General features: G+C 43.3%; 2 protein-coding genes and 1 long non-coding RNA gene across 4 annotated transcripts; all 3 read left to right on the forward strand.

Annotated features, from left to right (window-relative positions):
- Positions 1–3,190: 3,190 nt before the first annotated feature.
- Positions 3,191–6,729, forward strand: LOC121587277. Its single transcript, XR_006004035.2, has 2 exons — positions 3,191–3,617; positions 5,970–6,729. It is a non-coding gene; the product is annotated as an uncharacterized LOC121587277 (long non-coding RNA).
- Positions 6,730–20,707: 13,978 nt separating this feature from the next.
- On the forward strand, positions 20,708–23,743 carry LOC121587276 (interleukin-1 beta-like). The gene is made up of 6 exons (XM_041904190.2): positions 20,708–20,846; positions 21,139–21,190; positions 21,379–21,580; positions 21,955–22,146; positions 22,500–22,636; positions 22,996–23,743. Exons 2-6 carry the CDS (start codon positions 21,158–21,160, stop codon positions 23,224–23,226), a joined length of 795 nt encoding a protein of 264 aa, XP_041760124.1. The 5' UTR covers positions 20,708–20,846; positions 21,139–21,157; the 3' UTR covers positions 23,227–23,743.
- Positions 23,744–28,255: 4,512 nt separating this feature from the next.
- Positions 28,256–51,760, forward strand: LOC121530713 (cytoskeleton-associated protein 2-like). Of its 2 annotated transcripts, XM_041835886.2 has the most exons (10): positions 28,256–28,490; positions 28,951–29,017; positions 29,935–29,995; positions 30,346–31,805; positions 32,232–32,430; positions 32,692–32,724; positions 36,362–36,517; positions 37,835–37,895; positions 42,001–42,169; positions 50,968–51,760. In XM_041835886.2, the coding sequence occupies exons 1-10, from the start codon at positions 28,421–28,423 to the stop codon at positions 51,302–51,304; spliced, it is 2,613 nt and encodes an 870-aa protein (XP_041691820.2). In that variant the 5' UTR covers positions 28,256–28,420; the 3' UTR covers positions 51,305–51,760. The 2 variants fall into 2 exon arrangements, with proteins under 2 accessions (XP_041691820.2, XP_041691821.2); XM_041835887.2 differs by lacking the exon at positions 32,692–32,724 and having other exon boundaries at positions 28,257–28,490.
- Positions 51,761–72,089: the final 20,329 nt, after the last annotated feature.

Below are 72,089 nucleotides of genomic sequence, written 5' to 3' on the forward strand. Positions count from 1 at the left end.
TGAGAGGTCGTAGCTAGGTACAGACGCCTATAGGGAGAGGTTATTGTGTCTGTGTCTGTGTGTGTTTCTGTTTGTGTGTGTGTGTGTGTGTGTGTTTGTGTGTGTGCGCGTGTCCTCTGCCTTGCTGTCTCCTGGTCTTCTCTGTCTCCACTGTAAAGCCACACTACTCAGGGAGACTCAAATAAACAGATAGAAGCACCAACAACAACAGCAACAACAACAACAACAGCATGTGTAGCAACCCCCAACCATTAACTAACGGCAACTATACAGCTAAAGACAAAGACCAATCAGAACAAAGCATGTCAAAGAGAAAACTAAGTAATATATGTTATAAATATGTAATAATACTATATTGAAAGAGAAAATACTATTTATTAATTCCATGTATGCTGAGAGAGGAAAAAAAGATCTGTTTGGTTTGTATCTGTGAATATTCATGTCAAGGTGTATAGTAGATTAGTGATCTTTATGAGTTTCCTCAGACTTCTATGGGGAAGTCTTGAATAGAAGATGGCTAGTCTTTTAGCTAGGGGCTTCTCCTTTTCCCCAAAGATGACAATGGATTAATCAGTGATGGACCTCCAGTGTGTGTTGTGAGTAAGACAATCAATATGATGATGAATGTGGGAGATGTTTAGGGTACGTTACTATAAAGGGGACATAACAAAGAACCCTTTCCTGCTTTGAGATGGAGGGGGGACTGGGGTGAGAGGCCCTGGGTCTAAGATTTTGGGGTGCAAAAGCTTAAAGGTTTGTGTCTGTTTTTATGACCAAGTGGCAGTCACATTCTGAACAGTAACCAAATTAGAAAAATGCCTCATGTCCTGACAAATATACCTTCATATACATAATTGACTGTATTTATTTTGCATAAAATTCAAGTTGTATATTTTTGAGATTTTTGATGTTGTTTGGTTTTTGCATTGTTGTAAATTCTGTTGTCTGTGTTTTATAATCTAGCGTTTTCATTCAGAATATTGTCATTATCACGATGAGATTCCTTTTAAATGTAGCAGTTGAACGCGGTGGTATACAAAGGGAGGTTGACGGCCAGTCCAGTGCACAGAGAATCCGGTTCATGCTTTAGTCTCTAGACCCATCTCATCAGTCCAAAGTCATATATTATATTTCCCAGACCTGTCCTGCACATTTTCCCGTGTATTGATCTATTGAATAACACTGTGACATTATCATTTTACCAAATCTATACCAAATTAACAGCATTGTTTTACCAAATAATTAATATTTCCTCTCAATTTTATATTTAATGTTTTACACATTTAAAAAAAAAACACAGTACCACTGCAGATTCCACAAAAAGGGCACGGTCACAAAAGGGATATATTCTCTGTCTAAAGTAATATCTTTGTGCTGGACTGGTATGGGCCAACCCTCACCTCCTTTAAAACAACAAGTGTTCACATTGATCATGGAACCAGAACTGGACTCTAGCTCTCCTGAAGGGGAATGATCAAGCACTTTTTTCTACGACTTTATTTTTTTATTTTTAATAGTTGAGATGTGGTGTAGTTATGAATTCAAAGGATGGGGATGAATTCAACAACAACAACAACAACATCTCCCTTTTTTAAAGAAATTGGAATGATTCAGGGTTAATGTGGTATTTTGAACTGTATGACTTGTTCAGGTCAAATGTGACTGAGGGGTCTACAAATAAGGGGGCAAATCCTAACTTCAAATATATGTTTCCCTTTGACATCAATGCATGACTAAGATTACATCCCGATTCTTCTTCATTTTTTGCACAATCGTCGTGGATGTAAAAGCATAGGATTGGTGTAAGCATTGGCAAAAGAGAGTACATAAGTGCACACTTTTTTGGAGAAGGGTGGAGAATTGAGATTTGTCCTACGCGACAATTGGACATAATTAAGTAGAAGTTAGGATTTGGTCTGACATGACCTGCATCCACGCTGATCCATTTTATTTTTGAAATTCTATTCCAAAAGTTATATTTCTGCTGAATAAATTACATTGATATTGAAAGCTGACGTTGTAAACTGGTGTCATCAACTGAGTTTAAATATGGGGCCTGTCAGTCATGATTACAGATTACAGTGTAATGTATATGGTGTATTGATTGGAAAAGCCAAACTGGTCGCATGTGAATAACTTCTACTCATCAAGAGGTAGGCTTTCAGATGAAACATTCTTGAAGAAAAGCCTGAGAATAGATGGGTTAGTATTTTATTCACTTCAGCCTTGAGAATAGATGGGTTAGTATTTTATTCACTTCAGCCTTGAGAATAGATGGGTTAGTATTTTATTCACTTCAGCCTTGAGAATAGATGGGTTAGTATTTTATTCACTTCAGCCTTGAGAATAGATGGGTTAGTATTTTATTCACTTCAGCCTTGAGAATAGATGGGTTAGTATTTTATTCACTTCAGCCTGAGAATAGATGGGTTAGTATTTTATTCACTTCAGCCTTGAGAATAGATGGGTTAGTATTTTATTCACTTCAGCCTTGAGAATAGATGGGTTAGTATTTTATTCACTTCAGCCTGAGAATAGATGGGTTAGTATTTTATTCACTTCAGCCAAAACAATGTGAGGGAGGTACAATGATAGAATGGAATATATGATGTCATGAAATTCTTCACATGGTGCAGTCCAATGCGGATGTTCTTCACACTGCCTTAAACACATTTAGCTTTTCTTGGACACAGATTAAACCTAGTCCTGGACCTAAAAAGCCCATTCAATGGAGAATCTCTCTTCCATGACTAGGCTTAATATGTGTCCGGGAAACTGGATCCCTTCTGTCTCTACCCCCCTTCAGACTTATGGTGGTAGTACCTGTCTACTGTAGCACTGTGATCACTGACCAGGTGAACCCCCCCCAGAGCAGGGCTCTCCAACCCTGTTCCTGGAGAGCTACTGTCCTGTAGGTTTTCACTCCAACCCTGTTCCTGGAGAGCTACCCTCTTGTAGGTTTTAACTCCAACCCTGTTCCTGGAGGACTACTCTCCTATAGGTTTTCACTCCAACCCTAATTCAGCAAACCTGATTTAATAATTAGCTGGATGATAAGATGAATTTGGTTGGTTAGAACTGGGGTTGGAGAGAACCTACAGGAGGTTAGTTCTCCAGGAACCGGGTTGGAGTGAAAACCAGCAGGAGGGTAGCTCTCCAGGAACCAGGTTGGAGTGAAAACCAGCAGGAGCGTAGCTCTCCAGGAACCAGGTTGGAGTGAAAACCAGCAGGAGGGTAGCTCTCCAGGAACAGGGTTGGAGAGCCCTACCCCAGATTGATACTGTCATCTGTTTAAACTGAGTAATGGTCATGAGTTGTGTCACATAGAACCCTGCAGGCAAATTTACCTTTCTAGGAACTCTGTGAAATTACTGAGTTCGTTTGCATGCGATATCATCTGGGGCGTATTCATTACGCTGATTCTGTTGCAAAACGTTTCCTAAACGGAAGCAAACGGAACGAAACTGGGAGGGACCTACCTGAATTTGTCCAATAGAAACTCTCATTTGGACTAATGATTTCACCCCTGTAGTGGCCATTACTTAATTTCTAATGACTTGTCTCTTGGTTCTCAGTATCACCTGAGATGACAGGATACAACAGAAAACTCTTAGGGGGTGTGTCCTAACTACAAGGTAAATCAACTTTCAGTTATGCACTAATATCAATGGGACGGTTTATCAGACGGAGATTTAGGGCTCTGTTCAATCTGGAAAGCTGAAGCGTTACAGATTCCACGATAGAAATGTTAAGGTCATTTCCGATTGAGCCGACGTATCAGTGCATTTGGAAAGTATTCGGACCTCTTGACTTTTTCCACATTTTGTTGTTACGTAACAGCCTTATTCTAAAATGGATTAAATAGTTTTTTTTCCCTCATTAATCTACACACAATACCCCATAATGACATCAGACCCTTTCCACAGTACTTTGTTGAAGCACCTTTGGCAGCGATTACAGCCTCAAGTCTTCTTGGGTATGACGCTACAAGCTCAGCACACCTGTATTTGGGGAGTTTCTCCCATTCTTCTCTGCAGATCCTCTCAAGCTCTGTCAGGTTGGATGGGGAGCGTCACTGCACAGCTATTTTCAGGTCTCTCCAGAGATGTTAGATCGGGTTCAAGTCCGGGCTCTGGCTGGGCCACTCAAGTACATTCAGATACTTGTCCCAAAGCCACTCATGCGTTGTCTTTGCTGTGTGCTTAGGGTCATTGTCCTGTTGGAAGGTGAACCTTCGCCCCAGTCTGAGGTCCTGAGTACTTTGCTCCGTTCATCTTTCCCTCGATCCTGACTAGTCTCCCAGTCCCTGCCGCTGAAAAACATCCCCACAGCATGATGCTGCCACCACCATGTTTCACCGTAGGGATGGTATTGGCCAGGTGATGAGTGGTGCCTGGTTTCCTCCAGACGTGAAGCTTGGTATTCAGGCCAAAGAGTTCAATCTTGGTTTCATCAGACCAGAGAATCTTGTTTCTCATGGTCTGAGTGTCCTTTAGGTGCCTTTTGGCAAACTCCAAGCGGGCTGTCATGTGCCTTTTACTGAGGAGTGGCTTCCGTCTGGCCACTCTACCATAAAGGCCTGATTGGTGGAGTGCTGCAGAGATGGTTGTCCTTCTGGAAGGTTCTCCCATCTCCACAGAGGAACTCTGGATCTCTATCAGAGTGATCATCATGTTCTTGGTCACCTCCCTGGCCAAGGCCCTTCTCCCCCGATTGCTCAGTTTGGCCAGGCGGCCAGCTCAATGAAGAGTCTTGGTGGTTCCAAACTTCTTCCATTTAAGAATGATGGAGGCCACTGTGTTCTTGGGAATGTTTGGTGCCCTTCCCCAGATCTGTGTCTCGACACAATCCTGTCTGGGAGCTCTACGGACAATTCCTTCGACCTCATGGCTTGGTTTTTGCTCTCACATGCACTGTCAACTGTGGGACCTTATATAGATATGTGTGTGCCTTTCCAAATCATGTCCAATCAATTGAATTGACCACAGGTGGACTCCAATCAAGTTGTAGAAACATCTAAAGGATGATCAATGGAAACAGGATGCACCTGAGCTCAATTTCAAGTCTCATAGCAAATGGTCTGAATACTTATGTAAATATGGTATTTTTAAAAACCTGTTTTTCGTTTTGTCATTATGGGGTTGATGAGGATTTTTATTTATTTAATCCATTTTAGAATAAGGCTGTAATGTAACAAAATGTGGAAAAGTGAAGGGGTCTGAATACTTTGCGAATGCACTGTATTGCAGTCTTCGCTAAAGCAGGAACATTGCCTTTAAATTTCAATCACGCTGTAAAGCTGAACTTCCACGATGCGGATTGAATAGAGCCCTAAGCCTTATCCATTGTCTTTTTAGTCCAAAATCTCCATTGTCTTTTTAGTCCAGAATCTCCATTGGCTTTTTAGTCCAGAATCTCCATTGGCTTTTTAGTCCAGAATCTCCATTGGCTTTTTAGTCCAGGACTAGGCTAAATCGGTGTCTGGGAAACCAGCCCTAAGTGAACATTTGATTTAAAGCTAGAATCCTTAGGTGAAACAATAACAAAGCGGTTCCCTGCCTCTGTTTTGGTAAAAAGGTGAGGGACGGGCCTGGAGAAATGTAACCACTCAAATTCATAGACGGAGCCGCTCCATGATATCAAAATGATAGTTTTAACCATGTTTTGAGGCTTGACAGTGTTTGTTTACATTTACATTGTTTACAAACATTGGAGTAAACAAGCTTTTAGGTTCTGATGGAGTATGACAGTTGAACTAAGCTCATGAGACATTTAGAAGTTCTATTCTTCAACAATAAATGGGTACTGTATATATCATTAATTTAAAGTCCAAAAATGTATGTAGCAACTAAGAATTCTAGCTTTAAGTTAGGATTCACCCCTTATAAAAAAGGGTTTGTCTCCTGTAGGATAACTATTTATTGTTTTAGGTAGAACCCTTCCACTTACAGAACCCTTTCAGAGTGTAGCCAGCCTGTACTCTCCCCTGTCATGGACTCTAAATACAAACAGTATAGTCAGTCACTCTCAAGGAGACTTTTGCCTTCACACTCTCCAGCAGTAAATACTGTATTCTTTTCATTTCAGCTCTATACAAATTCTCCCTTCAGAAAGCAGATCAACCGTGGATTGTTTTAGTTTTAGTTATCTATCTGGGTCTGTAGAGATCGCTATGGCACCCTATTCCCTATATAGTGTACTACTTTTGACAAGGGCCCATAGGGGATAGGGTGGTATTTGGGACACAAGCTATGTGTCCTCAAGACACTTGTTTCTGTCTCTTTTGAGTTGTGTCCCGTCCACCCCCACTCTGACCCCACCACACAGTGGAAATGGTTTTGGGTTCAGTATGCGGTTGCTTATTTTTGTACCTCAGAACACTGTGTCAGTAATTGTGGTAAAACAATTGTTATCATTATTGTCTTTCTTTTTTTGGAGCAGAGAGCCAATGACTTGTTTTTGAATTGGGTATAACATGTAGCCTGGTCCAAGATCTGTTTGTGCTTTCATGTCAACTCCTTGTCCTGCTAATGTTTGGTATGACAAGGAGTTGACCTGTTAGCACAAACAGATCTGGGGCCAGGTTATAAAACATGCATAAGTCCTTTGTTTTCTCTGGCATGCTTTAACTTAAATAATAATGTGTACATACTGTTTTATAACTACTGTCTTAACATGTTTTGAAGATGAAGAAAGTTCTTAATAAACCTGAGATATATTTCTCTATTTACTTCTTTGTTGGTCCTGATTTCTGCTCAGCTGTCTACGATCAAAAGAGTGTATTCTTTACTTTTAAAGTTACGTAACGTAAAATCAATGTCCGTTTCTGGTTTATATTTAATTTACTTTTAAACGTTTGCTTTTTTGGTCCTGCTTTCTGTTCAGCTGTCTATGATCAAAAGCCTTTACTTCTAATTTTAGCACGTTTTAATTACACACTATGAACATGAACCCACTAATGTTTGAATTATACACCATGAATATGAACCCCCTAATGTTTGAATTATACACCATGAATATGAACACCCTAATGTTTGAATTATACACCATGAATATGAACCCCCTAATGTTTGAATTATACACCATGAATATGAACCCCCTAATGTTTTAATTATACACTATGAACATGAACCCACTAATGTTTGAATTATACACTATGAACATGAACCCCCTAATGTTTGAATTATACACTATGAACATGAACCCCCTAATGTTTTAATTATACACTATGAACATGAACCCCCTAATGTTTTAATTATACACTATGCACATGAACCCCCTAATGTTTTAATTATACACTATGAACATGAACCCCCTAATGTTTGAATTATACACTATGAACATGAACCCCCTAATGTTTTAATTATACACTATGCACATGAACCCCCTAATGTTTTAATTATACACTATGAACATGAACCCCCTAATGTTTTAATTATACACTATGAACATGAACCCCCTAATGTTTGAATTATACACTATGAACATGAACCCCCTAATGTTTTAATTATACACTATGAACATGAACCCCCTTGACTTATTTTAACCCCAATTGACGAGGAATGATGTCATGAGTTTTATCATACATAGCAGAGCATATGAGCGGAGCGGAGCGGAGCGGAGCGGTGAGAATCTCAGCTCCTCGCTCACGGAGCTGTTCACCCCTCCGCTCCCCCCGCTCAAAGCCACATCAGGCCAGTCCGCTCATTATCGCTCAGCGCTCAACGCAGTTTGCATCGCGCTCCACTCAAATCGCCCCCCGCTCACTCCAAAAAAGGAACAAAATCTGCATGTATTTCACTTTTAGCTTAAACCACAGCCTTACTTTATCTCCCCGGATTATCCATTCTGTCTTGAAACGGGGATCTAACACTGACGCTAAAATGAGATGTTAATCAGTATAGTATATTCCATAGCGAATTGACACGTTGTTTGCCAATGTTTCTGCAAAAGCAGCGATGCACATTGGAAGTGCAGCGTGAGTGTAATCGGTGAGCAGGGATTTGATTTATGTGACAGCAGGGAGGATCATCCCCAGGTTCCCCAGCTCCTTCTGCATTTTGTCTGTGAGATCTGCTAGTGGTGTCAGCACACTGACAAGGTGCGTCAGCTGCCGTACTTGATTCAGGGTGATGTTTGCAACATTAGACTTGAGTTTGTTTTGCCATAACGGGTCTTTTTGGAACAACCGGATGAACGACTGAATCATCCGCAGCTGGCTGCTCCATCGAATGGCGCAGGCATTTGTGGGGCGGACACCTAATTGGTCGGTTTCCTCTGTGCTCTTGCGTACACTTTTCACCAGGTGCCCGACTTTCACTAACAGCCTATTAATGTTGTCGTGCTCGTTAAAGGCGTTTTTGGTCGCCAGCTGAAGCATGTGAATGGGGCATCTCAGATGTAAATTTGACAAAGTAAAGTACTGATTTATCATAGTTTCTTGGGGGGGTGTAGCCCGTTTGAGCTGCGCTGGCGAAGTGTTGCATCCCTTCGCGTTCTCCTTTACTCAGCGGTTCATAGTCCATGAAAATCATTTCAAAAAAAATGCTACATCCAGCTCTCTTTTTCTCTCCCTTGTTATGGTTGGGCCTTTGTGTGCAGTGAATAAACTTTTGAATTCCTCAACCTTTTTCTCTTGTTGCTGCTGCTGCTCCTCTCGCTCTATAAAATACAAATTCATGGATGACACAAATTAAATTAAACAGATGGATTCTGGGTCAGGCTTGAGCATGCTTCAGACTCGTGGTGTGAGCGAGCGAAATTGGAGAGGGACATAGGACGACGCTCCGTCCTTTTAAAAATGCGGCTCTGCGCTCTGTTCAAAATCCGTCCGCTCCCGCTCCACTCCGCTCATATGCTCTGATACATAGTATATAGTGTGTGACATGGGCTAAAGGAAAGTCCATTCACAGTCTAAGCACATACAAGCCATTCAGATTTTTAAAATGCTATTACACTTAAGAACACACTATCCAGACTGACTGCCACAACTTCTTCAAACATGAATGAGGTGTCATTGTTTGACAGTCAGTTGTGGTTTCTGTGGTCAGAAATGGCACGGCCTGTAAACCAATACCATGGGTGTGAATCAGGAAGTCAAATTCAAAGATTAAGAGAGGAAGTGCGGTAGAGCGTGTCAAATATCATTTTGAGAAATCCTTGACATGTTGCATCACTGGCAATTCTGTTGCTGGTTTGGTTCTGTGATATCCATAACACTGAAGACCCAGTCTGCATCCAAAATGGCACTCTATTCCCTATATAGTGCACTACTTTTAAAGGAAGTGGGGCAATAATCAAGTAAATTCCTTGTGACTTCACAATACGATGAGCCGGGATAAAGGAACTTTCTCACATCTGAAAGTCCATGAAATGTAAGCAGGCTTGACGTCACAGGATATTGGATTGACAATATTAAGAAATGATAGAATAGAACCAAAACGTCTATTATTTCACCTGAGGAAACAACACGCTTACTGTCCATTTACCTGCCACCCTAGACCCACTTCAATTTGCTTACCGCCCCAATAAATCAAATCAAATCAAATCAAATTTTATTGGTCACATGCGCCGAATACAACAGGTGCAGACATTACAGTGAAATGCTTACTTACAGCCCTTAACCAACAGTGCATTTATTTTTAATACAAAATTAAAATAAAACAACAACAAAAAAGTGTTGAGAAAAAAAAGAAAAAAAAAAGAGCAGATGTAAAATAAAGTGACAGTAGGGAGGCTATATATACAGGGGGGTACCGTTGCAGAGTCAATGTGCGGGGGCACCGGCTAGTTGAGGTAGTTGAGGTAATATGTACATGTGGGTAGATTAAAGTGACTATGCATAAATACTTAACAGAGTAGCAGCAGCGTAAAAAGGATGGGGTGGGGGGGGCAGTGCAAATAGTCCGGGTAGCCATGATTAGCTGTTCAGGAGTCTTATGGCTTGGGGGTAGAAGCTGTTGAGAAGTCTTTTGGACCTAGACTTGGCACTCCGGTACCGCTTGGCGTGCGGTAGCAGAGAGAACAGTCTATGACTAGGGTGGCTGGAGTCTTTGACAATTTTGAGGGCCTTCCTCTGACACCGCCTGGTATAGAGGTCCTGGATGGCAGGAAGCTTTGCCCCAGTGATGTACTGGGCCGTACGCACTACCCTCTGTAGTGCCTTGCGGTCAGAGGCCAAGCAGTTGCCATACCAGGCGGTGATGCAACCAGTCAGGATGCTCTCGATGGTGCAGCTGTAGAATTTTTTGAGGATCTGAGGACCCATGCCAAATCTTTTTAGTCTCCTGAGGGGGAATAGGCTTTGTCGTGCCCTCTTCACGACTGTCTTGGTGTGTTTGGACCATGATAGTTCGTTGGTGATGTGGACACCAAGGAACTTGAAGCTCTCAACCTGTTCCACTACAGCCCCGTTGATGAGAATGGGGGCGTGCTCAGTCCTCTTTTTTTTTCCTGTAGTCCACAATCATCTCCTTTGTCTTGGTCACGTTGAGGGAGAGGTTGTTGTCCTGGCACCACACGGCCAGATCTCTGACCTCCTCCCTATAGGCTGTCTCATCGTTGTCGGTGATCAGGCCTACCACTGTTGTGTCGTCGGCAAACTTAATGATGGTGTTGGAGTCGTGCCTGGCCATGCAGTCATGGGTGAACAGAGAGTACAGGAGGGGACTGAGCACGCACCCCTGAGGAGCCCCCGTGTTGAGGATCAGTGTGGCAGATGTGTTGTTACCTACCCTTACCACCTGGGGGCGGCCCGTCAGGAAGTCCAGGATCCAATTGCAGAGGGAGGTGTTTAGTCCCAAGATCCTTAGCTTAGTGATGAGCTTAGAGGGCACTATGGTGTTGAATGCTGAGCTGTAGTCAATGAATAGCATTCTCACGTAGGTGTTCCTTTTGTCCAGGTGGGAAAGGGCAGTGTGGAGTGCGATAGAGATTGCATCATCTGTGGATCTGTTGGGGCGGTATGCAAATTGGAGTGGGTCTAGGGTTTCTGGGATTATGCTGTTGATGTGAGCCATGACCAGTCTTTCAAAGCACTTCATGGCTACAGACGTCAGTGCTACGGGTCGGTAGTCATTTAGGCAGGTTATCTTAGAGTTCTTGGGCACGGGGACTATGGTGGTCTGCTTGAAACATGTTGGTATTACAGACTCAGTCAGGGACATGTTGAAAATGTCAGTGAAGACACTTGCCAGTTGGTCAGCACATGCTCGGAGTACACGTCCTGGTAATCCGTCTGGCCCAATAGATCCACAGACGATGCAATCGCCATCACACTGCACACTGCCCTATCCCATCTGGACAAGAAGAATACCTACAGTGGGGGAAAAAAGTATTTAGTCAGCCACCAATTGTGCAAGTTCTCCCACTTAAAAAGATGAGAGAGGCCTGTAATTTTCATCATAGGTATACGTCAACTATGACAGACAAAATGAGGAAAATAAATCCAGAAAATCACATTGTAGGATTTTTAATGAATTTATTTGCAAATTATGGTGGAAAATATGTATTTGGTCAATAACAAAAGTTTCTCAATACTTTGTTATATACCCTTTGTTGGCAATGACACAGGTCAAACATCTTCACAAGGTTTTCACACACTGTTGCTGGTATTTTGGCCCATTCCTCCATGCAGATCTCCTCTAGAGCAGTGATGTTTTGGGGCTGTCGCTGGGCAACACGGACTTTCAACTCCCTCCAAAGATTTTCTATGGGGTTGAGATCTGGAGACTGGCTAGGCCACTCCAGGACCTTGAAATGCTTCTTACGAAGCCACTCCTTCATTGCCCGGGCGGTGTGTTTGGGATCATTGTCATGCTGAAAGACCCAGCCATGTTTCATCTTCAATGCCCTTGCTGATGGAAGGAGGTTTTCAATCAAAATCTCACGATACATGGCCCCATTCATTCTTTCCTTTACACGGATCAGTTGTCCTGATCCCTTTGCAGAAAAACAGCCCCAAAGCATGATGTTTCCACCCCCATGCTTCACAGTAGGTATGGTGTTCTTTGGATGCAACTCAGCATTCTTTGTCCTCCAAACACGACGAGTTGAGTTTTTACCAAAAAGTTATATTTTGGTTTCATCTGACCATATGACATTCTCCCAATCCTCTTCTGGATCATCCAAATGCACTCTAGCAAACTTCAGACGGGCCTGGACATGTACTGGCTTAAGCAGGGGGACACGTCTGGCACTGCAGGATTTGAGTCCCTGGCGGCGTAGTGTGTTACTGATGGTAGGCTTTGTTACTTTGGTCCCAGCTCTCTGCAGGTCATTCACTAGGTCCCCCATGTGGTTCTGGGATTTTTGCTCACCGTTCTTGTGATCATTTTGACCCCACGGGGTGAGATCTTGCGTGGAGCCCCAGATCGAGGGAGATTATCAGTGGTCTTGTATGTCTTCCATTTCCTAATAATTGCTCCCACAGTTGATTTCTTCAAACCAAGCTGCTTACCTATTGCAGATTCAGTCTTCCCAGCCTGGTGCAGGTCTACAATTTTGTTTCTGGTGTCCTTTGACAGCTCTTTGGTCTTGGCCATAGTGGAGTTTGGAGTGTGACTGTTTGAGGTTGTGGACAGGTGTCTTTTATACTGATAACAAGTTCAAACAGGTGCCATTAATACAGGTAACGAGTGGAGGACAGAGGAGCCTCTTAAAGAAGAAGTTACAAGTCTGTGAGAGCCAGAAATAGAAATCTTGCTTGTTTGTAGGTGACCAAATACTTATTTTCCACCATAATTTGCAAACAAATTCATAAAAAATCCTACAATGTGATTTTCTGGAAAAAAAATGCACAATTTGTCTGTCATAGTTGACGTGTACCTATGATGAAAATTACAGGCTTCTCTCATCTTTTTAAGTGGGAGAACTTGCACAATTGGTGGCTGACTAAATACTTTTTTCCCCCCACTGTATGTAAGAATTTTGTTCATTGACTATAGCTCAGCATTCAACACCATAGTACCCTCCAAGCTCATCATTAAGCTCGAGGCCCTGGGTCTGAATCCCGCCCTGTGCAACTGGGTCCTGGACCCCCAGGTGGTGAAGGTAGGAAACAACACCTCCACTTCGCTGATCCTCAACACTGGGGCCCCACAAGGGTGCGTGCTCAGCCACACCCTGTAATCCCTGTTCACCCATGACTGCGTGGCCAAGCACACCTCCAACTCAATCATCAAGTTTGCAGACGACACAACAGTAGTAGGCTTGATTACCAACAATGACGAGACAGCCTACAGGGAGGAGGTGAGGGCTCTGGGAGTGTGGTGCCAGGAAAATAACCTCTCACTCAACGTCAACAAAACAAAGGAGATGATCGTGGACTTCAGGAAACAGAAGAGGGAGTACCCCCCCTATCCACATCAACAGGACCGCAGTGGAGAAGGTGGAAAGCTTCAAGTTCCTTGGCGTACACATCACTGACAAATTGAAATGGTCCACCCACACAGACAGTGTGGTGAAGAAGGCGCAACAGCGTATCTTCAACCTCAGAAGGCTGAAGGAATTTGGCTTGGCACCTAAAACCCTCACAAACTTTTACAGATGCACAATTGAGAGCATCCTGTCGGGCTGTATCACCGCCTGGTACGGCAACTGCACCGCCCGCAACCGCAGGGCTCTCCAGAGAGTGGTGCGGTCTGCCCATAGCATCACCGGTGGCAAACTACCAGCCCTCCAGGACACCTACAACACCCGATGTCACAGGAAGGCCAAAAATATCAATAAAGAACAACAACCACCCGAGCCACTGCCTGTTCACCCCGCTATCATCCAGAAGGCGAGGTCAGTACAGGTGCATCAATGCTGGGACCGAGAGACTGAAAAACAGCTTCTATCTCAAGGCCATCAGACTGTTAAATAGCCATCACTAGCACATTAGAGGCTGCTGCCTACATACACTACCGGTCAAACGTTTTAGATCACCTACTCATTCAAGGGTTTTTCTTTATTTTTTACTATCTTCTACATTGTAGAATAATAGTGAAGACATCAAAACTATTAAATAACACATGGTCAAATTGCTGCAAAGAAACTACTACTAAAGGACACCAATAAGAAGAAGAGCCTTGCTTGGGCCAAGAAACACGAGCAATGGACAATAGACCGGTGGAAATTTGTCCTTTGGTCTAGAGTCCAAATTTGAGATTTTTGGTTCAAACCACTGTGTCTTTGTGAGATGCGGTGTGGGTGAACGGATGATCTCCACATGTGTATTTCCCACCATAAAGCATGGAGGAGGAAAACCAGCCAACAAGTGCTCAGCATATGTGGGAACTTTTGGAAAAGCATTTCAGGTGAAGCTGGTTGAGAGAATGCCAAGAGTGTGCAAAGCTGTCATCAGGGCAAAGGGTGGCTATTTGAAGAATCTCAAATATAAAATATATTTTGATTTGTTTAACACTTTCTTTGGTTTCTACATGATTCCATATGTGTTATTTCCTAGTTTTGATGTCTTCACTATTATTCTACAATGTAGAAAATAGTAAAAATAAAGAAAAACCCCTGAATGAGTAGGTGTTCTAAAACTTTTGACCGGTAGTTTACATAGATTTGAAATCACTGGCCACTTCAAAAAATGAACACTAGTCACTTTAATCATGTTTACATATCTTACATTACTCATCTCATATGTATATACTGTATTCTATACTATTCTACTGTATCTTAGTCTATGCTGCTCTGACATTGCTCGTCCATATATTTATTTATATATTCTTAATTCCGTTGCTTTACTTAGATTTGTGTGTATTGGGTATATGTTGTGAAGTAGTTAGATATTACTTGTTAGATATACTGCACTGTCGGAGTGTCACACCCTGGCTCTGGGACTCATTATGTTGAGCCAGGGTGTGTTCATTCTATGTGTTCTATGTCGATGTTGGGGGTTCTAGTTTGGTTTATTCTATGTTTGACTGAGTGACTCCCAATCAGAGGCAACGAGTGTCAGCTGTTTGCTGGTTGTCTCTGATTGGGAGCCATATTTAACTGTCTGTGTTTCACTTTGGGTTTGTGGGTTTTTGTTCCGTGTCGGTGTTTGTCACCGTGGACTTCACGAGTCGTGTTTTGTTTGGTAAACTTTAAATATTAAAGTCATGTTTGTTTCACACGCTGCGCCTTGGTCTACTCACTCCTATGACGATCGTGACAGAAAAACCCACCAAACCAGGACCAAGCAGCGTGTCCAGGAACACACGCAGGAGGTAACGCTGGTGGATGTCCTCCTCGGCTGGGGGCAGATTACGAAGGAGGAGGCCGTCCGGTACCGGAAGGCGATGAAGGGGGAGACCCAGGCAGGAGAGGAGCAGCGGCGTCAGCAGTGCCATCGTCGGACGGACGAGAGGTACCCCCAATAATTTTTTAGGGGGGGGCACACGGCATGGGCGACTGGGCAGCAGGAGGCTGCCACAGGGCGAAATAGGAGACGAGGAGAGAAGGCCACCGGGTTACGGGAGCCATTGGCGAGAGGAGGGAAGGAAGTTGTAGAGGCACGGCGAGAGGTACTGAGGTGTATTGCCAGTCCGGTCCGGCCCGTTCCTGATCCCCGTTTAAAGCCAGTGGTGTGTGTTCCCAGTACGGTCCGGCCTGTTCCTGCTCCACGCACCAAGCCTACGGTGTGCGTAGCCAGCCCAGTCCGGCCTGTCCCTGCTCCACGCACCAAGCCTACGGTGTGCGTCGACAGCCCAGCCCGGCCTGTTCCTGCTCCACGCACCAAGCCTACGGTGTGCGTCGCCAGCCCAGTCCGGCCTGTCCCTGCTCCACGCACCAAGCCTACGGTGTGCGTCGACAGCCCAGCCCGGCCTGTTCCTGCTCCACGCACCAAGCCTACGGTGTGCGTCGCCAGCCCAGCCCGGCCTGTCCCTGCTCCACGCACCAAGCCTACGGTGTGCGTCGCCAGCCCAGCCCGGCCTGTCCCTGCTCCACGCAACAAGCCTACGGTGTGCGTCGACAGCCCAGCCCGGCCTGTTCCTGCTCCACGCACCAAGCCTACGGTGTGCGTCGCCAGCCCAGCCCGGCCTGTCCCTGCTCCACGCACCAAGAGTACGGTGTGCGTCGACAGCCCAGCCCGGCCTGTCCCTGCTCCACGCACCAAGCCTACGGTGTGCGTCGCCAGCCCGGTCCGGCCTGTTCCTGTCACCCGCACCAAGTCTACGGTGCGCGTCGCCAGCCCGACCCAGCCTGTTCCTGCCACTCGCACCAAACCTACGGTGCGCGTCGCCAGCCCGGTCCGGCCTGTTCCTGCCACTCGCACCAAACCTACGGTGCGCGTCGCCAGCCCGACCCGGCCTGTTCCTGCCACTCGCACCAAACCTACGGTGCGCGTCGCCAGCCCGGTCCGGCCCGTCTCTCTTCCACGCACCAAGCCAGGGGTGCGCGTCGTCAGCCTGGTAAGGCCCGTTCCTCCTCCACGCACCAAGCCAGGGGTGCGAGTCGACAGACTGGACCAGGGGCACTATGGGGGGGTGTATTGGAGGGTGGTGGTCAAGGCCGGAGCCAGAACCGCCGCCGAGGAGGTATGCCCGCCCAGCCCTCCCTGTTTTGTTTAGTTGAGGAGCGGTCGCAGTCCGCGCCTTTAGGGGGGGGTACTGTCATACCCTGGCTCTGGGACTCATTATGTTGAGCCAGGGTGTGTTCATTCTATGTGTTCTATGTCGATGTTGGGGGTTCTAGTTTGGTTTATTCTATGTTTGACTGAGTGACTCCCAATCAGAGGCAACGCAGTGTCAGCTGTTTGCTGGTTGTCTCTGATTGGGAGCCATATTTAACTGTCTGTGTTTCACTTTGGGTTTGTGGGTTTTTGTTCCGTGTCGGTGTTTGTCACCGTGGACTTCACGAGTCGTGTTTTGTTTGGTAAACTTTAAATATTAAAGTCATGTTTGTTTCACACGCTGCGCCTTGGTCTACTCACTCCTATGACGATCGTGACAGAAAAACCCACCAAACCAGGACCAAGCAGCGTGTCCAGGAACACACGCAGGAGGTAACGCTGGTGGATGTCCTCCTCGGCTGGGGGCAGATTACGAAGGAGGAGGCCGTCCGGTACCGGAAGGCGATGAAGGGGGAGACCCAGGCAGGAGAGGAGCAGCGGCGTCAGCAGTGCCATCGTCGGACGGACGAGAGGTACCCCCAATAATTTTTTAGGGGGGGGCACACGGCATGGGCGACTGGGCAGCAGGAGGCTGCCACAGGGCGAAATAGGAGACGAGGAGAGAAGGCCACCGGGTTACGGGAGCCATTGGCGAGAGGAGGGAAGGAAGTTGTAGAGGCACGGCGAGAGGTACTGAGGTGTATTGCCAGTCCGGTCCGGCCCGTTCCTGATCCCCGTTTAAAGCCAGTGGTGTGTGTTCCCAGTACGGTCCGGCCTGTTCCTGCTCCACGCACCAAGCCTACGGTGTGCGTAGCCAGCCCAGTCCGGCCTGTCCCTGCTCCACGCACCAAGCCTACGGTGTGCGTCGACAGCCCAGCCCGGCCTGTCCCTGCTCCACGCACCAAGCCTACGGTGTGCGTCGCCAGCCCAGTCCGGCCTGTCCCTGCTCCACGCACCAAGCCTACGGTGTGCGTCGACAGCCCAGCCCGGCCTGTTCCTGCTCCACGCACCAAGCCTACGGTGTGCGTCGCCAGCCCAGCCCGGCCTGTCCCTGCTCCACGCACCAAGCCTACGGTGTGCGTCGCCAGCCCAGCCCGGCCTGTCCCTGCTCCACGCAACAAGCCTACGGTGTGCGTCGACAGCCCAGCCCGGCCTGTTCCTGCTCCACGCACCAAGCCTACGGTGTGCGTCGCCAGCCCAGCCCGGCCTGTCCCTGCTCCACGCACCAAGAGTACGGTGTGCGTCGACAGCCCAGCCCGGCCTGTCCCTGCTCCACGCACCAAGCCTACGGTGTGCGTCGCCAGCCCGGTCCGGCCTGTTCCTGTCACCCGCACCAAGTCTACGGTGCGCGTCGCCAGCCCGACCCGGCCTGTTCCTGCCACTCGCACCAAACCTACGGTGCGCGTCGCCAGCCCGGTCCGGCCTGTTCCTGCCACTCGCACCAAACCTACGGTGCGCGTCGCCAGCCCGACCCGGCCTGTTCCTGCCACTCGCACCAAACCTACGGTGCGCGTCGCCAGCCCGGTCCGGCCCGTCTCTCTTCCACGCACCAAGCCAGGGGTGCGCGTCGTCAGCCTGGTAAGGCCCGTTCCTCCTCCACGCACCAAGCCAGGGGTGCGAGTCGACAGACTGGACCAGGGGCACTATGGGGGGTGTATTGGAGGGTGGTGGTCAAGGCCGGAGCCAGAACCGCCGCCGAGGAGGTATGCCCGCCCAGCCCTCCCCTGTTTTGTTTAGTTGAGGAGCAGTCGCAGTCCGCGCCTTTAGGGGGGGGTACTGTCACACCCTGGCTCTGGGACTCATTATGTTGAGCCAGGGTGTGTTCATTCTATGTGTTCTATGTCGATGTTGGGGGTTCTAGTTTGGTTTATTCTATGTTTGACTGAGTGACTCCCAATCAGAGGCAACGAGTGTCAGCTGTTTGCTGGTTGTCTCTGATTGGGAGCCATATTTAACTGTCTGTGTTTCACTTTGGGTTTGTGGGTTTTTGTTCCGTGTCGGTGTTTGTCACCGTGGACTTCACGAGTCGTGTTTTGTTTGGTAAACTTTAAATATTAAAGTCATGTTTGTTTCACACGCTGCGCCTTGGTCTACTCACTCCTACGGCGACCGTGACACGGAGCTAGAAACACAAGCATTTCACTACACCCGCAATAACATCTGCTAAACACGTGTATGTGACCAATAAAATGTGATTTGATTTGATGTATTTGTAAGACCTCGGAAATGTCTTTTGAAATGGTTGAAGTTTAGTTTCTTAGGCCTCTAGGAAGAAAGGTAATAATTTAAACATACAGTAAATGCAGTGGTGTAGTGCAATTTGTATTTTTTATGATGTCAATTTCTCAATCAAAGTTTTTACCAACAGATGTAGCCTATGCATAAAATGCATCCTCCAATTGCAAGGTCTTCCTATGCCCACCCATATTGTCAGAAGGACATTTAGGCATTTTACCTAATTTCATAATAGACCATCACTGTCAATCATGAATGATAATATCTGGAAGTGAAATTCAAAGATTGTATGAGTGAAAGCAGGTTAGAGCGTCTTGAGAAATCTTTGACATTTCCACACGTTGCATAACTGGGAATTCCGTTGCTCATCCGGTTCTGTAAGATCCATAACAGCAAAGACCCAGTTTGCGTCCTAAATGCCACCCTATTTCCCATATAGTGCATTACTTTTTCCCCCCCTATAGGCCCTAGTCAAAAGTAGTGCACTATATAGGGAATAGGGTGACATTTCAAACACACCCCAGATAGTTATACCTTGGGAGGGTTCTGTGATGTATAGTCAACATTCTAATCCCATATGTTTCATACAGTTTACAGGGCTGATTAGGATTGATTTACTGTTGCGCCGCTTTCTTCATTGAGAGTCCAATAGTTATTCTTTCCAGGTGAAACTTTAGTGAGTCAAACACAATATGCTAGAATAATACTCGTTTTGTGGTATATTATTGAACATACCGACCAGATATTGAGCATCGCTCCACAGGAAGCTCCCATATTATACACACATTCCTGATATTTGAGTGAATTGGGGAGATTCCCCGAACAGGTCCTAACAATGTCTGAAACCTGTTATTGGCAAGGATATAGGCTAATATGGTAGTAGCTAGTTGGACACAGTCCAAGAGTCTGCCGGTCTGTACTGGAAATCTATGTTCCAGCCTCTTGTGACTTCAAGTATTTCTTAAAGGAAGTGGGGTAATAATATAATAAGTTTCTTGTTTCTTCACAATACCATGATTTCTCACATCTGAAAGTCCACGAAATGTAAGCAGGCTTTGACATCGCAGAATATTGGATTGACAATATTAGGAAATTATAGAATAGAACCAAAACTTTGATGTCAAAAGGGAAACATAGAACCTCAGACATCTTTAGAAATGGTTGAACTTTAGTTTTCTAGGCCTTTAGGAAGAAAGGTAATGATTTAAACATACAGTATATTGTATTAGCACCAAGATTTGCATTACATTACATGTTAGTCATTTAGCAGTGGCTCTCATCCAGAGAGACTGACAGTCAGTGCATTCATCTAAGTTTAGTAGGAAAAAACAACCACTTTCATTTCAAGTATAGACCCTTCTTAGAAAATAACCATTATCAGCACTTTAAGCGTAGCATAATGTATGAAAAGTCCTTTACAAATGAAGTTATAATATACGTTTATATTATAAGTTATATTATAATACAGACAGATGTATATTTGCCTAATCGTAACTCATTTTACTTAGTGTTGACATGAACAATATTTAATATTTTGTTCATTCAGTAATATTGAGATCTGAAATATAATTTTTAAGGGAATCGTGGCCAAGAAAAGCATGAAAACACACATAAATGCCTTGAATAAAGTATATTGGCAATATTACAATACAATTACTCTATCAACAGGAAGGTGGCAATAACAATTACAAATGTGTATGTAACCCCACCCCACCCCACCCCACCCCCCCACCTGTGTCCTGTTAGCCCAGTATTTCATCACCAACATCATTAAACCATACCTTGTCACTCATTGCTCTGGTAAGACTAAACCAACCCACTTCCTCCCGTGTGCGTCGATGGGAATTCCTGGAGAGTGTGCCCAGGATGTATATAAGACATGCAGGTTACCACATGTAGTCACAAACATTGGTTCAGAGAACAAGTTGGGACTCACAGCAAGGACTAAGGACTAAAAAACAAGACGTTAGTACCTACTATCTACAAACTAACAAAACAACCAACTACAAACCTACTCCTCCAGGTAAATGAAACGCAGAGTTTGTTTTTATTCACGTTTGCAACCATAAACTTACTCCTACTGTATGGCTGACCATGTATAATGTTGTTGATCTGTTGTGGCAGTCTTTATTGCTCTATATTTTAGTAATAACACATCGTTAAATGTTTATTTAGACCTAACTGTATATTGATTGCCTGTTTACACCAGATCTGAATGAGCTTTCCGATCTTGACCATCTTTAAGCAACTGACTAAGCATGATACAATCTATGATGGACAGGACAGTTTTAAAAGATGATGTTTTTATTTTCCAGATCTAACTACACAGACAATATGGAATTTGAATCAAACTGCTGTCTAATGAAGGTGAGTCCCAGCATAGACATGAGGACAAGATAGACCCACAATATTCGGCCATGACAGACATTCAAATGTTATTATACAGTAAATGTTAAAACAGAATTTAAAAAACTGACCAACCACAATTCTCCATACACTGTATACGATACACAATGTTAGAGTAATGTTAAATCCCCTTTCTGTGTCCTGGTCAGAACACCTCTGACAGTGTAGCATGGAGCTCCAAGCTTCCCCATGGTCTGGATGTGGAGATATCCCATCACCCCAGAACCCTGCGCTGTGTGGTCAACCTCATCATCGCCATGGAGAGGATAAATGGTGGCAAGGCGGTTACCCTGGGAACCGAATTCAGGGATGAGGACCTGTTCAACTTCTTGCTAGAGAGCGCAATGGAAGGTAGGTCAAAGATCACTGGACTGGATTGGAGGCGCCCCTATGGGGCTAGCCTGGTCCCATATCTGATTGTACTGTCTTGCTTCTGTTGACAATGACCATAGGAGTTGGCAAGACAGCACAAACAGATCTGGGGATTTCCAATGTGTACCACTACAATACCATTAGCTATCACCACTGGGCTATGTTCCAATGTTCACACTATAGAATACCACTTAGAATGCATGCCCAACACATTGCTTAATTCTAACTGGCATACTAGTAGTGTGGATATCTTCACACAGCTCATGGATTAGTAGGTATTGGAATTCAATCAAGTGTATTCATTCAACCATTCACTAAATCCTTTCCTCTCTCTCTCTCTCTCTCCTCATCAGAACACACAGTGATAGAGTTGGAGTCGATGCCCACAGAGCGAGGTGACGCCAGCAGGAGCGCTTCAGGGTTCAGCAGTACAGGAGAGTATGAGTGTAGTGTCACTGACTCTGAGAATAAGTGCTGGGTGCTGAACAGTGGGTCTATGGAGCTGCATGCCATCATGCTGCAGGGAGGCAGTAGCTACCATAAAGGTATGTTAACAACCAAGGCTCAGTCCCAAATTGCATTATTCCCTACATAGTGCACTACTTTTGGCCAAAGACTATGAGTGTATTCTTTGGCGACCATAGATAATTAAATTAATTAAATTCCAATTTGCCCGACCCCTTTCCTTGGGGCACTAGGCAGTGGCACTTCCTATGAATCTGAAAGAATTGGAAAGGTTAGGTACATATGAGGAATATGTGATTCAGTGGAGGGGTTAAAACCAGTAGCTTTCTATTAATACGACTCTGAGACTGACAGATAGGTAGCGTACTTAGTTCACAGTTGAGTTCTGATGAATGATGCTGACTGACTCTCCTCTCCTCTCCTCTGTCCACAGTGCATTTGAACCTGTCTACATACGTGACGCTCGTCCCCAGTGACACTGAAGCCAGACCTGTCGCCCTTGGCATCAAGGGATCTAACCTCTACCTTTCCTGCCAAACATCAGATGGCACGCCCACCCTGCGGCTGGAGGTAAATAGCAGTACTGCTGGTGAAAATACTACTAGGCTACTCCATGTGGAATGTAAGAGGTTGAGTTGCAGGGTAATTAAATGAAACTGCCAGATAGGTCAAGGGAGACCAACCCTGGTTAAATGTGACTGGGAATGGGATACAGCGAGGATGACTGTTAGTCCTGGAGAGCTACAGGGTGTCGACTTGTTCCAAACAATGAGGTGTTTATTATATACGTCATTGGTTCCAACAGCCACAACCTCAAACCAATAGCCAGAGTAACATTTCTATCCACTCCTGGTGTATGACATTTGACCTTTAAGTCAGTTTTGAGTCAGACCATTGAGTTTAACCCCTGACCATCTCTCTTTCTCCAGGAGGTGGTGGACAAGGAGCAGCTGAAGTCCATCAACCGTCAGAGTGACATGGTGCGTTTCCTCTTCTACAGACGGGACACCGGAGTTGACGGGAGTACCCTGGAGTCTGCCCAGTTCAGGAACTGGTTCATCAGCACGGCCCTACAGCAGGACAACACCAAGCCGGTGGAAATGTGCCAGAGGGCAACCCCCAACCGCTTCACCACCTTCACCATCCAGCGCCACAACTAGGGTGGCTGCCGACACTGACACCACACCAGTCAGGGCCTCTCATAGAGATCCTATATAATTCAATATGGATTCTATATGTGATTCTATGGGGCCTCTGTGGTCAGGACTGGGTTGCCACTGTGTTTACGTCTAAAGGTTAGGTGTATGTTTGTAAGACACAATAACTACTTCACGTTGTATGCATGCATGTACTGTATGTATGTATGTACTGAGTACAGCAATTCATCATTGGGATGTATAGATTTGGTCAAGGTTTACCACAAGATGGCGCCGTTGGGTCAGATTATTGTAAGCGCCCCTGCTATTTATTGTAACGTATTTATTGGTGAAAGCCAAAACGAACGTATTACTTACTGTAATTATATTTCTACTAATCATAATATTGTTATACTATTTATTCATGTATTTATATTTCAGTGATTATACTTATTTATTTGTCAATCTGTTGATGTTGCACTTATTCATTCATGCAAACATTTGAATTGTCCAATGCGCTCTTTTTAATAAATATTCAAATGAATATTAATATTCTCTGTCATCGATTATTATGGTTGGCTACTGTAATAACATGGTCATTGGCAGAACAATGTAAAGAATCAGACAACATGCATCAAATACCAGAACCACAACAACTCATCAATCAAAAAAATATGAGAGATATACCTAAATCATACCATTAATAATGGTGTAAAGTAAAACTATTTAAATAGTTTTTTGGGGTATCTGTACTTCACTAATGATATTTTTGACAAATTTCTTTTTACTCCATACATTTTCCCTGACACCCAAAAGTACTTACATTTTGAGTACTTAGCAGGACTGGAAAATGGTCCAATTCACGCACTTATCAAGGGAACATTCCTGGTCATCCCTACTGCCTCTGATCTGGCGGACTCACTGAACACACATGATTCATTTGTAAATTATGTCTGATTGTTGGAGTGTGCCCATGGCTATCAGGAAATTTAAAAAATACTAGAAAATAGTGTCCTCTGGTTTGCTTAATATAAGACATTTTTAATTATTTATACTTTTAATACTTAAGTATATTTTAGCAATTAACTTTACTTTTGATACTTAAGTATATTTAAGACCAAATACTTTTAGACTTTTACTCAAGTAATATTTTACTGGGTGACTCTCACTTTTACTTGAGTTATTTTCTATTAAGGTATCTTTACTTTTACTGAAGTATGACAATTGGGTACTTTTTCCATCAGAATAATATGTTAATGTATTTTTTTTAAAATGTTTTCATGTATTACATTTTACGTAAATTAATGAATTCAGTAGGCATAACACCTTTTATGTTTACAATCCACTCTTCCAATCAGCGTTGGAGTAGTGTTCCTGAGTTTAAGGTGGCAGTGACGAAAAGAGCAACAGATAATTTATCTGTTTACACAATGGAGTTGTTTGCCCTACTATTGGCTGCAGAGTGGCTGGAGGAGGTGTGGCCAGACAGGGTAGTCTCCTGGGCAGCATTGATGAGTTTAAATTAATTTGTGTCTCAGAGCAGACAGGATGTATTGTATGAAGTTTTGCAGGGCTTGTATAGGGTGAAACAGATGAGGGTATTTGTGATGTTCCTCTGGGTACCAGCTCATGTGTGAGTAGAGGGGAATGAGGAGGTGGATGTTATCGCCAAGCAGGCTGCTGACATCCTAATGTTGAGTTTGAATTGTCAAGCAGTCAAGCAGAAGCCAAGGGGTTAATAAGAACAGTGGTTAAAAATAAGTGGCAAGAGTTGTGGAACAGGGAGAGAAAGGGAAGACGCCTGTATAAGATCCAGGAAAAGGTGGGGGCAGGGAGGTCCTCAGGCCAAGAGAGAAGGGAGAAAAGTGTAGTCACAAGGCTCAATAGTAAGTTGAAACTGGTGGGGAAACATCCGACTGGTAGGTGTGATCATTGTCAGGAGGAGATGGAGACAGTGGAACATGTTATATTTCAGTACCAGAAATATGTGAGGGAAAGGGAGCGATTGTTATTAGATTTGGGGAGTAATGTGGTTGAAGAGCCAGGATTAAGTGAAATCCTGGGGAAATCTTCAGGGGATGTAGTATTTAATTATGTATTTCGTTTCTTTAGGGAGACGAGATTATTAGGTAGGATTTAGACCAGGGGTGTCAAACGTCCGGCCCGTGGGCCGCATCAGGCCCGCAAACGGGTTTAATCCGGCCCGTGAGATGATTTTGTAAAGTATAAAAATGCGCTGCAATTTTTCAATAAAATAAACTGTTGTTCCAATTGCGTCCACTCGATGGCGCAATAGCAATTGTGTTAAGCAAGAAAACTGTTTATACCGGGGCAGAGCAAGTAGGTCAAGCACATGCAGCCAGTCCGGATGAGCTACTTTGTTTTGCCCGCGATATTTATTACGGCTTTTACTTTTAACATTATGTGCTTTGGCACCCTCATTGCCCCAATATGTCTCTGTCAAAAAAGAGAAAAGTGGATGCAGAGTGCAGAGTGTTCCAAGAAAAATGGTCATCCTCCTATTTATTCACGGAATTGAATGGGAAAGCTGTATGTTTGGTGTGTTCACAGCATGTTGAAGTGCTGAAAGAATATAACCTTCGTCGCCACTATGTGAGTCTTCATGCCGACAAATATGACAACTTTCAAGGACGGCGGAGAAGAGAGAAGGTGAATGAACTGTTGGCGGGTCTGAAGAAACAGCAGTCTGTGTTTACTCACAGCCGAGACATCAGTGATGCTGCAGTGAAAGCTAGCTACCTCATTGCTAATGAAATCGCAGTGGCTTCAAAACCATTTAGTGAGGGTGAATTTGTAAAAACATGCATGATGAAGGCAGCGGAGATTGTGTGCCCTGAAAAGCGTCAGGCTTTTGTAAATATCAGTCTGACAAGAAACACAGTTGCAGACAGGATTTCCGATCTTTCAGTGGATTTGGACAGCCAGTTGAAGCAAAAAGTAAAGTCATTTATTGCGTTTTCGGTTGCAATTGATGAAAGCACGGACATTACAGATGTTGCACAACTGGCCATTTTCATCCGCGGAGTTGATGACACATTGACCGTCACCAAGGAGTTTGTGGAGTTGGTGCCGATGACAGATACAACGACAGCAGCTGATATTTTCACCGCACTCGTCGGCGTGCTGGACAGGGTCGGAGTGGACTGGTCCCGCGCTGTCACCCTGGCTACAGATGGTGCGCCCTCAATGATCGGGAAAAAAGCAGGCGTTGTGACAAAGTTCAGAGAGAAAGTGCAATCTCCAAATGGAGGACGTGATTTTTTGACTTTTCACTGTATTTTGCACCAGGAGGCTTTGTGTTGCAAGTCATTAAAGATGGATAACGTCATGAAGGTGGTCATCCAAACTGTTAATTTCATCCGATCCAGAAGCCTGAATCACCGTCAGTTTGACAGCCTTCTCAGAGAGAAAGACCACATCTATGGCCTGCCATACCACACTGAGCTAAGATGGTTAAGCCGAGGTGCTGTGCTGAGGCGTTTCTTTGATTTACGAGAAGAAATTGAACAGTTCATGGAAGAAAAGGGCAAACCAGTGTTAGAATTTCATTCCGCAGAATGGATGCAGGACCTTGCATTTATGGTGGATGTTACAGAGCACCTGAATAACTTGAACAAACAGCTGCAAGGGCGCAACAAAGTTGTCACGCAGTATTATGACAGCATACGTTCTTTCAAGTTGAAGCTGTCATTGTGGGAGACGCAACTCGCCGGTGGTGATGCAGCTCACTTACCCTGTCTGAAAAATGTGTGCGCGACCCAACATGTGGCAGACATGAAGCGGTTCAAAGATAAAATAACGGGACTGTTACGGGAGTTTGAGCAACGCTTTCAGATTTTTGGTGAACTGGAGAAAGACTTCAACGTTTTTTGCTCGCCATTCACCGTGAATCCCTCTGATCTGCCCGTCAGCATCCAACTTGAAATAATAGACTTGCAGTGTGACTCGGATTTGAAGGGCAAATTTGCCGCAGCTGGCTTGGACACATTTTATCAGAATCTCTTGCCAGGTTACCCCAACTTGACAGCCCTCGCTGCAAAACTGTTGTGCCTGTTTGGAACCACATATCTTTGTGAGCAAGTTTTCTCTGTAATGAGCATAAATAAAACAAAGCTGCGCTCAAGGCTCACGCACAAGCACTTGAATCACATCCTGAAGTTGGCTGCCACTCAGGATGTGACGCCTGATATTGATGCGCTGGTGAAAGCTAAAAGATGCCAGGTATCAGGAGTCAAATAAACTATGCAAACCCACTTAAAGTGCTGCATGAGACACCCTGATATAGTTATGTGATCTGTGATATACTTCTGTGAATCACTGAGGCATTGTGTGTTTGTGTGTTCTTTGTCCTCAGAACTTTCAAATAACTTGAGGTGTTTTATGATTAATAGTGATGTTGTGCTTTTGGACACAATGTCCTCAGGCTCCAGCTTTATATTTATATGTTTTTATGTTGATGTGCTATTGTTTTTAATTTATTTTATTTTATTTGTATATTTAACCTATTCTTGACTCTGTGGTTCTTGCACTAGTTTGGGGAACAGGATTTCATTATTTTTATCTACATTTCTGCCTGAGAAATGACACCCTGATATAGATCTGTGAAACAGTTCTGTTAATCACTGAGGCATTGTGGGTTTGTGTGTTCTTTTTCTTTAGAATTTTCAAATAAACTTGAGGTGTTTTATGATTAATAGTGATGTTGTGCTTGTACTATTTTGGACACACTGTCCTCAGGCTCCAGCTTTATGTTTTATGTTGATCGTATTAAAACAAAGAAAACAATCTGAAGTTGTTGTTTTTAAGTTATATATATACCATGATTTTTCCGGTCCGGCCCACTTGGGAATAGATTTTCCTCCATGTGGCCCCTGAGCTAAAATGAGTTTGACACCCCTGATTTAGACCTTCACTGTCTCTGGTCCACACTCCAGCCCAGTTGGTGGCGGTATTCACCTTAAAGTTGGTTGCCAACCGCCATATAAAATCCACAGAAGAAGAAGAAGCGTTGGAGTAGCTGTCTGGGTGGGGGGTTTTTTTTCAAATATTTGAACGATCCAATAGGAGAAGAGTGGCGTTACCCAGGCAATTTCGAATTTGATGATTGAAGTCGGTTTGTTTATGTTAACTAGCTAGCAAACCATAACTTTTATTCCAACAAAATAGCGAATAACTTAGCTAGCTACACTAACATAACATGTCTCAAGTGAATGGATTACAAACAGCAATGGTCGGGGAAGAAATTGTTGCCCAACTCAACAGAAAAGGTAAGGTGTAGTTGACGTTAACTAACTTAGCTAATATTCCACTAGTTAACAATGCATGATAGTAGGCCTCTTGAGTTTACTAGCTAGTTATAGTTAACGACGTTAGTCATATTGCAATGTAAACAATATTTTGTTTTATATTTATCGTTCGGTCAAGCTACAGTGGAAAGACGAGATATAGGCTAGGCCTAGGGTACACACTAACGTTCGGTCAAGCTACAGTGGAAAGACGAGATATAGGCTAGGCCTAGGGTACACACTAACGTTCGGTCAAGCTACAGTGGAAAGACGAGATATAGGCTAGGCCTAGGGTACACACTAACGTTCGCTTCGGGGGCAACTTCTGGACTCTTGGGACATTGGGCTGTATTATTGACACCCTAAACTAGTAACTTAGCTAGGTAGTTAGCTACAACCATCATCCTGTTACAACAACAATGTTGCTTCTTGTCTTTCACAGAATTGCGCAAGCAGCAGTTGATGAAGTACTTGGCAGCAAAAGGAAGACTGAAGCCACCCAACCCAAAGTAAGAAATCATCATGGCTTGACGGCTATCTTCTTGGCCATTATATATCCTATAAAATGATTAAATAATTCAAGGTTTATACAAATGTAAATTCAATAGAATTCAGTCAGAAAAACAATAGCCCATATGTCTCTACCATACATGGTTAAAAAGTTACCGACGATTTACTCTGAGAATTGAGCATGTTTAGAGTTAATGGAATTGTCATCAGAGGCATGATGAAAAACTGGTCACTGCTCAATAGAACTCTGAGGCGCTGCTCCGCCGCAGAACGTCAACTGACAAACTGTCTAGTGGCTGCAGTGAAAACATGGTCTTTTTCTAAATGAAATCCGCTGAATACAAAACTAAATAGGGCAAAATATTGATTTACAAAGCTAAGACTGAATTGCAATATCCACCCTCCGCGAAGACAATCTGTTCCTGTTTTCATTGTGTATTTCTGAGTCTTTCCCTTTAAATCGCCATAGAAACGGCCCCTCTCAAAGTAGATCGCTCGCTGGCAATGAAAGCCAAGGATCTGGAGGTGAAACATCTCCAAATGATACCATCTCACAACACCTTATATGAAAGAGATACAACCAAGAGCGGCGCAGTTTAAACTAGCAACGGTCACAGCAAATTAACTTTCTTATTTCACCAACACTGTCAAGTACAAGTCTATTAAGGTTATAATATTTTAGAGAACAATCTAATGATTAATTCTATGTAATTTATAATGACATAGGGCAAAGAACGACGTTTTCACGTTAATTTCGTAGCACCCTCTTGAATTGCCTAGTTTTTCTCTACATACCCGCAGCGAGTGAAAGCCCAACCATATAAAGTAACTGGCATTAGTGCCAGTATTTCAGCTTGAAATGTCTTATCCATAGACTTTTGTAAATAATGTCTTATCACACATGACTAATTTTCAGACCATATCTTCGAGATGACATTAAAGCAAAGAAGATCACCATGTCTACAGTGAAGGACGATGTAAGTACTGTAGCTAATCCCTTTCCTCTCCTCCTTGACAAGAACTCTCTCAAAGCAAGCCTGGCAGTTTGCTCACTCAATTATATAGTGAGGCTTGAATTATAATAGGTACCGTGTGGCTCAGTTGGTAGAGCATGGCGCTTGCAATGCCAGGGTTGTTGGTTTGATTCTCAACGGGGACCATTATGGATTTTTTTCCCACGGAAATGTATGCTCTCACTACTGGATAAGAGTGTCTGCTAAATGACAAATATAAAATGATAATTAACTGACACGTTGAGGTCTGTGTACTGTTCATGCAAAGCAGGAAAGAGTTACTAACTATATCAACTGATGTTTTGTAATTACAGCTGGCCCAGGGAAAAGAGAACCAGGGTCCAAATGCCCTCAAGATGAAAAAGGAAGCCGTGAAGGTTCAACCTCTTTCCCAAACCACTGGCACCCTCTGCAGTACCACCAAAAAACAGAGCTCCACCAACGGTAACACTCTGCGTCTCCTCTCTGCAGCATCGGTTACTGCACGTCTCAACGTGCTCAAAGGCATGACAAAGACTTCTGCGGTTGCCCCATGTCACTCAGCCAGCCTGAAGACTGCTCCAGCCAGATCACAATCCACTGTCCCTACCAAAAGATGCCCAGGCACCACCAACCATCTCAGAACCCAGCCTAATCCAGCTGTTAAAATCTGCAACACACGCCCTAGCTCAGCCAAACCCCTGGCAAACGCTGGTAGAACACGTTCAGTCAGCACAACCAGACCAAAGCCAAATACTACTGGGAAACCCGCTAACACACTCTGCACAGCTAGCACACGGCCCATTACAGCTAGCACACGGCCCATTACAGCTAGCACACGGCCCATTACAGCTAGCACACGGCCCATTACAGCTAGCACACGGCCCATTACAGCTAGCACACGGCCCATTACAGCTAGCACACGGCCCAACACAGCTGGCAGTGCCAGAATGAGTCTGAGCAGAATGGTTAAATCCAAGACCGGCCTTGTGTCTGTCCAGGTGCAGCCTAGAAGCACCACGGTCCCTGCTCCAGCTTCAGCCCCCTTCACCCCCTCTGTCCTGAACAGAGCATGCCCAAGCACCATCCCAGTCCCAGCTCTGACCCAAAAGCCACCAGATACTACTCAGAGGAGAACGACTGATTCCAGACCACTCCCAGGGAGATCCAGTAAACCAGCAGGGCAGAGACAACCTGTCACTGGACCTAAACCCACCATCCAAGGCCCTGCTGGTCCTGGTCCCAAGACTGCAGCTACGAAGCCAGGCGATAGGAGGACAACCGAAACCTCTGGCAGAGTTTCCATCCAAGAGGTTGAGCGTATTCAGAGGGCTCCATCACAGCACAGGGCCGAGGCTAGAGGAGCAGGACCCAACACTCAGATATGGAAGCCTGCCTCTCGAGCCTCCACCGGGATAACAGGAAACCAATGGCAGGCCAAGGCTCTGTGTAGGGCCATGCATGCAGCTGTGGCTGAGATGGGACAGAAAAGCAGCGGCGAGGAAAACCGAGGCAGGGTGGAGAGCGGGAGGGCAGACACTGACACCAAGAATGAACCCAATGCTCCATCGCCCTCATCAGCATCACCAGCGTGTTGGCCTAGGCCTAACAGGAGCACAGTGAATGGTGTGTGGATCCCCCAGATGGTGCCTCGCTCTGCCAGAGAGTCCAGCCATGGCCAGGAGGAGGTGGGGTGGGAGGCTGGTGTTGGCCTGAAGACACCCAGAGACCAGGCCAGGGTCGTGCCCAAGACAGAGGGCCGCAGGAAGATGACAGCTGCCCAGGAGGAGAGGATGTCAGTTAGTTTTTTATTGTAAATTAGATCATTTCTAGGAAGTAGAATACAGTACATTGACATGTTTGTGATTTAGCAGACAATCTTATACAGAACAACTTGAAATCTTAACATGTTCAACTCTAGACTGTTTGAATAAGGCCTTGGCTTACACAGTGCACATAAATACTTTGAATTTTGTTTGTTGAAATAACAAAATAAGATCAAGATAATGTTGTCATTTCACTTCAGTAAAAGGTATGTATGTGTGTTGGTATCGTAGCGTATGAATGTGCTGGCCCTTTTCGATTATACCACCATATTCTTTCCACCCAGCACCTCGTCATTAAATATAGTGTTGTTGAATTGGACTACAAACATCTGACTTTACCCCAAAATGTTACTGAACAACCTTCTATTCGACTCTGTGTGTGTGTGTGACTCCAGGCAGAAGCTCCAGGAATGGCGTGAGAACAGGGGCATCTCCTACAAGCGTCCCCCCATGCCGGTGAGGCCTCCTCGGGTGCGGCGCACCGTGGCCCTCCCTCAGGCCTACTGGGACGGTATGGAGGAGGAAGTTGAGGCCAAGTCTCTGGTTGGAGTTGTGGACAGGTGCCTGGCTGACTGCATCAAACTGCTGATTGAGGTGTGGCGGAGGAATGGTTTCGGTCAGATTACACGCTTTGACATGAATTTAAAATGTATGACAAATCAACTGGGAGGTTGGTTGTTATCTTTATGAACCCTGTACAAAGTTTGTTGGATTTGTCATAGAAGCAACCAGTGTGTTTCCCACTGTTTTTCCAGTTACTGTTCTGCCTGTCTAAACTCTAGTCTAGACCAGGTGCTGTGTGGCTCAGCTGGTAGAACATGACGCTTGCAACGGTTGTGTTTTCCATTTCCACAGGGGACCAGTACGATCATATATGCACACACTACCGTAAGTCGCTCTGTATAAGCACATCCGCTAAATGACTAACATGGATCCATTCTGTGACATTCCTCTGAGACCGATGGGGTGGTGCGTTTCAGTGGAAGAGGCCAGCACAGCAGCTGAATGAAGGCCTAGCCCTTGCACAATGCGTTTTGGGGTTGCTTTGTGTGTCGTGTTTTTTTCTTCTTCTGAAGACACAAATATTAATCCAACACACGGTCAGGTCAGATGATTGATGTAGTTTATATTATTTGGGGAATAATGTCCTAATAAAACGTACGGGGCTTTGGTCAAAAGTAGTGCACTATGTAGGGCAGTGGTTCTCTAACCTCTCCCTGGGGACCCACATATGTTTCACAATTTTGCCGTAGACAAATGTCTCACTTTGGTGATTCAGTGAATCAGTTGTGTTGAGTAAAGGTTTAAGAACCACTGATTGTAGAGTATCGGGTGCCCTTTGGGGTGCAGTTGCACTGCGAGAGCAAGACGTTTGGAGGAACACGTATATTGTTCCGTAGGTGGTATTCATTAGTGGTGCAACTCTTACAGTGTGTGTAAGACATGTACAGTCGTGGTCAAAAGTTTTGAGAATGACACAAGTATTAGTCTTCACAAAGTTAACTGCTTCAGTGTTATGAGATATTTTTGTCAGATGTTAATATGGTATACTGAAGTATAATTACAAGCATTCCATACGTGTCAAAGGCTTTTATTGACAATTATATTAAGTTTATGCAAAGAGTCAATATTTGCAGTGTTGACCCTTCTTTTTAAGACCTCTGCAATCCGCCCTGGCATGCTGTCAATTCACTTCTGGGCCACATCCTGACTGATTGCAGCCCATTCTTGCATAGTCGATGCTTGGAGTTTGTCAGAATCTGTGGGTTTTTGTTTGTCCACCCGCCTCTTGAGGATTGACCACAAGTTCTCAGTGGGATTAAGGTCTGGGGAGTTTCCTGGCCATGGACCCAAAATGTCGATGTTTTGTTCCCTGAGCCACTTAGTTATCACTTTTGCCTTATGGCAAGGTGCTCCATCATGCTGGAAAAGGCATTGGTCATCACCAAATTGTTCTTGGCTGGTTGGGAGAAGTTGCTCTCAGAGGATGTGTTGGTACCATTCTATATTCCTGGCTGTGTTCTTAGGCAAAATTGTGAGTGAGCCCACTCCCTTGGCTGAGAAGCAACCCCACACATGAATGGTCTCAGGATGCTTTACTGTTGGCATGACAGAGGACTGATGGTAGCGCTCACCTTGTCTTCTCCGGACAAGGTGTTTTCCTGATGCCCCAAACAATCAGAAAGGGGATTCATCAGAGAAAATGACTTTACCCCAGTCCTCAGCAGTCCAATCCCTGTACCTTTTGAAGAATGTCAGTCTGCCCCTGATGTTTTTCCTGGAGAGAAGTGGCTTCTTTGCTGCCCTTCTTGACACCAGGCCATCCTCCAAAAGTCTTCGCCTCACTGCGTGCAGATGCACTCACACCTGCCTGCTGCCATTCCTGAGCAAGCTCTGCACTGGTGGTGCCCCGATCCCACAGCTGAATCAACTTTAGGAGACGGTCCTGGCGCTTGCTGAACTTTCTTGGGCGCCCTGATGCCGCCTTCACAACAATTGAACCTCTCTCCTTGAAGTTCTTGATGATCCGATAAATGGTTGATTTAGGTGCAATCTTACAAGCAGCAATATCCTTTCCTGTGACGCCCTTTTTGTGCAAAGCAATGATGACGGCACGTGTTTCATTGCAGGTAACCATGGTTAACAGAGGAAGAACAATGATTTCAAGCACCACCCTCCTTTTTAAAGCTTCCAGTCTGTTATTCTAACTCAATCAGTATGACAGAGTGATCTCCAGCCTTGTCCTCGTCAACACTCTCACCTGTGTTAATGAGAGAATCACTGACATGATGGCAGCTGGTCCTTTTGTGGCAGGGCTGAAATGCAGTGGAAATGTTTTTTGGGGATTAAGTTCATTTTCATAGCAAAGAGGGACTTTGCAATTAATTGCAATTCATCTGATCACTCTTCATGACATTCTGGAGTATATGCAAATTGCCGTCATCAAAACTGAGGCAGAAAACTTTGTGAAAATTAGTATTTGTGTCATTCTCAAAACTTTTGACCATGACTGTACGTGCATAACCTGTGGCTACTATTGTCACCGGATGAGGAAGGTCCCTTTGTTTTTTGTGTGTGAGGTGAGCTGTGGGATTAATTTCCCGTAGCAAGAAAATAATCCATACGGCTACATATCGGGATACGTAATATTTTTGCCCTAGTTGGCTATTCCTGCACCAAAACTCCAGTATTATTTCTTCATAGCATGTTCTCCGTCTTTTTAAATAGGGAGCCCATTTATTTCCATTACTTATTTCTATTACTTATCAAAAGTTGTTTTCTCATGGCTCTCTTGTCACTCTGCAGCAGACATATGGTGAGCAATATGTTTGGAACATCGAATCGCAATAAAATCACAGTATCGAATGCAATACATATCGTATCGGCACCTACGTATCGTGATAATATCGTATCGTGAGGTCCCTGGCAATTCCCAGCCCTAGAAAAAAAAGTATAATTTCACGTAGCAATTTTGAAGAGAGAAAGTTGTTTACGGTAATACGATGGGAAAGTGACTGCCCATTTTGTGCAATAATTATTTTCTGTTTTTTTGGGGGGGTGGGGGCGGGTTGTTGCTGCTTGAAGACCATTCAAAAAAAAGTTTAAGCAGATGTGGTCCCACTTCCCATGGTATTGTAGACTGACCATGGTTGTCACCCCTCTGCTATCTGTTGTCCAGTCTTTTAAACAGACGGATTTGTATGTTTTTTAAAATTATTATGCTAACTAGATTTCCACGGGGGTGCAGACATCGACTCGGGGTTAACATGACCACGGTTGTCACCCCTCTGCTCTCTGTTGTCCAGTCTATTAACATGACCTGTGGTCGCCCGTTTAAAAGTCACAATAATAATCTCCTTTCTCCTGAAGTGTGCAGTTATCACCATATTTGTGATACCTGTCATTTCCTTTCAAATCAGTGAAGCTGAAGTGAACACATGCACACTTTGGGAGGAAGCAGAGATAATTTGGACGTAGGCAAGATGTTCAACATCACTTATTTTGGGAGTTTGATCCGTTCCTACACACATGGTAAACCTCGAGACCAAACAGACGAGTTGGTTGACCCTCATCTTTCCAGCGTGGCCTGCCTGGCTGGCGGCCCCCTTTACTGAATAGCACATCTGGCCATCATTAGCTGTAGGCTAAATTACCAAATCCAACACTGCCAATTAACATAATATTTTTGTAATTTGTTAACAGCCTTAAAGATTTAGTAAAGAGACTTAAATGTCTCTCTTCTGTGAGTCTGACTGTTTCTGTGAGTCTGACTGTTTCTGTGAGTCTGACTGTTTCTGTGAGTCTGACTGTTTCTGTGTTTCTGACTGTTTCTGTGGCTCTGAGTACGTTGCTGTGTCTCTGACTGACTGTGTTTCTGACTGTTTCTGTGGCTCTGAGTACGTTGCTGTGTCTCTGACTGACTGTGTTTCTGACTGTTTCTGTGGCTCTGAGTACGTTGCTGTGTCTCTGACTGACTGTGTTTCTGACTGTGTCTATCTGTGTGTTTCTCTGTGCCCCCCCACAGGGCTGCCCGTCCTCCCAGGTGCAGGAGATGCTGTCCACTGTGCCCATGGCTGAGAAGTTCTCCAAGTACTGGATCTGCCAGGCCCGTCTGATGGAGCGCCAGGGCAACCTGGATGTGCTGCCCCTGTTTGAAGAGGCAGTACGCGTGGTGTTAGAGGTATAACATACTCCTTTTACCTTCTCTCTCTCTACCTCCATCCCTACGACTCTCTCTCTCTACCTCCATCCCCATGACTGTCTCTCTCTACCTCCATCCCTACGACTCTGTCTCTCTCTACCTCCATCCCTACGACTCTGTCTCTCTCTACCTTCATCCCTACGACTCTCTCTCTACCTCCATCCCCATGACTCTGTCTCTCTCTACCTCCATCCCTACGACTCTCTCTTTCTACCTCCATCCCCATGACTCTGTCTCTCTCTACCTCCATCCCTACGACTCTGTCTCTCTACCTCCATCCCCATGACTCGGTCTCTCTCTACCTCCATCCCTACGACTCTGTCTCTCTCTACCTCCATCCCTACGACTCTGTCTCTCTCTACCTCCATCCCTACGACTCTCTCTCTCTACCTCCATCCCCATGACTCTGTCTCCCTCTACCTCCATCCCTACGACTCTCTCTTTCTACCTCCATCCCAATGACTCTCTCTCTCTACCTCCATCCCTACGACTCTCTCTCTACCTCCATCCCAATGACTCTCTCTCTCTACCTCCATCCCTACGACTCTCTCTCTACCTCCATCCCTACGACTCTGTCTCTCTCTACCTCCATCCCTACGACTCTGTCTCTCTCTACCTCCATCCCTACGACTCTGTCTCTCTCTACCTCCATCCCTACGACTGTGTCTCTCTCTACATCCCAATGACTCTCTCTCTCTCTACCTCCATCCCTACGACTCTGTCTCTCTCTACCTCCATCCCTACGACTCTGTCTCTCTCTACCTCCATCCCTACGACTCTGTCTCTCTCTACCTCCATCCCTACGACTCTCTCTCTACCTCCATCCCTACGACTCTGTCTCTCTCTACCTCCATCCCATGACTCTGTCTCTCTACCTCCATCCCTACGACTCTGTCTCTCTCTACCTCCATCCCCATGACTCTGTCTCTCTCTACCTCCATCCCTACGACTCTCTCTCTACCTCCATCCCTACGACTGTCTCTCTCTACCTCCATCCCTACGGCTCTCTCTCTACCTCCATCCCCATGACTCTGTCTCTCTCTACCTCCATCCCTACGACTCTGTCTCTCTCTACCTCCATCCCCATGACTCTGTCTCTCTCTACCTCCATCCCCATGACTCTGTCTCTCTCTACCTCCATCCCTACGACTCGGTCTCTTTCACTCACTCATATATTAGACCTTCTCTGAAGAATTCTCTAAACAAAATTAGAGTTCCCTCCCTTGGTATCTATTTCATTTAAACTAGTAAAATGATGGTTTGGTATCTATTTCCTCTCTCCATTCTCTCATTCAGCCAGTGGATGAGCTGCGGACTGTTGTGTTTGAGATGCTGAAAAAGAAGGAAGAGAGACAAGGTAATGAGGAAACTATAAAGACAGCAACATCCTGTCTCCTTGCCTCTTCCTCAAAAGGTATTGGAGAAGAAGGTCAGAGGGGAGGCACCTTGGACCTTCTCCTCCAATACGGTTGAAAAGGAAGTGAGGTAAGACCAATTGAGATAGAAATTTGAACCAGTCTGAGTTTGATTCCCCATCTGAACTTCATGCCTCTACAAGGTCCATCTCAATAATGTGGCAGTTTTTACACTTGTTTAGGATACTTTGTTGTTCCTGCCAAAACAAGCACCTAGATCTAGGTAGACACACTGCTGTGTCCATGGTTTTCTCTTTCTGCTGGCCGTACCAGGGTCATGCATGTTGAAAATGTTCAAATCAGTTTGTATTTGCTATTATTGGAAAGATTGAGTAAATATTATTTCCACTGTCGAGATTGTGGAAAGAATCCAACCCAGAGGCTCAAATCCCAAAATAATGTATTATGGTTATTGCCATGCTGCTTCCATTGGTTGAGTCAGTTCCAATATTTTTGTCATATTTTAATGATATTGTCGTCATGGCTTTTGACTGCTAAGTCATTTTTTTCCCCCTGGGAAAAAGTGGCCAGACGTGCAGTAAGTAGTTGGGTTTCATATTACTGAACATCTGCTGAAAGCCCTCTGACATTGGATTTCACAACAAAGCAGATGAAGGTTTCTGACTCATATTACCAGTTACTAGTGATTAATATAATGTAATACGCATTGAGAGTGTACAGTGGGGGAAAAAAAGTATTTAGTCAGCCACCAATTGTGCAAGTTCTCCCACTTAAAAAGATGAGAGAGGCCTGTAATTTTCATCATAGGTACACGTCAACTATGACAGACAAAATCAGGAAAAGAAATCCAGAAAATCACATTGTAGGATTTTTAATGAATTTATTTGCAAAATATGGTGGAAAATAAGTATTTGGTCAATAACAAAAGTTTCTCAATACTTTGTTATATACCCTTTGTTGGCAATGACACAGGTCAAACGTTTCTGTAAGTCTTCACAAGGTTTTCACACACTGTTGCTGGTATTTTGGCCCATTCCTCCATGCAGATCTCCTCTAGAGCAGTGATGTTTTGGGGCTGTCGCTGGGCAACACAGACTTTCAACTCCCTCCAAATATTTTCTATGGGGTTGAGATCTGGAGACTGGCTAGGCCACTCCAGGACCTTGAAATGCTTCTTACGAAGCCACTCCTTCGTTGCCCGGGCGGTGTGTTTGGGATCATTGTCATGCTGAAAGACCCAGCCACGTTTCATCTTCAATGCCCTTGCTGATGGAAGGAGGTTTTCACTCAAAATCTCACGATACATGGCCCCATTCATTCTTTCCTTTACACGGATCAGTCGTCCTGGTCCCTTTGCAGAAAAACAGCCCCAAAGCATGATGTTTCCACCCCCATGCTTCACAGTAGGTATGGTGTTCTTTGGATGCAACTCAGCATTCTTTGTCCTCCAAACACGACGAGTTGAGTTTTTACCAAAAAGTTATATTTTGGTTTCATCTGACCATATGACATTCTCCCAATCCTCTTCTGGATCATCCAAATGCACTCTAGCAAACTTCAGACGGGCCTGGACATGTACTGGCTTAAGCAGGGGGACACGTCTGGCACTGCAGGATTTGAGTCCCTGGCGGCGTAGTGTGTTACTGATGGTAGGCTTTGTTACTTTGGTCCCAGCTCTCTGCAGGTCATTCATTAGGTCCCCCCGTGTGGTTCTGGGATTTTTGCTCACCGTTCTTGTGATCATTTTGACCCCACGGGGTGAGATCTTGCGTGGAGCCCCAGATCGAGGGAGATTATCAGTGGTCTTGTATGTCTTCCATTTCCTAATAATTGCTCCCACAGTTGATTTCTTCAAACCAAGCTGCTTACCTATTGCAGATTCAGTCTTCCCAGCCTGGTGCAGGTCTACAATTTTGTTTCTGGTGTCCTTTGAGAGCTCCTTGGTAATGGCCATAGTGGAGTTTGGAGTGTGACTGTTTGAGGTTGTGGACAGGTGTCTTTTATACTGATAACAAGTTCAAACAGGTGCCATTAATACAGGTAACGAGTGGAGGACAGAGGAGCCTCTTAAAGAAGAAGTTACAGGTCTGTGAGAGCCAGAAATCTTGCTTGTTTGTAGGTGACCAAATACTTATTTTCCACCATAATTTGCAAATAAATTCATTAAAAATCCTACAATGTGATTTTCTGGATTTTTTTTATTCTCAATTTGTCTGTCATAGTTGACGTGTACCTATGATGAAAATTACAGGCCTCTCTCATCTTTTTAAGTGGGAGAACTTGCACAATTGGTGGCTGACTAAATACTTTTTTCCCCCACTGTATATGCATGGATGTGCATTACCGTGGGAAAATATATTCACAGCTGGAGACACCAGTCATTTTTGGAGACAGGTTTTTTTTTTTTTGGGTGTAGATCAGCTTTAATATTGCAGATAGGTTGTAACTTCCATCAATGTAATTGTCTGTATCACTTCCAATCCCCATCTCTCGTATGGGCTTCCAAGTGGCGCAGCGGTCTGAGGCACTGCATCTCAGTGCTTGAGGCGTCACTACAGACCTCCTGGTTCGATTCCAGGCTGTATCACAACCGACCGTGATTTGGAGTCCCATAGGGCGGCGCACAATTGGCCCAGCGTCGTCCGGGTTTGGCCGGTATAGGCCGTCATTGTAACTAAGAATTTGTTCTTAACTGACTTGCCTAGTTAAATAAAATAAAGATATACCTACATTCATATACACATGCATAATCACATCCTTTAAAAAAATATATTTCCCTTTATTACTTTCCAACCCCTTCCCTAATTGGAGTAAACTAGTGAACAACAATGCTTAGGCCTCTACTTCCAGTTTATACATACTATATACATTTTATGGACACAGTCAATTTGACAATTCTATTTTGTTTGCTTTTACTCCTGAACTTCCTCAACCTCTCATTTTCATGATGTCCATCTGGTTTGCTTCTTTATGCCATATCTTTCTAACTGTGCTCTTTCACAAAAGCTTTCAACCTATAATCTATATACTTATTATAGACACAGTATGATTACATTATTAGTTATCTTGTTGTTGTTGGTAGTTGTTATTAGTCCCATCCTTCAGCTCCATTCAACACCACCCATCTATCTCTTAACACCATCCTTATTGGATTTTTATTTGCCATATATTTTTTGTCTGGTCGTCACTAGTAACCACAGCAACAAAGTCATAAACTCCACCTATTTCTATAATGTATCTTCTTAAAATCTGATGTTAAACCTAACCTTAACCACACTGCTAACCTTATACCTAACCTTACATTTGAGTTCTCCCAAATTGTTACGATATAGCCAATCTACAAGTTTGTGGCTGTGGTAACTAGTGGAAGGGCCGCACACTATTTTTATGCTCCTAATTCACAGTTTGTCAAAAAAGCGGTTTGTCATAAACAGGTTGTGGGCTTTCATGCCTCCCACAGTGTACCAATGTTCCAGCGTACAACAATGTACCTGCATCAGTTGGGACAGGTTCTGACTAGAAAGGCAAAGGGGGGTACAAAGTCAGTTGCACAACTGAATGCATTCCACCAAAACGCGTCTTCCGCATTTATCCCAATTGGGAGAGCAAACCTGGTGTCCAACTACAAGAAAAGTCTGACCTCTGTGATTGCCAACAAGGGTTTTTCCACCAAGTACTAAGTCATGTTTTGCAGAGGGGTCAAATACTTATTTCCCTCATTTAAAATGCAAATCAATTTATAACATTTTTGACATGCGTTTTTCTGGATTTTTTTGTTGTTGTTATTCTGACTCTCACTGTTCAAATAAACCTACCATTAAAATGTATAGACTGATCATTTCTTTGTCAGTGGGCAAACGTACAAAATAAGCAGGGGATCAAATACTTTTTTCCCCTCACTGTAGTAGTAGTGTCATGAATGGATTTACTACACCAGAACATTCTGATATCCTGAAGAGATGGGTGGATATATTTGAATTGGGACCAGTAAACGGCGATGCACTTCAATGGATGCCATTTAGCAGTATGTGCACACTTCTCAGCAGTTGACTATAACAACATTGTTATTATTTCTACTACTTCCAGGTCAGTCTCCCGTAGCATCGGCGCAGGAGCCTGTGAGCGAGGAGGATGATGTTTTGGAGCTCGACTCTACACCAGACCCCATGGCCACACCCACAGCTGTCAAAGCCCTGATCCGTGGTGACCGAGGAGGCTCGTCTGTGGTCAAGTACAAGATCACCGCCACACCAGGGTACTCTATGACCTCTGACCTGACTGCCTATGGCCTCTTCCTCCTGTTTGACCTTTCTATGATCCGGTGACCGTCAGCCATTTTAAAGCTACAACCTGATATTTGAAAAATAACAAAAAGGCAGCCCCGCTACTTGTTTAGAAATACAGTCATTTTAAGTTAAGCAGAGACTTGCATCTGTATCTCCAGTCTGTCAGGTCCCTGCCTGGCGTTAACCCCTTACACTAAGTAGAAATTGACCTACATTGCCTTCGGAAATTATTCAGACCTCTTGACTTTTTCCACATTTCGTTACATTATAGCCTTATTCTAAAATTGATTAAATTGTTTTTCCCCCCCTCATCAATCTACACACACTACCCCATAATGACAAAGCAAAAACAGGTTTATTGAAATATATGCACATTTTATTTTTAAACCCCAGAAATATTACATTTACATAATTATTCAGACCCTTTACTCAGTACTTTGTTGAAGCACCTTTGACAGTGATTACAGCCTTGAGTCTTCTTGGGTATGACGCTACAAGCTTGGCACACCTGTATTTGGGGAGTTTCTCCCATTCTTCCCTGCAGATCCTCTCAAGCTCTGTCAGGTTGGATGGGGAGCGTAGCTGCACAGCTATTTTCAGGTATCTCCAGAGATGTTCAATCTGGTTCAAGTCTGGGCTCTGGCTGGGCTACTTATGGACATTCAGAGACTTGTCCCAAAGCCACTGCTGTGTTGTCTTGGCTGTGTGCTTAAGGTTGTTGTCCTGTTGGAAGGTGAACCTTCGCCCCAGTCTGAAGTCCTGAGTGCTCTGGAGCAGGTCTTCATCAAGGAGCTCTCTGTACTTTGCTCCGTTCATCTTTCCCTCGATCCTGACTAATCTCCCAGTCCCTGTCGCTGAAAAACATCCCCACAGCATGATGCTGCCACCACCATGCTTCACCGTAGGGATGGTGCCAGGTTTCCTCCAGACGTGACGCTTGGCATTCAGGCCAAAGAGTTTAATCTCTGTTTCATCAGACCAGAGAATCTTGTTTCTCATGGTCTGAGAGTCCTTTAGCTGCCTTTTGGCAAACTCCAAGCTGGCTCACTGACCAAGGCCCTTCTCCCCCATTGCTCAGTTTGGCCGGGCGGCCAGCTCTAGGAAGAGTCTTTGGTGGTTCCAAACTTCTTCCATTAAGGTAGAAATGAGGAACTTATTGATCATTTGTGAGAAGGAGGCAGATTAAATAGTTTTCAAATGACCCTAGGACAACGGGAGGGTTAAGAATGATGGAAGCCACTGTGTTCTTGGGGACCTTCAATGCTGTCAAATCTGTGCCTCGACACAATCCTGTCTCAGAGCTCTACAGACAATTCCTTCAACCTGTCAACTGTCAACTGTGGGACCTTTATATAGTCAGGTGTGTGCCTTTCCAAATCATGTCCAATCAATTTAATTGACCACAGGTGGACTCCAATCAAGTTGTAGAATGATCAATGGAAACAGGATGCACCTGAGCTCAATTTCGAGTCTCATAGCAAAGGGTCTGAATACTTATCTAAATAAGGTATTTGTGTTTTTTAATTTTGTACATTTGGAGAAAAAAAATTAAAACCTGTTTTCGCTTTGTCATTATTGGGTATTGTGTGTAGATTGAGGAAAAAACTGAAATGAATCCATTTTAGAATAAGACTGTAAGATCTAACAAGGGCTAGATTGGTGAGGACACAACAGTTCACCTGACACAAGACTGAATCCAAACATTACAATGTTGATTTTATGTGCATTTTACATTTACTGTATTTTTCTCCGCATTTGTTAACAAAAAATACTCTGGATACATTTAGTAACATGATAAGAATATTCATGGCAAATATGGGGTAGGTGCAACATAAGACACAAATTACAAGGATTTATTTCAAGTCTCTAAACTCAACAATGCAGTTAACAATATAATACAACAAAATAAGGTAGAACAAAAACAGATGAGAACATAAGTGAGCATACTAATATATACGTCAGTTCCGGTACTATATTTACAATGTGCAGGGATACTTGAGTGATGGAGGTATACACTGAGTGTACAAATCATTAAGAACACCTTTCTAATATTGAGTTGCACCCCACCCTTTTGCCCTCAGAACAGCCTAAATTCGTCAGGGCATGGACTCTACAAGGTGTCAAGCGTTCCACAGGGATGCTAGCCCATGTTGATGCCAATGCTTCCCACCGTTGTGTCAACGGTGGTGGACCATTCTTGATACACGTGGGGAAACTGTTGAGCGTGAAAAACCAGCAGCGTTGCAGTTGACACAAACTGGTGCGCCTGGCACCTACTACCATACCCTGTTCAAAGGCACTTAAATGTTTTGTCTTTCCCATTCACCCCCTGAATGGCACACATACACAATCCGTCTCAATTGTCTACAGGCTTAAAAATCCTGTCTCCTCCCCTTCATCTACACAGATGTTAATGGATTTAACAGGTGACATCAATAAGGGATCATAGTAGAGGTCTGCACTTTTTTCATCCCGTTCCCGCCCGCACCTGCAGCATTTCGTACCCCACCTCGCCTGCAACCGCTGGCTTTCTGTCCGACTCCCACCCACTACTGTAAGAACTGGTCCCAAACCCAACCGAAGTCCCGCAATGTTATTTTAGGCGTATGTGATGCAGCTCACTTGCCAGCCATAGTCCCAGCAATTTTGTGCCCTATAGGCAATATCAAATGCGCAAAAATAATAGGTTAAATTACCAGAGTCTCACATGGCCTGTTATAAACTCAGCAAAAATAGAAAATGTTTCTAAAACAAATGTATTACTGGTAAGTAATGTGGTATATTGTTTAATTACATTTTTTGTGACCTGAGTGTTTTAACCGACTAAAATGTAAATGTATTGTAAATGTTGACCAAAATATTACAGATGAGACAAAAATGTTTACCTGCCCCTTTAAGGGCGGGAGGTTACCTTGGTAATGTGACTCAGTCACGTTTGTGTTTGTGAGTGAGATTGAGAGTCTGACTAGTACCAGCGTTGTCTTCTCTTCCCTAGCAGTTGAAACTCAAACAGTGAAAGACAACCTAGTCTGACTAGTACATTGTCTTCTCTTCCCTAGCAGTTGAAACTCAAGCAGTGAAAAACAACCTAGCTTGGTAACAAAACAAGGTAAATAGCCATAGAAACACAAGGACAGTCTCACTTCAGTAGACGTTCGTTTCAAGGAAATTAGACCAACTTTTATGTCTGTGCGCAGCGCTTCTAAAAATGAATCTTGAACTCAGCTCTTCACGTGTGCACAGCTCCCAGCCTGGCAGTGTTGCAGCTCGAGGTGGGATAGGTTATATAGGATTCATAGTTCTTTGACTTTGTGTGATTTAATTTATCAGTTGTGAAACAAAACAGCAGAATTACTTTGAAAACAGCTACTGCAGCATTTGTTTTACTATAAATGTGACTAGTAAACTATTTCTATTCACAAATGCGAGTGAAATGCTCACACTGTGGAGCCCTTACCATATATATATTTTTAATGGTGCACAAGACACGGGTCTGATTCGCGCATGACTAAGTGGACTAATCCATTGCGGAGGCCACGGGGATGGCGCACAGTCCATCACTCTAAGACGTGATACTGAAATTGTTTATGGTAATATTATGTAAAAATCATGGTGTAACACTAATGTATCTAATATTATTTTATAACAAATACGCTTTCTCCCACGATGGATATGGTCGCTGTCTGCGGTTCTGAAACAGAATCTTCAGTGCGCCGTAGAGTTGGCGCCTTTCCTCATGTTGCTATGTGCATAATGGCAAAATTAACCAGCATATTGGGATTGAGAACAATAGTCCGGAGGCAGCAGCAGCAGAGACGAGGAAACAGCCGTTGCCTTAAAAGCCCTATTCGGACGGGATTAGTTTTATTGGGGGTGGTCGGGTGATTTTTAATTATTTGCACAAGCAGAGAACACCACATCTGTCATTCTAGTCCCGTCCGAATCTGTAATGTCAGTCATTTGTACAGGGCAGGAGAGTTAACAATTCCAGCCAGAATAACCTACTGTTTATTTGGCAAACTCAAAGGTCCTCTGATAATACTAGTCCCGTGCGAATCAACATCCTTGTGTTTTGAGATAAATGTCTGAGTATGACAGGTGTTGCTCACGGTTTCAGCAAGAAAGCGATAACTGATTCGATAAATTGAACGAAGTGCTGCGCATAGTCTATACTGTACCCCTTGCTGTTAATAGATCACAAAGCAGCATACAATTTACATAAACGTTTGGAAATGATAAGTTCACTTTCGCATCCATAACCTTAAAATGCATCTCAAGTGCAATGTTTAGCTCACATCTGAAGGCTGGGGGTAATTTAGGACGTCTACTGCGGATCGCTAAAATATCGTCATGATTATGATCACAATTCAAATATAATGGCGACACTATACCTAATATGATTTGGTATGGTTTAGAAACTTGGGAACCTTGCTCGAGTTATCAGTGTAGCCCTGTTAACGTCTGGACTTATAATGGAAATATCTATACGGCAAAAAGTCGTAACTGTCAATTTTTTGGGAAGAAAATAATTACACGGGGCAGTTTGCGCTAAAATATCGTAATGATTATGATCACAATTCAAATATAATGGCGACACTATACCTAATATGATTTGGTATGGTTTAGAAACTTGGGAACCTTGCTCGAGTTATCAGTGTAACCCTGTTAACGTCTGGACTTATAATGGAAATATCTATACGGCAAAAGGTCGTAACTGTCAATTTTTTGGGAAGAAAATAATTACACAGACATTCTGGGGTAATAATTACATAACCAATGTTTTGTAGTAATACTAGTCCCATGTGAATAGGGCTTAGCCTAGTTGTCTAAGAAAGTTGAGCGGGCAAACCCCCAAAATAATGAGGTCTATAATCAATCAATAGCCTAACGTTTAAATGTGCCTGGCTATACAAATCATCCATATATATCTACAGAAATACAGACACTGTATATGACATGAGTTTTATGATATGGAAATGTAAAGTGCACATTTGGCTTGCTTGTATGACATCAAAGCGGTATTTATTATAATCCTCAACGTCTCATCTTTCAAAATACATCGAGTCCACTTTATTTAAAGCGTTTCCCTCACTCGGACAACAATTAATTAGCAAAAGTTGCCCCATTAGTGGGAGGGATGTCCGCTACTTCTTGTCGCGCGTTCAAGTTCATAACTGCTGTCAGTCAAAACCAATACTGCGCTGTGAAGCAGAGACCTTGAGCTCTGATGTCATGTATAGCATGTTACTGAACAGCCACTGCGTTCCAATTTAGGTACTTATCAGTGTCCAAATCTGCAATTTTCAACGTATAAATGGTTACGAGTATAAAGCGCTACCACACTGAATAGGGCTTCATTTGACCACATCGTTGTGGCCAGACACTATTACTGCCATTGGCAATAGGTAGTCAGGTTGGGGCATGTTCCGTATTCCCATCAATCACCTTGTCTATGTTCTGATTGGCACCCTATTCCCTATATTAGGGCTGGCCCCGACTAACACAAATCTTGGTTGACCGAAAGTTGTCTGTTCTTTCAACTAATCGAGGGCGCCAGAGATCTAGAAAAAAACCTTAACCTGACCCAATTATTCTCCTCCAGCTCCTGCTGGCTTTCGCAGATTCTGCCATTACTCTCCTGAAGTTCCCAGTAATAGGCTTCACTAGGAGTCGGCAACCTTTCTCATGTGGAATGCCAATTTATCTTACCCTTTCTACCGATCTGCGTGCCAGTTATGGTTTTCATATGCACATTTTCAGGAAACAGTTTCATTTAATTTATAATGTCTTCATATCTCAAAATCATTGTCATGTGGCTAATCAAAATTCAATCTAAATGAAAATGATACAAACCTAAAAAGTGACTTCTATTGCCATTGCCAACTATGTAAAAAAAAAGCCTACATAAAGCCAACAAATAATATTGCAGCCTAAAGGTAGAAAATATCCTGATTTTAAAAATACATCTCCTATAAATCATATTGGCTACACATGGCCTGTCTGCAACGAACTTGAAACATTGTATAAACTATTAACTTGGGTCTGGCCCAAAGCTTGGGCTAGCGAACTTGCAACATTGTATAAAATATTCTGGGCCCTCAGTTTCCCGCACCAGTGAGCTCGGGACAGACTCAGCTGTAGGCTATTTGCACAAGGGATAAGAATCTCCAATTTGGACTCCAGACCAAAGGACAGATTTCCACCTGTCTAAAGTCCATTGCTCATGTTTCTTGGCCCAAGCAGGTCTCTTCTTTCTTTGCAGCAATTTGACCCTGAAGGCCTGATTCACACAGTTCCCTCTGAACAGTTGATGTTGAGATATGTCTGTTACTTGAACTCTGAAGCATTTATTTGGGCTGCAATTTCTGAGGCTGGTAACTCTAATGAACTTATCCTCTGCAGCAGAGTTAACTCTGGGTCTTCCTTTCCTGTGGTGGTCCTCATGAGAGCCAGTTTCATCATAGCGCTTGATGGTTTTGCGACTGCACTTGAAGAAACTTTCAAAGTTCTTGAAATGTTCCATATTGACTGACCTTCATGTCTTAAAGTAATGATGGACTGTCGTTTCTCTTTGCTTATTTGAGCTGTTCTTGCCATAATATGGACTTGGTCTTTTAACAAATAGAACTATCTTCTGTATACCCAACCCTACCTTGTTACAACACAACTGATTGGCTCAAACGCATTAAGAAGGAAATAAATTCCACAAATTAACTTTTAACAAGGCACACCTGTTAATTGAAATGCATTCCAGGTGACTACCTCATGAAGCTGGTTGAGAGAATGCCAAGAGTGTGCAAAGCTGTCATCAAGGCAAAGGGTACTTTGAAGAATCTCAAATATAAAACGTATTTAGATTTGTTTAAAACTTTTTTGGGTTACTACATGATTCCATGTGTGTTATTTCATAGTTTTGATGTCTTCACTATTATTCTACAATGTAGAAAATTAAGAAAGCCCCTTGAATGAGAAGGTGTCAACTTTAAGTATTTGATACACTGCTGATTTTGCAGGTTTTCCTACTTACAAAGCATGTAGAGGTCTGTAATTTTTTTATCATAGGTACACTTCAACTGTGAGAGACTGAATCTAAAACAAAAATCCAGAATATCACATTGTATGATTTTTAAGTAATTAATTTGCATTTTATTGCATGACATAAGTATTTGATCACCTACCAACCAGTAAGAATTCCGGCTCTCACAGACCTGTTAGTTTTTCTTTAAGAAGCCCTCCTGTTCTCCACTCATTACCTGTATTAACTGCACCTGTTTGAACTTGTTACCTGTATAAAAGACACCTGTCCACACACTCAATCAAACAGACTCCAACCTCTCCACAATGGCCAAGACCAGAGAGCTGTGTAAGGACATCAGGGATAAAATTGTAGACCCGCACAAGGCTGGGATGGGCTACAGGACAATAGGCAAGCAGCTTGGTGAGAAGGCAACAACTTGCCGCAATTATTAGAAAATCCTGCAGCGCACGCAAGGTCCCCCTGCTCAAGCCAGCGCATGTCCAGGCCCGTCTGAAGTTTGCCAATGACCATCTGGATGATCCAGAGGAGGAATGGGAGAGGGTAATGTGGTCTGATGTGACAAATATAGCTTTTTGGTCTAAACTCCACTCGCCGTGTTTGGAGGAAGAAGAAGGATGAGTACAAACCTAAGAACACCATCCCAACCGTGAAGCATGGAGGTGGAAACATCATTCTTTGGGGATGCTTTTCTGCAAAGGGGACAGGACGACCGCACCGTATTGAGGGGAGGATGGATGGATGGGGCCATGCATCGCGAGATCTTGGCCAACAATCTCCTTCCCTCAGTAAGAGCAATGAAGATGGGTCGTGGCTGGGTCTTCCAGCATGACAACGACCCGAAACACACAGCCAGAGCAACTAAGGAGTGGCTCTGTAAGAAGCATCTCAAGGTCCTGGAGTGGCCTAGCCAGTCTCCAGACCTGAACCCAATAGAAAATCTTTGGAGGGAGCTGAAAGTCCGTATTGCCCAGCGACAGCCCCGAAACCTGAAGGATCTGGAGAAGGTCTGTATGGAGGAGTGGGCCAAAATCCCTGCTGCAGTGTGTGCAAACCTGGTTAAGACCTACAGGAAACGTATGACCTCTGTAATTGCAAACAAAAGTTTCTGTACCAAATATTAAGTTCTGCTTTTCTGATGTATCAAATACTTATGTCATGCAATAAAATGCAAATGATTTACTTAAATCATACAATGTGTATCAAATACTTGTTCTCCCCACTGTGTGTGTGTGTGTATATATATATATATATATATATTAGTTGCTGCTTGACTAAAACAATCTCGGTCGACCAACAGCTTAACGTTCACCAACCAGTCGAGTAATTGGGGTCAGCCTACCCTATATAGTGCACTACTGTTGACCAGAGCTGCCATTTATGACCCATCACCATGTGTAGTTAACGTGTGCTCTGGGCTTGTAACCCATCACCATGTGTAGTTAACGTGTGCTCTGGGCTTGTAACCCATCACCATGTGTAGTTAACGTGTGCTCTGGGCTTGTAACCCATCACCATGTGTAGTTAACGTGTGCTCTGGCCTTGTAGCCCATCACCATGTGTAGTTAACGTGTGCTCTGGGCTTGTAACCCATCACCATGTGTAGTTAACGTGTGCTCTGGCCTTGTAGCCCATCACCATGTGTAGTGTAGTTAACGTGTGTCTGGGCTTGTAGCCCATCACCATGTGTATGTACTGTAAACTGTTCTCTTTGATCTCTCCCACCCGCAGTGGCTTCAGGAGCCAGCAGAGAGAGGCGACGTTGGCCCGCATGGTGGATGGACAGGAGCTGAGGTTCTTCACCCCCGTCAGGCGCTCGGTGAGGATCGAGAGGTCTGTGCTCCTCTACCCTGCCTCCCTGCAGGAGCACGACCACTGTGTGGCCTCCTTCAATGACCTGATGGCCCAGGAGGATGAGAGAGAGGGGGAAGGAGGGAGGGAGGGAGACGGAGAGGGGGGAGGCAGCGCCGGGCCCATCCCCAACGGCCATCTGTACGTTTACAGAGAGAACGGGGCTCTGAGAGACAAGGTCAACATCCAGCTGGTCTACGCTGAGGAAGAAGACTAAAGGACTGTGTCCTCCTAGTAGTGTAAAGTGGGTTCCTCCTGCTTTACCCTGATCTAATAGTACAGGATGATCTCATTCACCATCTGGGAATGTAGCTTTCACCTGTACAGTTGTATGTCCTTCAGTACAGAGTCACATTCCTTAGTAGAAAGCCGTAGTAAAACAAAAGGTTCTGAAACACACCTGGGGAGATGGGTTTGTCAATCTAGACTTTTCTGTACAGAATCCTGCAGGAAGAACCTGTCTATCCATTACTCATTTGTAACTGTCAAACCAAAAGCATCCATTTACTTTTTAGATGGAATAGTGTTTTTTAATGCAAACTGTGGTTAAGGTTTTTATTTTTTAGATTGTACAAACTAGCTTGGTTTTGTTGAAAAACAATTTTTTTTGTTGGTATTTTAGATGCATGAATGATGTACATATTTATGTATAATAAATAATCTACCTTGGTAATTTTGGAGTGTCATTAGTTTTATAAGTAAAAGCATTTAGTTAGTCCTAACCAGACTAAGTGTCAAAATATGGAAATCAATGAAGTAGATGTGCTTATGCAAACATAATGAATAATGGGGGATTAGTGAGTTCTCACAAACTAACACATGCACTTTACATTCCAAGGTTAAATACAGAGCTGATACATTTAGGACACACTGAATACATCATATTCCAGATTCAGTTTTAGCCATGAATGTCATCCAAGAAGATGGATGAATCATACTTGTGTGTTGCTACCGTTTGTGTTTCTACTGTTTGACTCTAACCCAAGACAAGGCCCCAGGGGTTGTCTACATACTGTACTTTTCATGACAAACTTTGATTTCAGTATGAGGTCACCGTCCCATCCAACCCAACCACATCAAATATACTTGGTAGGCTCGCTATAGGTTCAATATGATTATGATGCAGGTTTGACGTGTTACGAGCAATACTCACTAATGTGGGCGCGGTTTAAGTAGGAATGCTGACGCTTTCCGGGCTGCGCTCAATCTTATATTTGTGGGGGGCGCGGTGAGCGTGCAGACATTGCAGACCCTGAGACCAAGAAAGCACAACAGCATTGCATCACGGACTTCTACAAGTCAGCATCCACAAGAAGAGGCAACGGAGAAGGTATGTCAATTCCTCTTTCACCAACTTATTTTTTAATAAGTGTGAATGTGATATTTGCAGCATAGCATAGTCCTGTTTTGGACCACAGGAATCCTAATAAAATCCTAATAATTTTTAGAGGTATTTTTTTAATTAATTATTTTATTCAATGGATTGGATTCATTGCCATTTGTGTAAATTAAGAATTGTGTTACTAAATCATGTACGTTTATAAAGATTATGAAATGTAAAGGTACAATATGCAATATTTCCTGCGGTTTAGAGTTATTTTAATGATATAGTTTACAAATTTATTGCTGAAGAATACAACTTGGTTGGGTCGTTCCACCAATTCGGTGCCTTTTGAGACGTGTAATTTGGTCAAATTAGGATTTAGATTTCACCTAATTTTAACATTCTGTCATAAAGAGCACATGTTCAACGGTGGAATGGTGGAATGGAAGCATGTTGTGTGCAACAGCGAGGGAAAATTGAATGCAAGCTTCGCAAAAAGAATGCTGCATACATTATTTGCTCAAGGTGTGGAAAATGCTGAACCCAATGGACTTTTTATGGTTTAATAGACCAACAATAGACCATAGAGAATGATAGACCTCTAGTGCCAAAAGGATACGTTAGCCTGGGCAGCACCATTGAGGGCTTCCACCATTTTTATGTAGTCAACTGGGTGGGACTTCCAACTTCATTGGCTTATCCCTGCTGGTGGCCCCGTTGGAGTCATGTCCAACTGGGTCATCAGGAGGAATCAGCCAATCGTGAAGAAGAAAATTAACTACTTCAAAATGGAGATTGCCTCATTGATGCTGCCCATGCTGTCACAGACACTATAATGACACATGGAGTCCTCTATCTATCTCTATGCAATAGACCCAGTGGATGCTGGTGGGAGAAGCTATAGGAGGACGGCTCATTGTAATGGCTGGATTGGAACAGAGTCAAATATGGTTTCCAAATGTTTGATGTATTTTATTCCATTCCAGCCATTACAATGAGCCTGTCAGCCTATAGCTCCACTGAGACAGACATATGTTGAAGTGTCCTGGGGTAAGGAATGTTTTTTTTTGATACTTTGGCTTATCAGTTCCTTCTCCAGGTGTTCCAGGACCCGTGTCAACACATTAATCAAGGTTATCAACTCTGGATCAGAGTAGACCATATATTAGACATTTGAAAGCGCCTATAACTGGGTTACAGCTATTGGCCTAAGCCAAATAATGAGCTACTTGGGTAACACGCTAATTTAAAGTGTTGAGAGTGTGGTTTGTAATGCTTCTGTGGTTTGGGTAATACAAGAGCTTGGTGAGAGTGTGGTTGACCTGTGGTTATTTTGCATATAACCTTCCCACAACTTTCTGGAAATGGTGCAGGATGGTTGCTTGGCTTTGGCAAGTTTAAGGAACTTGACAAAAAACGTTGTTTTCTTGGTATATCAATACTTTAAGAGAACATTTCTTAAAAGTTTGAACATGGTTACATTTACAGTGCCTATAGAAAGTCTACACCCCCAAGATTTTTTATAAAACATTTTGTTGTATTACAAAGTGGGATTGAAATTGATTCCGGTGGGCTTTCCCGCTTCGACAAACAAAGGAAAGGAGTGGTGCTCAACAACAAAATGACTAATTCGAGGTAAAAAGGAGTTGGAACACTCAACAAAAACAAGGAAGAGATTGGGGTCTTTTTGCTCACGTTAATTCATTGTACAGGATGTGAACAGGTGACTGACGTCTTCCTCAGAGTGACCTGACCATTGCGCTTAGTTCCTATTTATAGCCTAGTGGCCCATTGTGAGGCAACAATGTAAATAAATATATAATTATAATATGTTTCAAGGTAAATGGCAAATTATAGCACAACATAATAAGATAAAGTGTGTGTCTCGTTAATCAACAGGCCATGTCAAAATATACATAGGTGATATTTGGGTGTCTGTGATAACGAAGACACAGAAACCCAAGAAACCAATGCAACAACATTATAAAAACGAGGACAGTGAAAAATCATCATTTAGCCCCTTTGGATCCACAGTGTCTAAGGTGTACTGCCAGAATGCCTCTCTTTGTTTTAGTTTACGTAGGATCAGTGGCGACCCGTCATTCAGGGATGGTGGAGCAGAGCCCCACCTGTTTTGAGCCCATCTTAATATTTTCTTATTATTGACCAGTCTAAGAAATGGCTTTTTCTTTGCAACTCTGCCTAGAAGGTCAGCATCCCGGAGTCGCCTCTAAACTGTTGATGTTGAGACTGGTGTTTTGCGGGTACCAATTGCCATTGGGCGGGCCTGAGAGCCAAGTCTCACGCTTCTTGAGTAGCTGCATGCTGTGTGTAACGGAATCGGCTAGATTGCGCGCACGGCGAAAACAAATGCGAGGGGGCAATGTTGTGAACTCTCGTAGATTTGGATCACTTTTGAGGATCTTCCAGTGTTTCAATACTATGGATTTGACGCGACCGGAACATGGGCTGTACTCCGTGGAAAAACACATACGAGGGGGCGTTTTGTCCTGGTTTCTATTAGTGCCAGTGGGTAGGCTTCGACGTTCGGTCTCTCTAGCACGGGTATAGGCCTGTTCAATGACACTTATCATACCCGCGTTGCAGGGACCTGGTGCTCATATCATTAGCCTTGCGCTCTAGATCTATGTCTGTACTGCAGTTACGTCGGAGTCTTAGGAATTGACCCACCGGTAAATTCTGCTTAAGGTGTACCGGGTACTTACCGTCTGCGTGTAAAAGTGTATTCCTACTCTGCGGTTTGCGGAAGATAATAGACTCCAACTTGTTTTCTTTATTTTTGTGGATTGTCAGATCCAAGAAGTATATTTTCTCCCGATTTCTCTTTGCTGTGAATTTGAGATTGGAATCAGATAAATTAATAGCCTATAATAAATGAACTCTGAGAGGAGAGCGTCAGTACGGTTCCATGCCAGTAGAATGTCGTCTATATCTTTTCCAAAGGGCGATATTCTGGAAATATGGTTTTTTCTGGACTTTATAAATGAATGTCCCATAAATCAATTCGCATAGTTAGGAGCGAATGCAGCTACCATCGCTGTACCCCGCATATGTTCGTAGAATCTGCCCTCATATTGGAAGTAATTTGGCCTTTTTCAGTGAGAGACAGAATAAAGTTAGACGGAGGTAAGATACCCTGCTGTCAAGTGTTAAGATAACGAGAGAGCGCTCATAGGCCTGCGCCATGTGGGATATTAGTATAGAGAGACTGAAGGTCAATTGTTAAATGCTTTCGGTGTCGCATCTGTAGTTATTGATGATCCCTGTTATCTCCTAAAAAGGCTGGCAATACTGGCACGAATTTAGAGATGAAGAAATCAACATACTGAGATAGGGGTTCAATAGGGCTACTGTTACCTGAGGTTTATCCATACTTTTATACATTTTCGGTAAGCCACTGGACAGGCTGGGTGTGGCGTAATGAGAAAGTCCTTCTCCGTTTCCGTTATCCAACCCTCTAAAAGAGCGTTATCAATGAAACTTTCTATATCCTATCTGTGGGGTTGGAACGGAGAGGGACATAGCACTTAGCACGTGTCAGAGACTTGAGCATAGACCTCACTATCATATTGTTCATCCTGCCTTCTGACCAAAAAAAAAAAAATAAAAAAAAAAAAAATAAATTAATACCACAATAGACCCTCCCTTATAAAATGTTTTTATCACAATATTTGGAATGTCTTTCAGTTATTTCAAAGCATTTTGTTCATCATTACTGAGATCAGCTGCTTGTTTAAGGGTTTTGCGGGCCAGTTTAGCAAAATCATGTTCTATCAGCCTACTATAGGTGAGAACAGGGGACTATTAGCACAGAATATTTGAACAAAATGTAATTAGCGAACAAATTTTAAAGTGTCAACTTTTAGTGCAAAAAGTTCCACCCTACTAGAAGGGGAGAAATTCGATTTTTTTGTAATTGATCTACACAAAATACTCCATAATGTCAAAGTGAAAAGAAAATTCTACATTATTTTTTTAAATATATTTTTTTTACAAATGAATATAAATGGAATAACTAAAATATATTCGTTGCATAATTCGCCCCCTTCGTTTAGGCAAGCCTAAATGAGTTCAGAAGTAAAATTTGGCTTAACAAATCACATAATAAGTTATAAGGACTCACGCTGTGTGAAATATTAGGGGTTATAATATATATAATATGCCATTTAGCAGACGCTTTTATCCAAAGTGTGCATACATTTTTACGTATGGGTGGTCCCGGGGATCGAACCCACTACCCTGGCGTTACAAGCGCCATGCTCTACCAATTGAGCTACAGAGGACCACATGATGGGTTGACATGCTTTTTGATTGACTACACCTCTGTCCCCCATATATACAACATCTGTAAGGTCAAGTATTGAATTTCAAGCACAGATTCAACTACAAAGACCAGGGAGCTTTTCAATAGCCTCATATTTTTTTATTTTTTTTATTTAACCTTTATTTAACCAGGTAGGCCAGTTGATAACAAGTTCTCATTTACAACTGCGACCTGGCCAAGATAAAGCAAAGCAGTGCGATAAAAACAACAACAACACAGAGTTACACATGGGATAAACAAAACGTACAGTCAATAACACAATAGAAAATCTATATACAGTGTGTGCAAATGTAGTAAGTTATGGAGGTAAGGCAATAAATAGGCCATAGTGCAAAATAATTACAATTTAGTATTACCACTGGAGTAATATATATGCAGAAGATTATGTGCAAATAGAGATACTGGGGTGCAAATGAGCAAAATAAATAACAATATGGGGATGAGGTAGTTGGGTGGACTAATTACAGATGGGCTGTGGACAGGTGCAGTGATTGGTAGAATGGTAACAATAACAAATCAGACATTGAATAAATCTTTAAGCAAGGTCACGTTCATAATTATGCTGTGGATGATGTATTAAACCACCCAGACACATCAAAGATGCAGTACTCCTTCTGAACTGAGCTGCAGGACAGGAAGGAAGCTGCTTAGGGATGTCACCATGGTGATTTTAAAATGGCTACAGAGTTCAAAAGAAATGTGATGGAGCTAAGCACAGGCACAATCCTAGAGGAAAGCCTGCTTCAGTCTGCTTTACACCAGACACTGGGAGAGGAATTCACCTTTCAGCAGGACAATAACCTACAACACAAAGCCAAATCTACACCTGGGTTGCTTACAAAGAAGACAGTGAATGTTCCTGGGTGGCCAAGTTACAGTTTTGACTTAAATCTGCTTGAAAATCTGTGGCAAGACTTGAAAATTGCTGTCTAGCCATGATCCCCAATAACTTGACAGAATTTTTTGGAAGAATTTTGGAAAGAATAATGGGGAAATATTTAAGCGCTAATGCCAAGAAGCTGGTGTTTGGAGTATACATTGGTTAGACCCGAGACAAGTCGAGGGCCGGCAAACCGTGCCAATATATCCTCCAAACACGGGCTTCGAGGGCATTATCACTTTTATACAACGGGTTACCAACATATTCAAATAATGATTGACATATTTTCATTAAAAGTTATTTTGATGAATTTATTAATACTATTTCATCCTTCCACAATATATAGTCCCGAAACAAATCTAGGGTTGCTACCCAAGCCGGCTGGTCGTTCATTCTATCAGTTCAGTTGCCAGAGACGCGACCCAGTAGTTCGTTCTAAATGTTCTATTGCCACACTGGCTGGCAATGTTCTTATCCATTGCTTACTATCTAGCCAACTACGGCAAATTTACAGTCACGTCAAACAGTGCAGACAGAATAACAACAGTAGCTGCATTTGTTTAAGCTGTTTTCTAGTGACATGTATTTGGATACATCCATAACAATTAGGCAATGAGGCACGATTTCGCCTGGCATAGAACATTTTCACACTCGTCAGGACACTGTTGTTCAGAGGAGCTAGCCAACAACACAGCTAACACAATCACTTCAAACTGAAGCTGGAAAGACTGCAAACTAGCTGCACTTAAGTTTTGTTTGATCTTTTTTCAATTGACATTTCTTTGTATATATCCATAAAAATAAGGCCAGCTGATTCATGATTTCGACTGGCTGAGAAACGCTACCTGTCTGTCTGTCTCGTCCGGACACGTTCATTACTATAAGACAGTTGGAGATCGAATTTGAATATTGAAACAATGTTGAAAAAATCGGAGAGACAGACAAACAGCAAGGTTTATACAATCTCCGCTGTTGAAAACAAAATATTAGTCTAAAATAAATGTGAGATAATGTCTAGATGCTTTTTATAGTAGAGATCAAGTTTATAACTTCCCTGCCTGGGCTGATGAGACATCAGAGTAAATAGCTATTTTAACATCATAGATTTAGCCGGTGGTAACTTGCTGGAATGCGCTTTTAACCAATCAGCATTAGACCCACCTGTTGTATAATGCACATTATAAAACTGGTTGTTTGGATCCTGGATGCTGATTGTATATACATATGAGATGAGTAGTGCAAGATATATAAACATTATTAAAGTGACTAGTGTTCCATTTCTTAAAGTGGCCAGTGATTTCAATAGGGAGCAGCAGCCTCTAATGTGCTAGTGATGGCTATTTAACAGTCTGATGGCCTTGAGATAGAAACTGTTTTTCATTCTCTCGGTCCCAGCTTTGATGCACCTGTACTGACCTCGCCTTCTGGATGATAGCGGGGTGAACAGGCATTGGCTCGGGTGGTTGATGTCCTTGATGATCTTTTTGGCCTTCCTGTGACATTAGGTTCTGTATGTGTCTTGGAGGGCGGGTAGTTTGCCCCCAGTAATGCGTTCGGCAGACCGCACCATCCTCTGGAGAGCCCTGCGGTTGCGGGCTGTACAGTTGCCGTACCAGGTGGTGATACAGCCCGACAGGATGCACTCAATTGTGCATCTGTAAAAGTTTGTGAGGGTTTTAGGTGCTAAGCCGAATTTCTTCAGCCTCCTGGGGTTGAAGAGGTTCTGTTGCGCCTTCTTCACCACAATGTCTGCGTGGGTGGACCATTTCAGTTTGTCAGTGATGTGTACGCCAAGGAACTTGAAGCTTTCCACCTTCTCCACTGTGGTCCCGTCGATGAGGATAGGGGGGTGCACCCTCTGCTGTTTCCTGAAGTCCACGATCATCTCCTTTGTTTTGTTAATGTTGAATGAGAGGTTATTTTCCTGGCACCACGCTCCCAGAGTCCTCACCTCCTCCCTGTAGGCAGTCTCGTCATTGTTGGTAATCAAGCCTACTACTGTTGTGTCGTCTGCAAACTTGATGATTGAGTTGAAGGCGTGCTTGGCCACGCAGTCATGGGTAAACAGGGAGTACAGGAGGAGGCTGAGCACGCACCTTTTGGGGCCCCAGTGTTGAGGATCAGCGAAGTGGAGATCTTGTTTCCTACCTTCACCACCTGGGGACGGCCCATCAGGAAGTCTAGGACACAGTTGCACAGGGTGGGGTTCAGACCCAGGGCCTCGAGCTTAATAGTGAGCTTAGAGGTACTATGGTATTGAATGCTGAGCTATAGTCAATGAACAGCATTCTTACATAGAGAAATATTCCCCTCTTGTCCAGATGGGGATAGGGCAGTGTGCAGTGTGATAGCGATTGCATCGTCTGGCGATCTATTGGGGCGGTAAGCAAGTTGGAGTGGGTCTGGGGTGACAGGTAAGTTAGAGGTGATATGATCCTCGGCTAGTCTCTCAAAGCACTTCATGATGACAGAGTGAGTGCTACAGGGCGAAAAAATGAAATATTATAACAAAAGTACATTTAAATTAAAATGAGGTCTTTTTTGAATAGACTAAAATAGAGTCAGCTTTTGAATATGTAAAAAACATGGCATGCTAGCTCCAATTCTGGGTAGGCGCAGTGGACTAATTCCATGGATAGAGAACAGAAGATGATTTACTGTAGGTTTGAATCTCACTGATTTTGACATAAGATGCGACCTTGCGGGAGAAATCAATAGGCAAATATCACAGCCAATCACATCCACAACACTGCCGGGTAAATAATTCAGTGAAACACAATGATCCCACTATTACACCAGATATATTATGGACACTTTCTGAAATGACAAAAAAAAAAAATAAATCCCCACCTGTAGCCCCTTTTAAAAAATAGTTTCACCATATTAAAGCGAGTTCAGTTCAAGTAACAGGGTTTACTTTAAAATGGAAAGGACAGATGTAAATGAATCACTAATCACATGAAATAAATAATAATAAATCTTCAATACTAATAGCATTGTGAGTGTGCATAGAGTCAGTGCGAGATAGGGTAAATGACAGATAGTCCGGGTAACCATTTAATGAACTATTTATCAGTCTTATGGCTTGGGTTGGTAGAAGCTGTCTCTGAGCATGTTGCTCAAAGCAACAAAATAACTCAGGCTTTACGATGATGGTGAAAACTTGGAGAAATGTTGGGGTTAGTGGGTTAAAATCTAAAGATAATTTTGGCACTTTAGCAAAGTCTTTATTCATATCACTCTGGTTTATTGAATTCTCCATGAGGTCTATATTAAAAGGGCACTTCATTTTAATATAACAGGCTTTTAAAATTAAATATTACAGACCCATACGTTTAATACACTGTGACAATAAAATAAAAACAAAGCTCATAAGTAATAGAATGGCTTAAAAGTCTTAGCAGACCCATTGATACATACAGTGCCTTCAGATAGTATTCCTTACCCCTTGACTTATTCCACATTTTGTTGTGTTACGGCCTGAATTCAAAATGGATTAAATAGATTTTTTCTCTCTCACCCATCTATACACAATACCCCATAATGAAAAAGTGAAAACATGTTTTTTAGAAATGTTTGCATGTTTATTGAAAATTAAATACAGAAATATCTCATTTACATAAATATTCACACCCCTGAGTCAATACGCTTTGTAGAAGCACCATCTATCAGCGATTACAGCTTTGAGTCATCTTTGGGCCTATGTCTGTATCAGCTTTGCAGATCTGGATTTGGATTTTCTCCCATTCTTCTTTGTAGATTTTCTCACGCTCTGTTAAGTTAGATAGGACGGCAATGGAGAACAGCAATCTTCAAGTCTTTCCCCAGATTTCCAAGTTAGGGCTTTGGCTGGGCCACTCAAGGACGTTCATATTCTTGTTCTGAAGCCATTCTAGCGTTTCTTTGTCTGTATGCACTTGGGGTCATTGTCTGTTGGAGGTAAATCTTTGCCCCAGTCTTATATCGTTTGCACTCTGAAGCAGGTTCTTATCAAGGATTTGCCTGTTTTATGTATCCATTCATTGTTCCCTCTATCCTTACCAGTCTCCCAGTCTCTCTGCCCCTGAAAAGCATCCCAATAGCAGTATGCTGCCACCACCATGTGCTTCCACGGTGGGTATGGTGTTAGGCGGGTGATGAGCTGTGCCTGGTTTTCTCCAGACATAGCGCTTTTGCATTCCAGGCCAAAAGTTCAGCTTTTGTCTACATCAGACCACAGCACATTTTGCCTTATTATCTGTCTTTTCACATGCCTTTTGAAACTCCAGGCGTGCTTTCATGTGCCTTTTTCCTCAGGAGTGGCTTCTGTCTGCGCCACTCTCCCATAAAGCCCAGATTGGTGAAGTACTGTAGGGGCTGTTGTCCTTCTGGCAGGTGCTCCCTTCTCCCGCCAAGAAAGTCTGTCAGAGTGGTCATTGGGTTCCTGGTTACACTCCCTGACCAAGGTCCCTTCTTGCCCGGTTGCTCAGTTTGGTTGGACAGCCAGCTACTGTATAAGCAGTCAGCTCTAGGCAGAGTCTGGGTAGTCCATATTTCTTCCAATTTCCCAATGATGTGCTCTTGGAAACTTTCAACTCTATAGAAATTGTTTTTATACCCTTCCCCAGATATATGCCTCTATCACAATAAGATCTATGGACAATTCCTTGGACTTCCTTGGTATAGTTTTCTGCTCTGACAACTCGCACATCAACCGGTGGGACTTATTGGACAGGTGTGTTTCTTTCTAAATCATGTCCAAACTATTAATTGGCCACAGGTGGATTTGTAGTGACATCTCAAGGATGATCAAAGGAAATTGGATGCACCTGAGCTCGGTTTGGAGTTCCATAGCAAAGGGGTGTGAATACTTATTCATTTTCAATAAGTTGAATTTCCAAAAAATGTTTTCACTGTCATTATGGGGTGAGAAAAAAGGGATATTTAATCAATTTTGAATACAGGCTGTTAACACAACAATCGTGGAACTATTCAAGGGGGTATGAATACTTTCAGAGGCACTGTATCAATCAAACAGGGTTTATTGACTAATAGACACATAAACAAATTCAAGAAATCATGTTTCAGTTTAATACAATACTCTAATAGATAGGGAGTTGCAATAGTGGCTGTTGATGCCGAAAAACCCTTTTGACCGTCTTGAATGGCCTTTTCTTTCAAAACTTTCAAAGCTTTCAACTTACCTGCTGAAATAATAAGTGGTAATACAAATATGATATAAATGTCCAAAATATACACAAACAATACACATTGTCTGATCAAATTGATTTAGAAAGAGGCACAAGACAGGGATTTCCTCTCTCCCCGTCTGTTTGCACTGTCAATTTAACTGCTTACCAAAAATAATTAAACAGGACCCAAGCGTAACAGATACTCAGTATTGGTAAACATGAATATAAGCTACACTTATTTATTTGATTCATTAAACCTTTATTTAGCGAAGTCAGTTAAGAACAAATTCTTATTTACAATGGCGGCCTACCCCGGCCAAACCCGGACCCGGCTGGGCCAATTGTGCGTCGCCCTATGGGACTCCCAATCACGGCCGGTTGTGATACAGCCTGGATGTTTTTTTATTTGCAGATGATCTCCTGATACCCCTAGCTAATATTGAAACTACCAAGCCCCTCCCTGTTAAAAATATTTTCAGTAATACTTTATATATTCTTTTCATGCTCACCTGTTGGAGTGAAAACCTACAAGGCGGTTGCTCTCCAGGACACGTTTGTAAATCCCTGGTCTAATGAATGACAGTGTGAATGTAGTAGTACGCGGTCTATTTTTTGTTTTAGAATAACATTTAAATTGTTTATAAAAAAACTAACGTGAACTTCAATGTTATTTCTTGAAAATGTTATTCGTATAGGACGCTATGAGCCTCCTCAACTTCCTGGGGTCCAATGTAGCCGCTATTGCGGGTCGGGGTAGTTGGATTGGTAATGCTGCCACACAGAGGCTGGGCGTACCTGTCATTGGCCTCGACCTCTCCCCCTAGCATCCACTCCAGGGTGAGCGCGATAAGAGACCAGTCTGTATTGTCTAGATGGACAGAAAATAAATACATGACAATGTTATATGCAACAATACAAGTAAATAAATAGGTCTAGGCCTATACAACCAGAAAATATAGCAGTCCTCCAGGGGTCACTAAGCATATTCATTATATAAGCCGTATTGATGATGGCACAATGCGTTTACATTTAGGTCAATTTAGCAGATGCTCTTATCCAGAGCAGTTAACAGGAGCAGTTAGGATTGTTGCGCTACACAGACCAGATTGTTCATCTTGTCGGCTCGGGGATTTGAACCAGCAACCTTTTTGGTTGTGGGCCAAACTCTAGTCGAAAAGGCTACCTGCCGCAGTACCGTTGATGGCTCTCTTGGTCTTGCTATACATGAAGACTGTATAGCCCAACTCATTGTTCAAAGGGTGTTAGTGGTCAAGTGGGAGGCTGTTTTTCTTCCTCTTGTGTGTGGGTTTACAGGCTAGTTAGGAGATTATTGGTAGAAAAGCTAGACTGGCAATTGTAAGCAACATGTTTCTTCCTCTACTACCACTATTGACTTTATACTTCTTACACTGTTTGGTCATATAAATTCTTGTTTATGTAGACCCAGATTGTGAAGTCCTTGCGTCCCGTATGTTCTATTTCTATAGGCGCGCATCCACTCATTCTAGACACTGTTTACACTTACCAGCACGTCATCATGGTCAGACACACTTCAAGGGGACTACAGTAGCCAGTTACGTGATGGGGTGTAGGCAGGAGACTGGAAAATACAGTTGAAGGCTGTCTTTAGGTAGGCTATTTATTTTCATCTTAGAAGTAATATAAATATCCTGTGAGTAATATTAGCCAAAGCACTTACTCTTCAGAGAGCTTCCCATTTGGACCGTCAGGTGTGGCACATCTCGTTTCCAGTTGATCCTGAGCTTCCCATTTGGACTCGTCAGGTGTGGCACCTCGTTCCAGTTGATCCTGAGCTTCCCATTTGGACCGTCCAGGTGTAGCACCTCGCTTATCCTGAGCATTCTGAAGAAATCCCCAACACACCAGATTGATAGAGAAACAAGATTACACACACAAGCCATCTTCTGCTCCCTGTGTCTTTCCAGTCCGATGTTCTACCTCCTCAGTCTCGAGTCTGTTGGTGGGGAATCAGTTTGTTGCCTACATCTAAATACTCAAGCAATAGGTGTTCTGACAAACAACCAGACAAGTGTTATATAGGGCCCAAAGTGTTTCTGGGTGAACTTCCCCTTGAAAATATCAGAGAGATGCAAAAGCCACTCTTTTTGTAGAACGACCCGTTTGCATTTTGCTTCCAACCCCATTTTTGGAGTACTCCAAAGCGCTGCCTGTCCGTATGATCAAACATAGGACAATTCTAAAGAACATTCCAACACTCCGATGCCCAAATATAGATCACTCTTATTGTTATTGCCAGATAGATTTTCATCTGGCAGCATGCTCTTATTGTGTATGGTAAAGTGATGCACTCCCTAGCGTTTGTATAATTTCTGCCAGTAGTGTTGGAAAGTGGTGCTCTCCACCCAAAAGTGGTCCCCATTTTTTTGTGTACTACGTCATCAAATGGTATATTCTTCACAATCCAATTAGTACTATTTGTTGTGCTTTAGATCACTGGAGTACATCTTTTAAGTCCAGATTTTCTTTATGGTTTTATGAGGTGTTATGTGTCACCACATTAGAGCTACTTTTATATCCTCTTAGCTACTCAAATTAAAAGCTTTTATTGGCTAGTACTGCTATCTTCATAAGCCCACATTGGAGACAAATTAAAGGTCCAATGCAGCCATTTTTATCTCAATATCAAATCATTTCTGGGTAACAATTAAGTACCATACTTTTGTGATTGCTTTCAATTTAAGCGGTCAAAAACAAACACAAATAGCTTCTTAGAAAATAGTAATTTCTCCAAACAAGAATTTCGCTAGGACTGTCCGGGAGTGGTCTGAGTGGGGTTGGGAAAAGCGAGAAAACTAGCTGTTATTGGTCTATTAAAGGGATCGTTCACCCAAAGTTACATATTGGTTCCCTTACCCTGTAAACAGTCTATATGGACAAGGTGCGACCCAGCTAATCCATGCTTTGGTTTGGTTTCCTGGCACTGCTTTCCATATGCTAGCGTTTTTAGCATTTGTGGCTCAAATCCCATTCAAGTCATGGGACCGATAATATAATTTTTGCTTGCATCTAGTCAAAACATCTCTATAAGTAACTTTGTTGAGCTTCACAATCATTTTTTTTATACTTTCGGATTATTTGGACATGATGCACAAAAAAATTATAATACTCGGTCCCATGACTTGAATGGGATTTGTGCCCCAAATGCTAAAACGTCAGCATGTGAGCAGTCCGCCAGAAAAACTAAACCAAACGTATTACTGTCATGCCTTGTCCATAACTGCTAACTGGTGAAACCAATGTAAAAAAAATTATATTTGGGTTAGCTATCGCGCTTTAGCTTATTTACCACCTGGGGCCACTTCTTCTTGTTATTGGCTGATAGGAAAGGAACCCGGTGTGGTGCGTCTGCTGCAGCAGCCCATCCGTGACAAGGATTGGCGGTCGAGGTTGTGCTTTCGAGATGCGTTCTGTACACCACTGTTGTGCTGCGCCGTTATTTGTCTGTTAGATGGCCCACCTAAATTGCAAAAGTCTTGCCCATTCTCCTTGAACCTCTCTCATCAGGCTGTTTCTCACCGACAGACTGCCGCCGTCTGGATGTTTTTTGTTGTGCACATAGGGGGGGACAAGTCTAGGAGAGCGGCTGTTTCTGAGATACTGAATCCGGCGCGCCTGGTAGCGATGATCATACCACGCTCCAAAATTCGCTTAGGTCACTCATTTTGCCCATTCTAGCGTTCAATCGAACAGTAACTGAATTCCCCGATGCCTGTCTGCCTGCTTTCATGCCAGCAAGCTCGCTGCCATATGATTCACTGTCTGTAAGGAGCGATTCATTTTTGTGAACCTAATAAACTGGTGAGTGTTTATAAAACACAGCAGAAAACACAAGTCTAGCTGCACTGGGCCTTTAAGTTATGCCTGGCTTACACACACAAACACACAAACACACATGCATAGATATTATTAATGTATTGTTTGTTGTTCTACAGATCTACCATGTCAGGAGAAGAAATAATCACCACCTACATGCACATGGAAGTAAGAGGAGAAGATAGCGTTAGTTGGAAAGCCCCTCTTCTCAAACCATCCAGTCATCTATGTCAGGGATATACAGGACACCGAGAAAGTCAAGCTATAAAAGGTAGGAGGTATGGATTAAAGTGGTGCTGTTTGCTGCATTGTGGGATAATTGTGATTTCTGCAGAAGACCCATAAAGAATACTGTATCTCGCCCCTTTAAAAGCATGGGTGTCCAAATTCAATTCCTGGAGGGCAGAGAGTCAGCTGGGGTTTTTCCTCCCCTTGTAGCTGATTGATCATTGATTAGTTAGGAACTCCCCTCATCTGGTTTTCTAGGTCTTAATTGAACACAAATTGAAAGGAGAAAAAACTGCAAACACATGACCCTCCAGGAATTTAGTTGACACACCTGAAAGGTACATTCTAAAGTGAATTCATTACTTAGTTAGTGAATATTTTTTATGGCAACAAGCAGAAAATACAAATACTGTTGGAAAGATGTGCAAATCTTTATCACATCCAGGAAGTAAACATTGTTATTTCACTTTTCAGTGACCGTCTAGAAAATGCAAAGGGATTCGAATTTCAGTTGCATTTGGCGTTCTGTTTTCCTGTATGAGAATCAGCCATTTTTCTCTGTTGTCGGGAATGACGTGAAGGTAAATATATTTCAGAAGCTCTGCATTTGAAAATACGTTTGTTGTTGCAGTCTCTTTTGGACTACAAGAATTTACCCTCCTTAGAAGTCGGGGAGGCGTTATAGGCCGGGGCCTGTAGCCCGCCTCTACCGTACCTCCTTGCCCGTCCAAATAAAAATACTGACAGAAAGATACATCCAGTCTCCAGATATAGCATCCGAGCAGTAACGAAACCAGCACCCTCTCTATCTCCGTATAGACCATGTAATCTGATGCTGTCAGGTCAACAGGAGTATGGCATGTCATACTTTTTCTGGCCAACTGCGTCGGATACTATGGGCTCATAGTAAGACAGAGGGGCGCTGTTTCGCTCACTAGTTTCACAGAGAGGAAAGAGAGCGAGATGGCTCACTCTTGCCCAAATATGTCTCGAAGAAGCTCAATGCGTTTATATGGGCATAATATGCAGACCTAAGCTTGTCGCCTGTTTTCCCGCCTTTGGGACAATGATCGCGTTGTTGGGCGGAGGCATGAGCATCGTCGTCATTATTTACAGATCTCTGGTTTCAGCTAGGCGGATTAGAATGGAGGAGTTCGCGGGTACCAGGGTGCACCGTTTGGGATGCTGGCTTCCCCTAAAGTTGATGTTTTGCCTATAATTAAAAATTACTCCTGTCTAAATAAAATCATTCAAAATACTTTTACCAGAAGCTTGACTTAGCCATATGGATCATTAGCTTCTTTTTTTTTTTTATTGCTGTGAATTGTTTCATATCACAGGTGATGTGGGCCTATGCCTGTTTGGGAAGCAAGCAATTTGGGCAGCCTACGTGGCAAGTACTGCTTATTGAGTTGTGGCTGTCAGTGAAAAGCATCTAAAATGTGTGAACATAATGTGTGTCTTGAGTATAATTAAAAATGTTGAAACAAGAAGGGGAGTGGTGTGTGGCGAAGATCTGGGCGTGGGGCGTCTCTCTCCGGATGCATGCACTCAGTCTCTCCAGAATGTGCTCCAATGTCTCCAGCCTATTCTTTGCACGGTCATTTTGTTTAGTTGTGTGAACTGTTTGCCATTTGAGTTTTCTTATTTGATCAATTCCCGTTATATATGTAACCAGTAGGCCAAGTAAATGGATCCTTAATCCCCGTCATTTGGTTACATTCATTTCTGTTAATGCATGTATTAGTCATTTACAGTTCTAAATATATATATATGTGTGTATGTATGGGTTGTTTATTATTATTATTATTATGTATGCATATTGCATGTGTTTGAGTGTTGTGTGTGTGTGTGTGTTTATATGTATATGTGTGTGTAACCAGTAGGCATATCTGCTACCCTTGTGAGAAACAAGTATTGTTTTATTTCATAACCATAATTTAGAGTTTTACAAAAAAATAATAATCGTTTGTTTGGAGTGCTCCATGTGAGCAGTGAGCATGTGTGTGGTTTTCTGTCCCTCTTAACACCAGAGGGACCTGCTGAGTTGATTACAATGTTCCACTTCACTATGCCATAGCTCAAATCAAGACAGATTAGAAAAGGAGGCAGATTTAAGTAGAGATTTTCATGCGATTGAAAAGAACCCGAATTTTCATCAGTATATTTTCTACTGTTTTTATTTTTGTCGGCTTTAGGCCTATGTATTTGACTTAGTTGGTGGTGGAAGGTAGCTGAAATACTGCTACATTGGCCTATAGGCTATCTCTAGGTTCCTTGCACTAATTTATTTAGATGCCACTGGATCACAGTGTAATATTTCATTCAGCCGAGGCTGCTCCTCCTCCTTGTAGGGCAGGCTTCGGCGTTCGTGCGTCCCCAGGTACTAGCTGCTGCCGTTCGATGTTTCGGTGTTTGTCTTGTTCTGTCTGGAGTGGTTACACCTGTATGCTATTATGTTTGATTGTAGTCCCTATATTACCCATGTTCTCGTTTGGTAATTTTGTGTTATTGTTTTGTGTCTCGTGTAGTGACAGCATTGCTTTTGTTGTCGTATGCGTGTAGTTGTTTTCCTCCCTGTTACGGAGGTTTTGTTTTGTGTATGTTCTTCACTGGCTAGTATAGTACGTCTGCCAGTGGCTCTGTGTCCTCGGCTTAACTTTGCTGTCTGCCATAACGTCGCCCTTGACACCTATCATTTGTGTCCAATATGGCAAAGGCTGGTGCTCTTGCATTAGTTTAATTTTTAAACTTTTAGATTCGTATCATTTAAATTCGTATTTTGTATGACTAACCACAAAATTTTGAGAAACTAAAGCGTTATTAGTGAAAGAAACTGTTCCACAAAAATGCGCTTTATAAAAATAATCATAACTGGCACACCGAAGTGAAATGAAGTTGTAAACTTCCCCAAACTTGAAACTCACCAGCTGCCTATGATCTTTTATTATAGCACCTATTAACAAAAAATTGGCCCACCCATCTAATGCCTGTCCAACTGACTCGTTCTGGACCAGCTCTTCATAGAAGCCTTTGGCCTAGCACCAGCATATCTAATCTATATTTCAGACGCATTGATACTACCTATTGGATTTAAGTCTCGGGACACTTTCAAGCATTAAAGCCTGGTCCGTTTGAGATATTACAACAACAAAGAAGTTGCTGCAAACAACAAACACTGTTTTATCCCCTCAGACATCGTTGAAGGTGCAGTAGTTAAGGTGGTGGGGTGGCCGGTGGCGTTTTCCCCCTGCGTTCATCTTTAATCGAGGCTAAGCGATAGTTTAATCGTGTAACTATTTTGACACGGCAGGAGCGTGGCAGAAGTAGAGCTTGACAAGTCGTTCTGAGCTAAAACTAAATGATCACATCCACATCACTAAAAAGGAAAGAAAGGTCACATGGCAAATCAAACAAAAACTGACCCCGGAATAGAAAATGCTATTTTTGAATAATCTCTCTCCCGTGCGCTAGTCATATGCTTCACTTGAATTATCAGTCCCCAGGATAAGAGTTTGCTGGTGGACAAGTGCATTCAAGCCTGTTTCTGTGGCATGAGACAGCTTGATATACAGTGGCCTTACGCCCAATCCATCTCTTGAGTGACAGAGTCTTTGGTGTAACTTGACCGGGAATGAACCCCCCACCCTAGAGGGGACGACACTCTTACCACAAGCCACTTGGTTTTTGAGGTTTTTGTACTTATACCTTCTCTATATCCACAGCTAGAGAAGAAAACAGGCGTGAAGACAGCCTGTTTAGATGAGAGATGTCTGTTCCAGTGGAATACGAAAGCGGGAGTGGGGGCATCCCTGAAATCTGTGGCAGAACCTCAAAAACTCGTATCGCTCGACACAAGTCACCGTCGGCTGCACGGAATCAGGTGGTTGAATTTATTATTCAAGGAATCAAATTTTGACAGTGTAGCTCAATGGCTTGTCGGCTTCGGCGGTCAGAATACTTCACAATGCTTGTTTGAGTAATTATCCCCTTTTAAATAGGATGATAAGCATCTTGGATTATACGGGCCACTATCATTTCCATGCTTCGTGATTTTTGTTAGCAAAACTTTCAGTGGAAGGTATACACCTGCTTACAACCGGCGTCATCAAGATACAGTACATCAACTTTCCTTCAAGGCCTATTTGGTGGGAAACTGTACAGCGTGCCTACTTCCTTTTAGGTTAATATTTAATATATATGATATCTTTTATTATTTTGGCAATTTGTGAGTGTAATGTTTACTTGTTAATTTTTTATTGTTTGTTTCACTTGGTTTGGCAATGTTAACCTATGTTTCCCAGGGAGGGAGGGAGGGAGGGGGGGGGGAGAAAGGGAGAGCAGATTAATCCAAAAATTCAACTGGGTGAAATACCACAGTCGCCATCACTAGCAAGATTTGTGACCTGTTGCCACAAGAAAAGGGCAACCAGTGAAAACAAACACCATTGTAAATACAACCCATATGAATGTGCACTTATTTTCCCATTTGTACTTTAACTATTTGCACATTGTTACAACACTGTATATTAACAGTTGAAGTCGGAAGTTTACATACACCTTAGCCAAATACCTTTACGCTCAGTTGTTCACAATTCTGACATTTAATCCTAGTAAAAATTCCCTGTTTTAGGTCAGTTAGGATCACCACTTTATTTTAAGAATGTGAAATGTCAGAATAATAGTAGAGAGAATGATTTATTTCAGCTTTTATTTATTTCATCACATTCCCAGTGGGTCAGAAGTTTGCACACTCAATTAGTATTTGGTTGCATTGCCTTTAAATTGTTTTACTTGGTCAAGCGTTTGGGTAGCCTTCCCACAAGCTTCCCACAATAAGTTGGATGAATTTTGGCCCATTCCTCTCTGACAGAGCTGGTGTTTAGCGGAGTCAGGTTTGTTGGCCTCCTTGCCGCAGATTTTCAGTTTCTGCCAACACAGGCTGTTTATAGGATTGGGTCAGGGCTTTGTGATGGCCACTCCAATACCTTGGCTTTGTTGTCCTTAAGCCATTTTGCCACAACTTTGGAAGTATGGTTGGGGTCATTGTCCATTTGGAAGACCCATTTTGCGGCCAAGCTTTACTTCTGACTGATTGTCTTGAGATGTTGCGTCAATATATCCCCATAATTTTCCTTCCTCATGATGCCATCTATTTTTGTGACGTGCACCAGTCCCTCCTGCGGCTAAGCACCCCCA

Source organism: Coregonus clupeaformis, chromosome 18 (genome assembly GCF_020615455.1).
Source record: "Coregonus clupeaformis isolate EN_2021a chromosome 18, ASM2061545v1, whole genome shotgun sequence".
In the NCBI taxonomy this organism is placed as follows: Eukaryota; Metazoa; Chordata; class Actinopteri; order Salmoniformes; family Salmonidae; genus Coregonus; species Coregonus clupeaformis.

Excerpts from the sequence above, each read along its gene's own strand:
- LOC121530713 (XM_041835886.2), top strand. The coding sequence starts at position 28,421 with ATGTCTCAAGTGAATGGATTACAAACAGCAATGGTCGGGGAAGAAATT. Across the intron at positions 31,806-32,231 it reads GCTGCCCAGGAGGAGAGGAT|GCAGAAGCTCCAGGAATGGC; the intron begins GTCAGTTAGTTT and ends GTGTGACTCCAG. Across the intron at positions 37,896-42,000 it reads AAAGAAGGAAGAGAGACAAG|GTCAGTCTCCCGTAGCATCG; the intron begins GTAATGAGGAAA and ends TACTACTTCCAG.
- LOC121587276 (XM_041904190.2), top strand. The coding sequence starts at position 21,158 with ATGGAATTTGAATCAAACTGCTGTCTAATGAAG. Across the intron at positions 21,191-21,378 it reads CAAACTGCTGTCTAATGAAG|AACACCTCTGACAGTGTAGC; the intron begins GTGAGTCCCAGC and ends TGTCCTGGTCAG. Across the intron at positions 22,637-22,995 it reads CGCCCACCCTGCGGCTGGAG|GAGGTGGTGGACAAGGAGCA; the intron begins GTAAATAGCAGT and ends CTCTTTCTCCAG.